This window comes from Bos javanicus, chromosome 29, assembly GCF_032452875.1.
Source record: "Bos javanicus breed banteng chromosome 29, ARS-OSU_banteng_1.0, whole genome shotgun sequence".
Classification (NCBI taxonomy): Eukaryota; Metazoa; Chordata; class Mammalia; order Artiodactyla; family Bovidae; genus Bos; species Bos javanicus.
Genome location: NC_083896.1, coordinates 41,932,522 through 41,996,765, shown reverse-complemented (window position 1 = coordinate 41,996,765; position 64,244 = coordinate 41,932,522). Strand labels below are relative to the sequence as shown.

Below are 64,244 nucleotides of genomic sequence, written 5' to 3'. Positions count from 1 at the left end.
TGGTAAAGAATCCGCCTGCAATGCAGGAGAGGGAGGCTTGATCCTTAGGTCAAGAAGATCCCATGGAGAAGGAAATGGCAACCCACTCCAGTATTCTTGCCTGGAAAATTCCAAGGACAGAGGATCCTGGCAAGATATAGCCCATGGCATCGCAGAAGTGTTGGACAAGACTCAGCAACTAAATAACAACCATAACCACATACTCACCAACACTTATTATCTCTTGTCTTCTTGATGCTAGCTGTGAATCAAAAATTAACCAATAGTCAATCCAAAGGAGAAATAGAGAATTTTATTTGAACCAGGCTGAGGATTGTAATCCAGGAGACAGCCTTTCAGAAAACTCTGAGGACTGTTCTATTTGTTAGAAGTTGAAGGCACAGTCATATATATATATTTTGAGACAAAGAAATTTATGTCACAAATGACACACTGACATTTTGCATCAAGTTCACCAAAGATACATAGTCCAGTTCTGCACACACCAAGCAAGCAGCAGGTCACCATTACCTGTTACAGTTGAGCAGTCTCATCCTTTAGGAGCTCTGATTAATGTATAACGCAGATACACATTGCATATGAAGGAGGGATCAGTATGGGCAGGGAGTATGTCATGCTTAAAGTTTCTTGTCCTGCTTTAAAGTATAAATTTTATTCCATCACAGCCATTCTAAGAGGTGTGAGGATTTTCTCCATTGTAGTTTTGATTTTCCTTTCCATGATGATCAGTAATGTTGAGCAACTGTCCAAAAACTGATGGCCATTTGTATATCTTCTTTAGGAAAATGTCTATTAGGGTTCTTTGTCTATTTTTAAATTGGGTTACTTGGTATTTTGTTATTGAATTGTAGGAGTTACTTATGAATTTTGGATATTAACCCTTTTTCAGATATCTAACTTGGCAGTATTTTCAAATCCATACTATGTAATACTTCATGGCAATAAAAAGGAATAAAATACTGATACAAACAACAACAGGCATGAATTTCAAGTACAATATACCAAGCAAATTTCAATACAAAAAAAGTATAAATCTGTAATAAACTTACGTGATGTTCTAGGAGAAACAAAGTTAACACCTAGTGAAATACACAGTGGAAGAGGATTGAAGGCTAAGGGACAATTCTGACTGAGGAATGAGCACAAAAGTAATTTCTGGAATGGAAATTAATCTCCCTGTTGATTGGGTTGCACTTGCCCCTGGTATATGAATTTATGCAAATACACTGAATTTTGACCTTGGGATTTGTACTTTTTACCATGTGTAAATTATACCAAAAATAAGGGAACCATAGACAACAACAAGATGAGACAGCACCAGGCAGAGCTCACATGGGGTGGCAGTCAGACATGACTTAGCGACCAAATAACAATAACAACAAGGCCCTCTCAGCCCCTTGCCCTCTGGGCTTTTGAATGGAGTGGCAGCTCTCTGAATTGCCTTCACGGTCATTCTTCCATGACCTTGAACAATAGCTTTGCTTCTGTTGAGATGGCTGATCCATAACAATTTCCTTATTAAGCAGTTACTTGGTCATCCCCTTATAATATTTTAATTTTGTATGCTTACTTTTTAAAAACATGAACATAAAAAATTGCAAAGAAACAGTAATCACTTAAAATTTGACCACTTAAAGTTCACCACTGTTACCATTTCAATGAATGTATTTCCAAAAAAAAACATAATTTTCTAATTGCCAGTGATTTATGACATCAAAAGTATCATGCACTAAGTTTACAGATATATTGATATTTGCTTCTGGATTTCTTTCGATGTCCAGTTGCATATACTATACAGTTCTGACTTTTGCAAATTTATTTGTTTATTTATTTTAGAATATAAATTTATTTATTTTAATTGGAGGCTAATTACTTTACAATATTGTATTGGTTTTGCCATACATCAACATGAATCCACCATGGGTGTACACATGTTCCCCATCCTGAACCCCCCTCCCACCTCCCTCCCTGTACCATCCCTCTGGGTCATCCCAGTGCACCAGCCCTGAGCATCCTGTATCATGCATCGACCCTGGTCTGGTGACTCGTTTCACATATGATATTATACATGTTTCAATGCCATTCTCCCAAATCATCTCACCCTCGCCCTCTCCCACAGAGTCCAAAAGACTGTTCTATACATCTGTGTCTCTTTTGCTGTCTCACATACAGGGTTATCGTTACCATCTTTCTAAATTCCGTATATATGAGTTAGTATACTGTATTGGTGTTTTTCTTTCTGGCTTACTTCACTCTGTATAATAGGCTCCAGTTTCATCCACCTCACTAGAACTGATTCAAATGTATTCTTTTTAATGGCTGAGTAATACTCCATTGTGTATATGTACCACTGCTTTCTTATCCATTCATCTGCTGATGGACATCTAGGTTGCTTCCATGTCCTGGCTATTATGAACAGTGCTGTGATGAACATTGGGGTACACGTGTCTCTTTCAATTCTGGTTTCCTCAGTGTGTATGCCCAGCAGTGGGATTGCTGGGTCATTTGGCAGTTCTATTCCAGTTTTTTAAGGAATCTTCACACTGTTCTCCATAGTGACTGTACTAGTTTGCATTCCCACGAACAATGTAAGAGAGTTCCCTTTTCTCCACACTGTTTCCAGCATTTATTGTTTGTAGACTTTGGATAGCAGCCATTCTGACTGGCATGTGATGGTACCTCATGGTGGTTTTGATTTGCATTTTCCTGATAATGAGTGATGTTGAGGATCTTTTCATGTGTTTGTTAGCCATCTATATGTCTTCTTTGGAGAAATGTCTGTTTAGTTCTTTGGCCAATTTTTTGATTGGGTCATTTATTTTTCTGGAATGAGGTGCAGGAGCTGCTTGTATATTTTTGAGATTCATTCTTTGTCAGTTACTTCATTTGCTATTATTTTCTCCCATTCTGAAGGCTCTCTCTTCACCATCCTTATACTTTCCTTCGTTGTGCAAAAGCCTTTAAGTTTAATTAGGTCCCATTTGTTTATTTTTGCTTTTATTTCCAATATTCTGGGAGGTGGGTCATAGACGATCCTGCTGTGATTTATGCTGGAGAGTGTTTTGCCTATGTTCTCCTCTAGGAGTTTTATAGTTTCTGGTCTTATGCTTAGATCTTTAATCCATTTTGAGTTTATTTTTGTGTACAGAGAAGGCAATGGCACCCCACTCCAGTACTCTTGCCTGGAAAATCCCATGGATGGAGGAGCCTGGAAGGCTGCAGTCCATAGGGTCGATGAGGGTCAGACATGACTGAGCGACTTCACTTTCACTTTTCACTTTCATGCATTGGAGAAGGAAATGGCAACCCACTCCAGTGTTATTGCCTGGAGAATCCCGGGGACGGGGGAGCCTGGTGGGCTGCCGTCTATGGGGTCACACAGAGTCAGACATGACTGAAGTGACTTAGCAGTAGCAGTACATGGTGTTAGAAAGTGTTCTAGTTTCATTCTTTTACAAGTGGTTGACCAGTTTTCCCAGCACCACTTGTTAAAGAGATTGTCTTTTCTCCATTGTATATTCTTGCTTCCTTTGTCAAAGATAAGGTGTCCATAGGTGTGTGGATTTATCTCTGGGCTTTCTATTTTGTTCCATTGATCTATATTTCTGTCTTTGTGCCAGTACCATACTGTCTTGATGACTGTGGCTTTGTAGTAGAGCCTAAAGTCAGGCAGGTTGATTCCTCCAGTTCCATTCTTCTTTCTCAAGATTGCTTTGGCTATTCGAGGTTTTTTGTATTTCCATACAAATTGTGAAATTATTTGTTCTAGCTCTGTGAAAAATACCGTTGGGAGCTTGATAGGGATTGCATTGAATCTATAGATTGCTTTGGGTAGCATACTCATTTTCACTATATTGATTCTTCTGATCCATGAACATGGTATATTTCTCCATCTATTAGTGTCCTCTTTGATTTCTTTCACCAATGTTTTATAGTTTTTTATATACAGGTCTTTAGTTTCTTTAGGTAGATATATTCCTAAGTATTTTATTCTTTTCATTGCAATGGTGAATGGAATTGTTTCCTTAATTTCTCTATTTTCTCACTATTAGTGTATAGGAATGCAAGGGATTTCTGTGTGTTGATTTTATATCCTGCAACTTTATTATATTCATTGATTAGCTCTAGTAATTTTCTAGTGGCGTCTTTAGAGTTTTCTATGTAAAGGATCATGTCATCTGCAAACAGAGTTTTACTTCTTCTTTTCCAATTTGGATTCCTTTTATTTCTTTTTCTGCTCTGATTGCTGTAGCCAAAACTTCCAAAACTATGTTGAATAGTAGTGGTGATAGTGGGCACCCTTGCCTTGTTCCTGACTTTAGGGGAAATGCTTTGAATTTTTCACCATTGAGGATAATATTTGCTGTGGGTTTGTCATATATAGCTTTTATTATGTTGAGGAATGTTCCTTCTATTCCTGCTTTCTGGAGAGTTTTTATCATAAATGGATGTTGAATTTTGTCAAAGGCTTTCTCTGCATCTATTGAGATAATCATATGGCTTTTTATTTTTCAGTTTGTTAATGTGGTGTATTACATTGATTGATTTGACTTTTGCAAATTTATTTAGAGTTCATCATATGGTCCTCCTTACATGAACCTGCCATGGTATTCCTCTGTTTCTGAATCACATTGTCTATTAATAATTTATTGACAAATTTGAAACTTTTTTGACTCCTTCCCCCCAAAATGGGACTGTTCATGGAATTACATATTCTCATTTATTACATGTTTAATTGCCAATTAATGCAATAATTATAGATGAGATGTATTTTTCAAGTGTATTTTCTTGCCATTTTGTAGATATAAAGGAGATATCTACTCCTGGAGATATTTTTTCTTCATAATTTTTTCTTCCTCACCAGCAAGACCATGAAGAGCCTTAAAATTTTGTCACTTTTATGTAAGAATCTTTTTCATTTATTTTTCTTGAGAATTTTTGGCTGAAAAACCAAAGGAGAAACAACAAATTAACCAACCAATCAGAAAATAAGAATAGACATTATGAAAGAGAAAAAATAAAAGTAAGTTTGGATGCCCTCCTTGTACAAGTACAAACTGATCCCTAACCATCAGCTTTTTTCATTGTTGCTATTGAGTCACTAAGTCACAGATTCCTTACCACTGAATCAGGATGACTCAATGGTAAAGAACTCTCCTGCCAATGTAAGAGACACAGATTTGATCCCTGGGTCAGAAAGATCCCCTGGAGAAGGGCATGGCAGTCCACTCCAATATTCTTGCCTGGTAAATTCCATGGACAAAGGAGCCTCATGGGCTACAGTCCATGGGGTCCCAAAAGAATCAGATGTGACTTAGCGACTAAATGACACCAACTGTGCAGGCACATGAATGCACTTAAAAGTGCTACTCGCACTTGGTCTTTTTGGATTCTCACTTTGTCATTTGGATCTCTGGCCAATGACACCTTTGATAAGTCAGGAGGTGGGTTAAAAATCTAAAGGAGTTCCCAACTTGTTATAGGTTCAGTTGTGTACTTCCAAAGTATATATATTGAAGTCTTAACCATCTACCTCAGAATATGCAATTATCATATTTGAAAATGGGATTGTTGCTGATTAATTAAGATGAGATCAAACTGGAGTAGAAAGAGCCCCTGATCCAATATGATGATGTTCTTATTAAAAGAGGGGAACTTGAGACATAAAGTGATGCCAGGGGGATGCGATGTGAAGACTGGAGCTATTTTCCACTAGCCAAGGAACTACCAGAATCCAGGAGAGACCTGGAACAGACCCTTCTCTAGAGCCTTCAGAAGATGTAGAGTCCTGCCAACAACTTGAGCTCAGACTTTCAGCCTCCTGAAACTTGACACAGTAAATTTATTTTGTTTAAGTCACTCAGTTTATCAGATTCTACTGTAGAAGCCCTATGAAACTAAGATACAATGTTATAGTTTTAAAATGCCTTTTTCAGTTTCTTATTATCCTCAATCTTTGCATAACTTGTGGCAGCAAAACTGAATCTTACAGCCACATGCAAATAAATAACTTTTTTACTGCCTTTCCACAGAAAGTCCTTAAATTGTGGGAAAGTCCTTAAAATGTGATTTTTCTAACAATGCTCCTTCACCAGTCATCCCATTTCTTTCCCCTCTATCCCAAGCTCTTATGGATCTGAGGATCATGATCCCAATATGAATGTGTGTTTCTCATGAGGACAGGTAGGATGTAAAATCATAACAGAGCTAATTACCATCACTTCAGCACTAAAACTACCAATGAGAACAGGGCAGAGGGGATCTCTGCAGTCTAGACTAGAATTCACAATGGATGGAAATGACCTTGCCTCTCATGAAGATAATGGCCCAAGATGGGAGTATCCGAGGCAAGGCTCAGCCTCCCCAGTGATCTGAGGGACTCATGAGGTGTGTTGCCTTTCTCACCCACAGATCCAAAGCACACAGTCCCTCCCAGGGGATGGTAGGTTTACTCACTTATTTTCCACATCCTGGATGGTGTCAGGAATGGGCAGATTTTTGGTTTCAGGTAGGAGAAGAATGAGAAGACCAGCAATGATTGGAAAGACTCCATAGATGATCCAGGGCAGGATGGGTAGATACACTACTAGGGTCATCAAGAGGGGAGCCAGGGTTGCCCCACATCTACTAGCTAGCATATCTAATCCTAAAAAGTTTGCCCTGAAGGAATAAATGACATGATATAGTAATTCAGTAAATATCTGCACACAAAATTCATGAGATATTATTCTGCAATGAAACACAATTACTATATTCATGAGCTTGATGATAAACCCTTGTTATTGAGATTTGCTCCCTGGTTTTCTAGCTGTCTTTGTCAAGTGTATTGATATATTTTCATTATTTTATATGGAATGTTACACATTGGACCTATAGTAATAAGAGATTCAAAAGATTAATGAGAAGATAATTGAATTACTGCTCAGAACAATACACAGAACAAAGTTGGGTTTTTCAATTAACTTTGGCTATAGTTGCTATTGATATAGTATTACCATTACAAATGATTAATTTATAACCTAAAGATCTTATTGTGTTCACTCCTGAAATAAGCATCAGTTAGATGGGAAAGTCATACTTTAGATCCTGGCAGAGCATCCATAAACTCTTACCTGAGGAGAGTGGGGATGAGTTCATTAGAGTGGACAGAAAGAGCAGACACAGAGGCAGCAACACAGCCAATTCCCACACTTGCCAAAGCCACACGCAGGGTCTGCATTTCTGGAGACAGGAAGACCAGCAACACTAAGAAATCTGGGCTGGAGGAAGTGGCATCCACCAAATTTACTCAGGAAAAAAAGAAAACTATGGTTTATTGATAGATTTGAAATATACCATAGAATATATATATATGTTGATAAACTGAGAAATGTAAAATCATCAATATATGTGGTAAAATTACATAAAACTATCTGGAATAATTGCAACAAATCCATCTGCATATCTGAGATTTGCAAGAAAAGAAAAAGGAAACAGTGTGGCAGAAATTTGCTTTCACTAATTTTGTCTGGTATTTGCAATATCCTTATTGCTGAAGTTAAGACATGGACAATTACTGAGTCTAATGTTCAGCTCCAATCTTGAGACGTTTGTAATTAAAGTGCAGGTTTTAAAGTGACCAGTCATCCTGGGAATTTGAAGGTTTTGATAATGTGAGATTTTCATTGATAAAATCAGAAAAGTCCCAGGTAAACCCAAATAAGTCAACCAACCTAGCGTAGATACAGCATTGCCATGGGGTAAGTATGACACCAGAGAGTAACAGGACAGTACTGCTCTATTAGTGAACAGGCTGTGGAGAAGCTAGATCTACATCAATGTTAGACATGAAGAACCTAAAATTGAAGCCTCTAGTTGGGAAAAATTGTCAAAATTAAGGAACAATTGAGAAAATTGAGGGGAATCAGTTTTCTACACAGTATAAAAAGAAATGTAATTATAACTGGATAATATTGGAAAGAACTCCATGGTAAAGAAGTATTATTAATGCATTATTGATGATATTCTGAGAAGCAATAAAAATACCTATCTGTAATGCTGTGTCACATTCCTGCACTGGAGATGCAAATTGCCCACCAAGTTTCTCCTAATTATTACATATCATCATTCTATTAACTTATAAAGTAATCTGATAGGGAATGGACAAGGATTTTTCTCAGCTTCAGTTCTTGTTTCTACTACACCCTCCTTCCCCACTTGAAAAAGAGGATTTTTTTTTTCATTTCCTGGGAGACTTTCTTAAGCAAGAACTATAGTCATAGTGACTTAAGCTCACAGTCATATGTAGATACATAGAAATGGGGAAGTAGACCAGTCATCAAAGCTGGTAATGAAGAGCCCAAATAGAAGGAGTGGCCATAGTATGCTCTCACATGGGATATAATTGCAAGGCCTCATCCCTCTTTACTGGCTATTTAATGTGTGAATGGGAAAACCACAAGTGAATGATTGCTGTCCTAGAGAGACTACCTGGAATAAATGGGACCATTTTCCAGACGTTTCCACTATGTGATGAAAGATAAATATATGTTTGCGCTGCCCCTTACTGAGCTTTAGTTCTTTCCTCAAAAACTTATTAGCAGAATTTCTCATCAGTTTGGTTTGGGGGAATACTTAACCTTTCATTAGGACCTCTTTTTACTCCTGGCTTCAGACAAGTATGACCAAACAAACCTTGAAGAATGAGAAAAAGACCCTTCGTTTCCCCAAAGTCCAGTCTTCTCTCACCTTGGGGCACAAATGTGTTGACCAAAATGGATATTCCCACCAGGAACATGAGAAACATCTGGGTTGGTCGACGGCCCATGTGATTCAGTGGTAAAACTGCAAGACTTCGGACTGAGACAGTGAGGGCTCCAAAGATTACCTGGAACAGGAAAATATTGCTCCCAAAGTGCTGTAGATTCATAAAGATGCCAAAATAGGGTATTGTGGTTGCAAATCTGTAGTGGGGGGAAAAAAAGAAGAAAAAAGACATAAGCCATAAGACTTAGAGCAAAGGTACTATAATTGATGATTATATTCACCCAGGCAGCCAGAGATCAATATTAAACAATAAAGGCCCTATCTGACTTGTGTAATTCTTCATTTTAAAGTGAAAAGTTGTCGTAAAAATTACATGGCTGTATATGAAAACAACACTTTTTCTGACATTCTTTTGTCTGATTTATTAAACACAAATATGACAGTAAGAGGAAACATAACGTGACTCAGTCTCCAAACAGGATAGTATATAATACTTGACAACAGAAGCATTAATAGTAAAACTTAGAAATTAGGGAAATAATTTCTTTTTGAGGGTTGTCTATATGCTGTGAGTCCTCCCCCTCCTCGCCCAATCCCAATACTGCAAAGAATTTCTATTTTCTCAACTAGTGGTTGAAGCTGGAAAATACTGTCTGTGTCCCCTTGACTTGACAGCATAGTGCCCTGGGGATTAACACAGTTCTAGGAAATTTAAAGTTCATTCCTGATTTTTTAAGGCTAAGAAACAGTGTAAGAATACAGGAAAGCAAACATATACCAACAGTAACATCAGAAATGGAATCAAAGGATCTCACTTCAGATTTTACCCAGAAAACATTTAAAGAAGCCCACTTTAATGATCTACTATACCTATAGAGAGCTAGACTTAGTACAACTAGACTTAGACATTAAAATAGAAGAAACATCACAGATCACAGTATTCCAAAAAAGGTGTCTGATGACTGTCATCTTTACTTTTTCCTTCCACTCTGATTGTCTAGGATTCAGAAACACAAGTCTATGTCCTAGTGAATATGGAAAAGTTGAAAATGCATGTGCTGTGAACTTAGTCACTTAGTCGTGTCAGATTCTGTGCAACCCAATGGACTGTAGCCCACCAGGCTCCTCTGTCCTGGGGATTCTCCAGGCAAGAACACTGGAGAGGGTTGCCATGCCCTCCTCCAGGGGATCTTCCCAACCCAGGTCTCCCACACTGCAGATGGATTCTTTACTGTCTGAGCCACCAGGGAAGCCCCTCAAAAGAAGGAGGCACTAATTTCCATGTAAGTATTATTAGGTGTCTTTTCCTCATCTTCTATCTCCCAATCAGTGCCTCCCCCTCATTCTTCATTATGAAAAAGCATAATAAAGTTAAATGCATAAATGGTCTACTAGGCTATGCCTGGGAAGAGATCAATTATGCAATGCAATAGTCACTTACTTAAGCTTGTCAGTGGGTCTATGTTGTCCTGTATGTTTCTCGTGCATGAGCATTCAGTATTCAAAAATTAAGAATTATATTTAAAATTTCTCCTCTTGACTCTACCAAAGTGAGTACTTATATCCCCTCAAGAGACAATGACCAAGATTTCCTTACAGAAGCCCTTGTGCTAACACACAAATAAAATGTATCCAAATTGGAAACCAATAAAAGTCCACCAACATTGAAGTACATAATGGGGAGGGAGGAGGGAGGGGGTTCAGGATGGGGAACACGTGTATACCTGTAGCAGATTCATGTTGATGTATGGCAAAACCAATACAATAGTGTAAAGTAATTAACCTCCAATCAAAATAAATAAATTTATATTAAAAAATAATAAAAAGGTATAATTTGAAAAAAAAAAAAAGAAATTGTAGTGTATTCATCTAATGAAAACTGAAGCACTAGGGAGGAAAACCACCTAATGTTACGCGCAGCAGAATGGGTGAATCTTCAGGAACGAGCATGAGAAAAGGGGGCCTGTCACAGAATCCTCTTATCATTTACATTAGGTGAAGGTCAGGATCAGGCAAGACTCTTCTGCAGTGAAAGAGATGAGAGCAGCTGGACAGGCGAGGGCAGTGAGGAGAGAACAAGAATGAGGCAGTGGTGGAGGTATTATTATTTATTATTGTACAGGATATGTGAGGGGAATCCTGGGGTATCAGGATTCTCCTGCTTTGATCTGGAGGTTGCTACATTTTTACATGTTGAAATATTCATTAATCTGTATATATTCATAATATCTTCATGTATCAATTGGCAAAAATTGCTTCCATTAAAATTTAAAGAAAAAATAAACCCCCAAATCCACACTGTGACAGAAATTCTCAACATAAACCTTCACTGAAGAGACTGACACAGTGATATAACCAACTCTACTTCATATACTAATTTCTGTGGCAGTATTATTTGGTGTGTTTCCCTCATCTTTTATCTTCAAATCAGTGCCTCCCTCTCACAACACTGTTGTAATTAATGAAATAGTTTCATGTCCACTCTTTTATTTTTATTTTATTTTATTTATTTTTTAATTATTATTTTTTTTACTTTACAATATTGTATTGGTTTTGCCATACATCAACATGCATCCGCCATGGGTGTACACGTGTTCCCCATCCTGAACCCCCCTCCCACCTCCCTCCCCATACCATCCCTCCGGGTCATCCCAGTGCACCAGCCCCAAGCTTCCTGTACCCTGCATCGAACCTGGACTGGCAATTCGTTTCTTATATGATATTATACATGTTTTAATGCCATTATTCCAAATCATCCCCCCCCCCCACAGAGTCCAAAAGACTGTTCTATACATCTTTGTCTCTTTTGCTGTCTCGCATACAGGGTTGTCGTTACCATTTTTCTAAATTCCATATATATGTGTTAGTATACTGTATTGGTGTTTTTCTTTCTGTCTTGCTTCACTCTGTATAATAGGTTCCAGTTTCATCCACCTCATTAGAACTATTCAAATGTATTCTTTTTAATGCCTGAGTAATACTCCATTGTGTATATGTACCACAGCTTTCTTATCCATTCATCTGCTGATGGACATCTAGGTTGCTTCCATGTCCTGGCTATTATAAACAGTGCTGCAATAAACATTGGGATACACGTGTCTCTTTCAATTCTGGTTTCCTCGGTGTGTATGCCCAGCAGTGGGATTGCTGGGTCGTATGGCAGTTCTATTTCCAGTTTTTTTTTAAGGAGTCTCCACACTGTTGTCCATAGTGGCTATACTAGTTTGCATTCCCACCAAGAGTGTAAGAGGGTTCCCTTTTCTCCACATCCTCTCCAGCATTTATTGCTTGTAGACTTCTGGATCGCAGCCATTCTGACTGGCGTGAAATGGTACCTCATTGTGGTTTTGATTTGCATTTCTCTGATAATGAGTGATGTTGAGCATCTTTTCATGTGTTTGTTAGCCATCTGTATGTCTTTTTTGGAGAAATGTCTATTTAGTTCTTTGGCCCATTTTTTGATTGGGTCGTTTATTTTTCTGGAATTGAGCTGCAGGAGTTGCTTGTATATTTTTGAGATTAGTTGTTTGTCAGTTGCTTCATTTGCTATTATTTTCTCCCATTCTGAAGGCTGTCTTTTAACCTTGCTTATAGTTTCTGTTTTCTCCAGTAGTCCTGTATGGATGTGAGAGATGGATCATAAAGAAGACTGAGTGCCAAAGAATTGACGCTTTCAAACTGTGGTGCTGGAGAAGACTTTTGAGAGTTCCTTGTACAGCAAGGAGATCAAATCAGTCTATAATAAAGGAAATCAGTCCCAAATATTCATTGGAAGGATTACTGCTGAAGCTGAAGCTCCAATATTTTGGCCAGCTGATGTGAAGAGCCAGCTTGTTTGAAAAGACTCCAATGTTGGAAAAGATTGAAAGCAAAAGGACAAGGGGCTTCAGAGGATGAGATGGTTAGATAACATCACCAACTCAGTGAACATGAGTTTAAGCAAACTCCAGGAGATAGTGGAGGACAGAAGAACCTGGCATGCTATAGTCCCTGGGGTCACAAAGAGTTGGACATGACTTAGCAACTGAACAATAGCAACAACTACATGCATTCTGTAAAGCCCACCTCAAAAAGGAGAGGAGACAGATGCTTTTACGCAGATTGGGTGTGCGGAACAAGTCAAACACAGTAGGTTTGGTCTGTGCTGCCTCCAGCTCCTCCTGCATGGTCGCTTTCAATCCCTTCAACAACAACAAACACATATCACTTGCTGACACAGTGCCAGGTATTGTGATGAACACTGGCACCCAATAGGATAGGAGAGATACCTTCCCTTTCTTTGTAGTACAACAGATTACACATGCAATCACATGTGTGAACATGATATGAAGGAGGATATAGGGAGTTAAGGGAGACTCCAGGAAATAACACAGCAACAATGATTTTTTTTTTTTTTTAATGAGGCCATGGTGGAGGGAAGTGGGCAGGGCATCCATGAGAGCACATAGGCTGCAGGTTCAAATCAGCAGATGAACTAAAGGAAGAAGTCCTTGTATAGTGTTCAAAGCTCCTTTTATAAGAAATGGGCATGAAAGACCAGGAAACTGAGCTTGCATTCTCAACTAGATGGCCTTGTTAGAAAAGCAGTTTGTCTCTTTCAATAAGGAGGAGGCAGGTACTAGTTCATGACTTCCCTCCAACCCAATAACCACCTTCCCTTTCCGGCTTACCTCCATACTCAAGATTTCTTCAGCATTCTTTATTCCATTTCTGTGTGCAACTTTTTTAAGTTCCTTTAAGCCCTCATCTGGTTTATTGGTGACAATCAGCCACCGTGAAGATTCCACCTGCCACCTGATGAAAGAAGAGCAGACGGGTATAGTCAACCCTTCTTTGCTTATTTGCTATTTGATTATTGACAACATGTTTTATGTCTTCCACCTACTATCCACTACATCAACTAGACATTCATGTTGTGCTAGACTAATTCTAGGAAAATATGAGAGTGATAACTCCATGCTGGGATGACAGACTTGGAGACAAATTGCCTTTATGCTTATTCAGCAGGAGTTTTTCCCAGAAGTTTATGAAGGTTAAACTGGAGAGTGCCTCACATACATAATTCCCTCTCGAAGCTTGATATGAAATCTAGCAATTTTGTGCACATAATATATATTCTTTTCAAAAAGTGCCCCAGGCTTCCCTGGTATCTCAGTGGTAAACAATCCACCTGCCAACGCAGGAGACCTAGGTTTAATCCCTGTTCTGGGAAGATCCTATATGCCGGGGAGCAACTAAGCCCATGCACCAAAACTGTTGAGCCTGTGCTCTAGACCCCAGAAACCACAGCTATTAAGCCCATGCGCCACAATACTGAAGTCTGTGTGCTTCAGGTCTCCTGCTCCACAACAAGAGAAACCACCCCAGTGAGAACCCATGCCCTACAATGAAGAGTAGCCACTGCTGGCTGAAACTAGAGAAAAGCCCATGTAGCAACAAAGACCCAGCATAGCAAAAATAAACAAATGAATAAAAACTTAAAAAAAAAAAAGAAGCCCCAGTTATGTATGGTTCAGTTCAGTTCAGTCGCTCAGTCGTGTCCGACTCTTTGAGACCCCGTGAATCACAACACGCCAGGCCTCCCTGTCCATCACCAACTCCCAGAGTTCACCCAGACTGACGTCCATCGAGTCAGTGATGCCATCCAGCCATCTCATCCTCTGTTGTCCCCTTCTTCTCCTGCCCCCAATCCCTCCCAGCATCAGAGTCTTTTCCAATGAGTCAACTCTTCGAATCAGGTGGCCAAAGTACTGGACTTTCAGCCTTAGCATCATTCCTTCCAAAGAAATCCCAGGGCTGATCTCCTTCAGAATGGGCTGATTGGATCTCCTTGCAGTCCAAGAATCTATTCTTCGGCACTCAGCCTTCTTCACAGTCCAACTCTCACATCTATACATGACCACTGGAAAAACCATAGCCTTGACTAGATGGACCTTTGTTGGCAAAGTAATGTCTCTGCTTTTCAATATGCTATCTAGGTTGGTCATAACTTTCCTTCCAAGGAGTAAGCGTCTTTTAATTTCATGGCTGCAGTCACCATCTGCAGTGATTTTGGAGCCCCAAAAATAAAGTCTGAAACTGTTTCCCCATCTATTTCCCATGAGGTGATGGGACCGGATGCCATGATCTTCATTTTCTGAATGTTGAGCTTTAAGCCAACTTTTTCACTCTCCACTTTCACTTTCATCAAGAGGCGTTTTAGTTCCTCTTCACTTTCTGCCATAAGGGTGGTGTCATCTGCATATCTGAGGTTATTGATATTTCTCCCGGCAATCTTGATTCCAGCTTGTGCTTCTTCCAGTCCAGCATTTCTCATGATGTACTCTGCATATAAGTTAAATAAGCAGGGTGACAATATACAGCCTTGATGTACTCCTTTTCCTATTTGGAACCAGTCTGTTGTCCCATGTCCAGTTCTAACTGTTGCTTCCTGACCTGCATACAAATTTCTCAAGAGGCAGATCAGGTGGTCTGGTAGAGGTCAACAAATATTTTAAACACATGTACACCCATGGCTGATTCATGTGAATGTATGGCAAAAACCATGACAATATTATAAAGTAATTAGCCTCCAATTAAAATAAATAAATAAAATAACTAACCCCCCCCCAAAAATAAATAAATACTCCTGCCACTACCAACATTGTTGATATCTAACTACACATGTGAGTCACATATTACATGTGACTCAATTTTCTCATCAGTAAAATGGGAACAAGAGGCCTAGCTTCCTTTTATGGTTTTTAAGAGGATAGAATGACTGAGCATGTGATTCGGACATGGATTACACTGTTCCCTCTCTCTGAACTCATCTCACTGTTAAATATATAGTCATCTTTCTGTGGTCTATTAAATCTGATTCTTCCTAGAATGGTTTTAATTGTAGGAATGAATTTATTTATTTAAAAACTGTTTGTTGGGGCTTTCCAAGATGGTAGGGGAGTGGGTGGACATGGAGTGCATCTCTGTCCAAGGATGCATCAGGAATACCTCTGCAGATGCAAAAGTTCTCACAGAACACTGGCTGAACACTACTAGCAGGAGAACTCAATCACCAGAAAGGACCATATGGAGCCACACTTAACTGGCTAAGATGAAAGAAAGAAGGGAGAAGAAGGACGAGAGCAAGTAGGACCAGACCTACACCACAGGGTGGGGTAGCTGAAGGAAAGGAGAGATTCCCACATCCAGGGAAATCAATTGAGACAGAAGGGAAGAATTTGGGGCTGTCAGTTATGAACCAGCTGGTCTGTGACAGTCTGGATAGAGTTAGAACCATATGGACAATCTGTGCCACAGTCCTACATACCCTAGACTGGAAGCCACATCCACAGGTATGCAGGGGGTCTGGGAGCTGGAGCCTGGGGATTGGAGAGCAAACCCAGGCGAGGACTGCCGTTGGCTGGGGGGAGACGTCTTAAGGGAATAGGAGGAGAAAATCCACAACAGGGAATGCCTTTGGAGGAAAATTGGACTGCCATGGAAGCAGGGCACTATTGCTGAGTCACATGCAGGGAGTAGAGTCACCACTGTAGCTTCTCTCTCCCCACACACCAGCCTGGGCTACCTAGCAATAGAGAAGAACCAGCCATGGCTGCCCCTTGCCTGCCTGCCTCTGGAGGTTAGGAAAAGCAATCAATAGAGCCTTATCTCTTGCATCCATGGCCACTGGCTTCCCTGTACGCTGGGCACCACCAGCCTTCCTCAACTCAAGCAGCTATGCTACCTCCATGCCTGGTCCCCACTGCAGCAGACCCAAGTCCTCCAGGGCAGCCTTAGGAGCAGACTCCTGTGAGTGGCCCACATGCAGAGTTGGTGATAAAACCACAAGTGAACAACAGGGGCCTGGCAATTAAGTAAGAGGATCAAAAACCTTTTCATCAGCTGTTCAAGCTGCAGATTAAATACTCAACATCAACTAAAGACTCTGCATCTATGGAATATATGAGAGTATAATGAGTGCTCCCACAAAAGAAAATGCTCTAGCTCTGGCAGCTGTGGATACTGATGGCAAGCACACATGGGAGAAAAGCCAAATTAGAGTCTCAGCTGTCCTCACAGGGTCCACAGCAGGTCTAGAGATTAGCCCTCCCCAGCATTTGTGGGTCTCTTGGGAAAGCAGTGGAGGGAAATGATTCAAGGTGGGGCAAAGGACACCAATGGCTGAGATCCTAGGAAAACTTTTATTATTGTTTTTGTGTTTTGATTTGTGCCATTATCACTGGGTTGGGAAGATCCCCTGGAGAAGGAAATGGCAACCCACTCCAGTATTCTTGCCTGGAAAATCCCATGGACAGAGGAGCCTGGTAGGCTACAGTCCATGGGGTCACAAAGAGTCGGACACGACTGAGTGATTTCACTTTCACTTTGGCTATTTTTGAAATTTCTTTATTCTCTGCTGTTGTGATTGCTGTTTTTTTTTTTAATTTAAATTTATTGATTTTAATTGGAGGCTAATTATTTTATAATATCATATTGGTTTTGTCATACATCAACATGAATCCTATTATTATTATTATTTCTATTTAGTTTTGCTGGATTCTTTTTTAACCATACTTTTAATTTTTTAAATCTATCTCTACTTTTACTTTGGTTTTCTGTTCTGTTTTTGGGGGGAGGGGTTGGTTCCTTTTTGTTTTGTGGGGATTTCTTTTATTAAAAAAAATATATATATATCTTTTATATACTTCTGTATTAACTTTGCTTTTCTGTTGTTCTTTTTTTAAATCATTTTTCCATTTGTTTTGTTTTCTTTGCTTTATTCCTCAGTTGGCACTCTGCTTTGGTTTTATTTTCTGTTTTGTATTTTTGTTAGTTTTGTTTTTAATTGGTTGATTTCATTTTGGGTTTCCTTTGCTTGTCTGGTTGCTGTCTTTTACTTTGCTCTCTTGGTTTTGTTTTGGTTTCTTGTGTGTGTGTGTGTGTGCGTGTGTGTGTGTGTATGTGTGTGTGTGTGTGCGCACACACATGCATACACATGCTTATATTTCCTTTGCTCTTCTGTTTTTTTAGATTTTGCTTTAACATTTGTCTGGGTTTCTTTTTTATCCCTTTTATTACCATGATGAATGGCTTGTGGGGTATTGATTCCCTGACTGGAAGTTTGGCCTGAGCCTCTAGGGTGGAAGCACTGAGTCCAGGATACTGAACAGAGGATTCCTGGCCCCAGGGACTATTAATAAGTGAGCGCTCCCATAAAGGCCTCCATCCAAATCCAAGACCTAGTTCCACCCAACTGCCTGTAGCACCTAGCACTGCATACCTCATGCCAAACAATAAGCAAGATAGGAACACAAACCAAATCATCAGCAGACAAGCTACCTAAAGTCATACTAAGCCCACAGACACCCCAAAACACATCACTTTACACAACCCTCCCATCAGAGTGAAAAGATTCAGCTCCACCCATCAGAATGCAGACACTTGCCCTGTCTACACAAGCCACTAGACCAGCCTCACCCACTTGGGGGAAAGACCAAAAGCAAAAATTATAACCCTGCAGCTTGGGGAAAGGAAAACTTAAACACATAAAGTTAGACAAAATAAAAAAGACAGAGAAATATTGTGCAGATGAAGGAGAAGGTAAAAACCCACAAGACCAAATAAATAAACAGAAAATAGAAAATTTACAAGAAAAAGAATTCAGAGTAAGCCTAAGGATACTGGAGTGGGTAGCCTGTCCCTTCTCCAGGGGAACTTCCCAACCCAGGAATTGAACCAGGGTCTCCTGCATTGCAGGCAGATTCTTTACCAGCTAAGCTACCAGGGAAGCCCAATGATAGTAAAGATGATACAAAATCTCAGAAATGGAATGGAGCAAATGCAAGAAACACTTAGTAAGAACCTAGAAGAAATAAAGAATAATAATATAAAAAATGATGAACAACACAAAAACTGAATTTAAAATACTCTAGAAGGAATCAACAGCAGAATAACTGAATCAGAAGAATGAATAAATGAGATGGAAGATAGATTGCTGGAAATAACTGAAGCACACTAGAATAAAAAAGAGAGCTAAAATAATTGAGGACAGTCTCAGACACCTCTGAGACAATATTAAATGCACACATTCAAATTATAGGGATCCCAGGGGAGAAAAGAGAGCGTGCGCGCGAGAGAGAAAGGGGTAAGAAAATATTTGAAGAGATTATAGTTGAAAACTACTCTAACAGGAGAAAGGAAATAACCAATCAAGTCCAAGAAGCACAGAGAGTTTGATACAGCATACACTCAGTGGAGAAACATGACAGACACATATTAATCAAATTTTTTTAAAAATTAAACACAAAGAAAAATATTAAAAGCAGCAAGGGTAAAGCAACAAATACTATACAAAGGAATCCCCATAAGTTTAAATCTGATCTTTCTGCAGAAACTCTGCAGGCCAGAAGATAGTGGCAGAATATAATTAAAGTAATGAAAGGAAGAAAACTACAACCAAAAATACTCTACCCAGCAAAGATCTCATTCAAATTCAATGGAGAAATAAAAAGTTTTACAGACAAGCGAAGGTTAAGAGAATTCAGCAACATCAAACCAGCTTTACAACATATGATAAAGGAAATCCTCTAGGCAGGAAATATAAGAGAAGGAAAAGACCTACAAAAACATACCCAAAACAATTAAGAAAATGGTAATAAAACATAAATATTAATAATTACCTTAAATGTACATAGATTAAAAGCTCCAACCAAAAAATACAGATTGACTGAATGAATAAAAAAATAAGACCCATATATAAGCTGTCTACAAGAGACCCACTTTAGGCCTAGGGACATGTATAGACTGAAAGTAAGGGGATCAAAATAGACTTTAGAATAAGAACTGTTATACAAGGCAAGGAAGGACAGTACATAATGACCAAGGGATAAATCCAAGAAGATACAAGAATTGTGAATATTTATGCATCCTACGAAGGAGCACCTCAATATATAAAGTAAATGCTAACAGCCATAAAAGGGGAAATCAACAGTAACACAATAACAGTGGGGATTTTGACACCCTACTTACACCAATGAACAAATTATACAGAAAGAAAATTTATAAGGAAATGCAAGCCTTAGGTGACACATGAGAACAGATGGACTTAATTGATATTTACACAACATTCCATCCCAAATCAGCAGAATACACTTTCTTCTCAACTGCACATGACTCTCCAGGATAGATCAGATCTTGGGTCACAAATCAAACCTCCATAAACTTAAGAATATTAAAATCATATTGAGCACCTTTTCTGACCGCAATGCTGAGATTAGATATCAATTACAGGGAAAAACTGTAAAAAACACAGACACACGGAGACTAAGCAATACACTTCTAACCAATGAAAAGATCACTAAAGGAACCAAAGAGAAAATAAAAAATACCTAGAAACAAATGACAACAAAAACACACTGACCCAAAACCTATTGGGTGGTTTTGTTCAGTTGCTCAGTCATGTCTGACTCTCTGCGACCCCATGGACTGTAGCTTGCCAGGCTTCCCTGTCCTTCACTGTCTCCCGGATCTTGCTCAAACTCATGTCCATTGAGTCAGTGATGCCATCCAACCATCTCATCCTCTGTCCTCTGCTTTCAATCTTTCCCAGCATCAGGGCCTTTTCTAATGAGTCAGCCCTTTGCATCAAGTTGCCAAAGTATTAGAGCTTCAGCTTCAGCATCAGTCCTTCAATGAATATTCAGGACTGATTTCCTTTAGGATTGACTGACTTGATCTCCTTGCAGTCCAAGGGACCCTCAAGAGTCTTCTCCAGCACCACAATGTAAAGGCATCAGTTCCTTGGTGCTCAGCCTTTTATGGTCCAATTCTCACACCCATAAGTTACTGCTGGAAAAACCATAGCTTTGACTAGATGGACCTTTGTTGGCAAAGTGCTGTCTCTGCTTTTTAATACACTCTCCATCACCTGTCCATCACCATCTCCCGGAGTTCACTCAAACTCACGTCCATTGAGTCGGTGATGCCGTCCAGCCACCTCATCCTCTGTCGTCCCCTTTTCCTCCTGCCCCCAATCCCTCCAAGCATCAGAGTCTTTTCCAGTGAGTCAACTCTTCGCATGAGGTGGCCAAAGTATTGGAGCTTCAGCTTTAGCATCATTCCTTCCAAAGAAATCCCAGGGCTGATCTCCTTCAGAATGGACTGGTGGGATCTCCTTGCAGTCCAAGGCACTCTCAAGAGTCTTCTCCAACACCACAGTTCAAAAGCATCAATCCTTCGGCACTCAGCTTCCTTGACAGTCCAACTCTCACATCCATACATGACCACTGGAAAAACCATAGCCTTGACTAGATGGACCTTTATTGGCAAAGTAATGTCTCTGCTTTTCAATATGCTGTCTAGGTTGGTCATAACTTTTCTTCCAAGGAGTAAGCATCTTTTAATTTCATGGCTGCAGTCACCATCTGCAGTGATTTTGGAGCCCCCAAAAAATGAAGTCTGACACTGTTTCCACTGTTTCCCCATCTATTTCCCATGAAGTGATGGGACCGCATGCCATGATCTTAGTTTTCTGAATGTTGAGCTTTAAGCCAACTTTTTCACTCGTCTCTGTCTAGTAATTCTCAAATTATAGTGAGCAGACATTTCATAAGGCAAGCTTGTTAAAAACGCAGATTTCTAGGCTCATCACTCTTAATCTAACTTGTCAGCTATAGTGTAGGCCCTAAGAATGTTGAGTTTTAAACCAGCTTTTATCTCTCCTCTTTCAAGAGGTTCTTTAGTACCTCTTCACTTTCTGCCATTAGAGTGGTGTCTTCTGAATATCTGAGGTACTTGATATTTCTCCTGGCAATCTTGATTCTAGCTTGAGCTTCATCCAACCCAGCACTTTGGATGATGTCCTCTGCATAGAAGTAAAATAAGCAGGGTGACAATACATAGTCTTGATGTACTTCACAATTTGGAACCAGTCTGGTCTGGTTCTAACTGTTGCTTCTTGACCTGCAAACAGGTTTCTCAGGTGGTAGATAAGGTGGTCTGGTATTCCCATTTCTTTAAGTATTTTCCACAGTATATTATGATCCACACAGTCAAAGGGTTTAGCCTTTGAAGTCAATGAAGCGGAAGTAGACGCTTTTCTGGAATTATATTGCTTTTTCTATGATCCAATGGATGTTGGCAATTTAATCTCTGGTTCCTCTGCCTTTTCTAAATCCAACTTGGACATCTGGAAGTTCTTGGTTCACGTACTGCTGCAGCCTAACTTGGAGAATTTTGAGCATTACTTTGCTACCATGTGAGATGAGTGCAATTGTGCAGTAGTTTGAACATTCTTTAGCATTGCCTTTCTTTGGGATTGGAATGAAAACTGACCTTTTCCAGTCCTGTGGCCACTGCAGAGTTTTCAAAATTTGCTGGCATGCTGAGTGCAGCACTTTCACAGCATCATCTTTTAGGATTTGAAACAGCTCAACTGGAATTCCATCACCTCCACTAACTTTGTTTATAGTCATGTGTTGTAAGGCCTGCTTGACTTTGGACTCCAGGATGTCTGGCTGGAGAGACACTCATTCCAGGATGTGAGCAATCACATCATGGTTATCTGGGTCAATAAGATCTTTTTTGTACAGTTCTTCTATGTATTCTTGTCATCTCTTTTTAATATCTTCTTCTTTTTTTAGGTCCATACTCTTTCTGTCCTTTTCTGTGCTCATCTTTGCATGAAATGGTCCCCTGATGTCTCTAATTTTCTTGAAGTGTCTCTAGTTTTTCCCATTCTATTATTTTCCTCTATTTCTTTGCACTGATCATTTAGAAAGGCTTTCTTACCTCTCCTTGCTATTCTTTGGTACTCTGCATTCAGATGGATATATCTTTCCTTTTCTCCTTTGCTTTTGCATCTCTTCTTTTCTCAGCTATTTGTAAGGCCTCCTCAGATAACCATTTTGCACTATTGCATTTCTTTTTCTTGGGGATGGTTTTGATCGGTGCCTCCCTACAATGTTACGAACCTCTGTCCATAGATCTTCTGGAACTCTGTCTATCAGATCTAATCCCTGTAATCTATTTGTCACTTCCACTGTATAATTGTAAGCGATTTGATTTAGGTCATACCTAAATGGCCTAGGAGTTTTCCCTACTTTCTTCTATTTAAATCTGAATTTTGCAATAAGGAGTTCATGATCTGAGCCACAGTCAGCTCCCAGTCTTGTTTTTGCTGACGTTATAGAGCTTCTCCATCTTTGCCTACAAAGAATATAATCAATCTGATTTTGGTATTAACCATTGTGATGTCCATGTGTAGAGTCATCTCTTGTGTTGTTGGAAGAGGGTGTTTGCTGTGACCAGTTCATTCTCTTGGCCAAACTCTGTTAGCCTTTGCTCTGCTTCATTATGTACTCCAAGGCCAAACTTGCATGTTATTCCAGGTATATCTTGACTTCCTATTTTTGCATTCTAGTCCCATATGATGAAAAGGGCATCTTTTTTGGTGTTAGTTCTAGAAGGTCTTGTAGATCTTCATAGAATTATTCGATCTCAACTTCTTCAGCCTTAGTGGTTGAGACATAGACTTGGATTACTGTGATATTAAACGGTTTGCCTTGGAAATGAACAGAGATCATTCTGTCATTTTTGAAATTGCACCCAAGTACTGCATTTTGGACTCTTGTTGACTATGAGGGTTACTCCATTTTTTCTAAGAGATTCTTGCCCTCATTCTGGTCCATTTTGGTTCACTGATTCCTATAATTTTGATGTTCACCCTTGCCATCTCTTGTTTGACCACTTCCAATTTACCTTGATTCATGGACCTAACATTCCAGGTTCCTATGCAATATTGTACTTTATAGCATTGGACTTTACTTTCACCACCAGACACATCCACAGCTAGGCGTTGTTTCCACTTTGGCTCAATCTCTTCATTCTTTCTGGAGCTATTTCTCCACTCTTCTCCAGCAGCATATTGTTCACCTACTGAGTTGTGGAGTTCAACTTTCAATGTCATATCTTTTTGCCTTTTCATACTGTTCATGGGGTTCTCAAGGCAAGAATGCTGAAGTACTTTGCCATTCCCTTCTCAGTGGACCACATTTTGTCAGAACTCTCCACCATGACTTGCCCATCTTACGTGACCCTACATGGCATGACTCATAGTTTCATTGAGTTAGACAAGGCTGTGATCCATGTGATCAGTTTTGGTTAGTTTTCTGACACTGTGGTTTTCATTCTGTCTGCGCTCTGATGGATGAGGATAAGAGGCTTGTGGAAGCTTCCTGATGGGAGGGACTGACTGTGGGGAAATCTGGGTCTTGCATTCAAAACCAATAGAATGCAGCAAAAGCAGTTGTGAGAGTAAAGTTTATAGCAGTACAATTCTACTTCAAGAAACAAGAAAAATCGCAAATAAAGAACCTAAACTTACACCTAAAGCAATTAGAAAAAGAAGAATAAAAAGGGGCCAAAGTTAGTAGAAGGAAAGAAATCATAAAAATCAGAGCATAAATAAATGAAGAAAATAATAGTGATGATCAATAAAACTAAAAGCTGCATTAGTATACTGTATTGGTGTTTTTCTTTCTGGTTCACTTCACTCTGTATAATAGGCTCATTTCATGTTGATGTATGGCAAAACCAATACAATATTGTACAGTAATTAACCTCCAATTAAAATAAATAAATTTATATTTTTTAAAAAAAGCTGCTTTTTGAGAAAAATGGATAAACCATTATCCAGACTCATCAAGAAAACAGGAAGAAGACTAAAATCAATAAAACTAGAAATGAAAAAGGAGAAGTTACAAGAGATACCACAAATATACAAAGGATCAAAAGAGACTACTATGAGCAACTATATGCCAATAAAACGGACAATGTGGAAGACATGGAAAAACTCTTAGAAAAGTACAACTTTCCAAGACTGAACCACGAAGAAATAGAAAATATGAACAGACAAATCACAAGCACTGAAATTGAAACTGTGATCAAAAACCTTCCAACAAACCAACGTCCAGAGCCAGATGGTTTCACTAGTGATTTCTATTATATCATATGTCTAGAGAAAAGCTAATGTCTGTCCTTCTCAAACACTTTCAAAAAAATTGCAGAGAGAGGAACACTCCCAAACTCATTCTACAAGGCCATCATCACCCAGATACCAAAACCAGACAAAGACATCACACAAAAAAAGAAAATTACAGGGCAATATCATTGGTGAACATAGATGCAAAAATCCTCAACAGAATACTGGCAAAATGAATCTAACAGCACATTAAAAGGATCATACACTATGATCAAGTGGGGTTTATCCCAGGGATATAAGAATGCTTACACAAAAATCAATCAATGTGATACACCATAGTCACAAATTAAAAGATAAAAGCCATAAGACAATTTCCATAGAAGCAGAAAAGTTTTTGACAAAATTCAACACCCGTTTATGATTAACTTCCCAGAAAGTGAGCATAGAAGGAACCTACCTCAACATAATAAAAGCCATATAGGAAAAATACACAGCACACTTTATTTTCAATGGTGAAAAACTGAAAGCCTTTCCTCTAAGACCAGGAACAAAATAAGGACGTTCACTCTAGACACTGTTCAACATAGTTTTGGAAGTCCTAGCCACAGCAAGGACATCATGTGAAAAGCCTGGCTAGATGAATCACAAGCTGGAATCAAGATTGCCAGGAGAAATATCAATACCTCAGATATGCAGATGACACCACCCTAATGGCAAAAAGTGAAGAGGAACTAAAGAGCCTCTTGATGAAGGTGAAAGAAGAGAGTGAAAAAGCTGGCTTAAAACTCAACATTTAAAAAGCGAGGATCATAGCAGCTGGTCCCATCACCAGTCCCATTCTAAGGGAATAGAAAAAAAAAATATTGTAAATAGGTCAGGTAGTTAATTAAATTAAAAAATGTTTTGCTTAGGCCTCACATGATGCCTGCCTTACTTTAAAGCTATTTACCACAGTTCGGTTAAATAGTGTGGAAGTCCTTTTGCAGTCTGATGTGCATGTCTTATGATCAGGATAGTTTTTCCATCCTATCTCGTTACCTATAAGCAGGTAGGAAATACAGTGAATTTACCCTAAAATGTCCAATCTGTATTGACATATCTTGTCAGTGTTTTGACGTTGGTTTTCTAAAACAATCCAATCAATAAATCTTATCTAGGTCTTTAAACAATACTAAAATCATGGCATCTTGTCCCATCACTTCATGACAAATAGAAAGGGAAAAAGTGGAAGCAGTGACAGATTTTATTTTCTTGGGGTCCAAAATCACTGTGGACCTTTGACTGCAACCATGAAATTAAAAGATACTAGCTACTTGAAAGGAAAGCTATGACAAGCCTAGACAGCTTATTAAAAAGCAGAAACATCACTTTGCTGATAGAGGTCCATATAGTCAAAGTTATAGGTTTTCCAGTAATCACGGGCACATGTGAGAATTGGACCATAAAGAAGGCTGAGCACCAAAGGAATTGATGCTTTTGAACTGTGGTGCTGGCGAAGACTCTTGAGAGTCCCTTGGACAGCAAGATCAAACCAGTCAATCCTAAAGGAAATCAACCCAAAATATTCACTGAAAGGACTGATGCTGAAGCTGAAGCTCCAATACTTTGGCTACCTGATGTGGAGAAATGATTCATTGGAAAAGACTTGGTACTCGGAAAGATTGAAGGCAAAAGGAGAAGGAGGAGGCAGAGGATAAGATGGTTAGATAGCACCACTGACTCAATAGACATGAATTGGAGGAAACCCCAGAAGACAGTGGAAGGCAAAGGAGCCTAGCATGCTACAGTCTTTGAGGTTGCAAAGAGTCAGAGATGACTTAGCAAATGAATGACAACAACAAATCTGCTCCTGGAATCTCAAATTGTATAGAATGAACAGATGAGAAATATGAGTTTTATATCCTAACAATAAGAAAGGGCCCAGGGAATAAGGCAGTCAATATATTCCAATTCAATATGTATTTTCACCCCAGTTCCCTTAAGTCAGAGTGAGAGAGAAGACTTTTACCTTGAGAAGAGAAAGAAGGCAAAGAAAGGTACAGACACCACCAGCTGTAGGGTGCGCCACTCTCGAAAGACAAAAGCCAGTCCTCCCAGCATCATCTGTCCAATACTAAGGGCACAGGATAACAGTGTTATTACCATGGCTTTTGACTGGGATCTGGTCCACTCTGTAACTGAAAGAAACAAAATTGAGGTAGTAATGTTAGATGGAGAAATTTCAAGGTTTGGAAAATGGAGGAGATCAAAATTGTCAACTTACCGAGCATACCGCTATTTGATAAGATGACCACAGCAGAACAACCTGACCAGAAGCGTAGGGAGCAGTAAATGAGGAAGGTGGGAGCAAAAGCTGCACAGGTCCCAGAGATGGCCAGCTGGAGCAAACAGCACCTGAGAATCAACTTCCGCCCAAACCTAAGAAACAGAAGGCAGTTAGAATATGAAAGCAATGATAATTTGGGGCAAAACATTAAGAAAGCGAAAGCATACACTGAAATGTAAAGAATGCTTTAACAAATGATTCTTTGTACCTGAATGCTTGAAAAATCAAGAGCTAAATCAGCAATGGAAATCTCCTCAAATAACATTCCTTGCTACAAATGTATACTAGCAATACCAAAATTTCATCCTCCAATCACCAATGGACTCTGTCATCTAGCATATAAAGAGAACTACAATGTTGGAAATTGTAACATACTGTAAGCACATATTGTACTAACTTACATATTTAACAAACTAGATAGACTATCCAGTGTGTAGACCACAAGAGAGCTAAAAGTGTACTTGGGTCTCTAGGATCAGGCAGATTAAGGCTAACTGATACAAAAGACTGGTGGGAAATGCAACAAAGTTGTAAGAGGTTTATGTAAGGACCACTCTTTGTTGAATTTGGATTTATTAGTCTCAAGCAATATTTTTTTTCTAGAACAGAATGTAAAAGCACTACAACACAGATAGAGGATATTATATAAATCTCTCAGAGAAAAGAACTATCTAAGATGGAGAATGAACAGGAAAAGATAAAGAACAAAGAAGGAAAAATAAATTTTCTGTTTCATTGAGGGTCATGAAAACAGAGTCTTAGTGGAGACATCTAGGACTACATAGGATATGCAAATCTATATATCCAGTAATAAAAACAGATAAACACATTTGGGATAAGGAATTCCTCTGCAATATTTAAATGGAATTCTTAAGTTATTCAAACAGTTCCTCCAAAAACAGAAAATGTACAACATAGGAACAAACACATCAAATAATCATATATGTAATCATTATCATAAAGAAAATAATTTAGAACACACAAAATGACTTGATAGACAAAAATTGTAGCAATCATATCAAACTAATTTCAACTGATAGAAATTACCAGAATGGATTCTTTGAAAACTTAATTTTTTGCTTTTCCTGCATCATAGGCATATTCTTTACCATCTGAGCCACCAGGGAAGTCCATGCTTCCCACAATAGTACTTAAATTATTATAGATTAAAACTAAATTGACAAAAAATATATACAACACAAATAGTAATAATAATAAGCTGGAATATTTATACTAACATCAAATAAATTTCAAAGCAAAATACATTTCCAGAAATAATAATGCTAAAGATGTCAAATGTATCTCTTTTTTTAATTTAAATTTATTTATTTTAATTAGAGGCTAATTACTTTACAATATTGTATTGGTTTTGCCATACATCAACATGAATCCGCCACGGGTGTACATGTGTTCCCAATTCTGAACCCCCCTCCCACCTTCTTCCCCATATTTTCTTTGATATGGACCATCTTTTAAAGTCTTTTATTAAATATTGCTTCTGTTTTATGTTTTGGTTTTTAGTCCTCAAAGCATATGGGATCTTAATTTCCTGACCAGGGATCAAACTGACAATCCTTGCACGGGAAGGTAAAGTCTTAACCACTGGGCTGCCAGGGAAGTCCTTATGCTACTTTTCCAATAGCGCTTGCTGAGGATCATTCCATACATGGATGTAGTTTTTTATGTGTTCAGGTGGGAGGGTGAATTACATATCCTCTTGAACTACCATCTCACTCTTATTTCTGATTTTTACTGTTTGTTATTCTAGTCATCCTAGTGTGTTTGAACTGGTTTCAATTTAGATTTTTTAAAATATAAATTTATTTATTTTAATTGGAGGCTAATTATTTTACAACATTGTATTGGTTTTGCCATACAATTTAGATTTTTTAAGTTGGAGTATAGTTGACTTACAATGTTGTGCTAGTTTCTGCTGTACAGCAATGTGAGTCAGTTATACATAAACATGTTGTTGTTCAGTTACTAAGTCGAATTCAACTCTTTGTGACCCCAAGGACTGCAGCAAAACAGGCTTTCCTGTCCTTTGTTATCCCCCAGAATTTGCTCAGACTCATGTCCATTGAGTCACTGATGCCATCCAACCATCTCATCCTCTGTTACTCCCTTCTCCTCCTGCCTTCAATCTTTTCCAGTATGAAGGTCTTTTCCAAAGAATCAGCTCTTTGCATCAGGTGGCCAGTGTTGGAGCTTCAGCCTCAGCATCAGTCCTTCCAATGAATATTCAGGGTTGATTTCCTTTAGGGTTGACTGTTTTGATCTCCTTGCTGTCCAAGGTACTCTACTCTTTTCTAGATTCTTTTCCCATATAGGTTATTACAGAGGGCGGAGTAGAGTTCCCTCTGCTGTGTGTGTACATGTGTGTTAGTCACTCAGTTGTGTCCAACTCTTTGCAACCCAATGGATTGTAGCCCACCAAGTTCCTCTGTCCATCGGATTCTCCAGGCAAAAATCCTGGAGTGGGTTGCCATTCCCTTCTCCAACTCCCTCTGCTATACAGTAGGTCTTTCAGCTCAGTTCAGTTCAGTTACTCAGTCATGTCCGACTCCCCTGGCCCAGAGCACACTAGGCTTCCCTGTCCATCACCAACTCCCAGAGTTTACTCAAACTCATGTCCATTGAGTCAGTGATGCCATCCAACCATCTCATCCTCTGTCGTCCCCTTCTCCTCCTACCTTCAATCTTTTCCAGCATCAGGGTCTTTTCAAATGAGTCAACTCTTCGCATCACATGGCCAAAGTATTGGAGTTTCAGCTTCAACATCAGTCCTTCCAATGAACCCTCAGGACTGATCTCCTTTAGGATGGACTGGTTGGATCTCTTTGCAGACCAAGGGATCCTCAAGAGTCTTCTCCAACACCACAGTTCCAAAGCATCAATTCTTTGGCGCTCAGCTTTCTTTATAGTTCAACTCTCACATCCATACATGACTACTGGAAAAGCGATAGCCTTGACGAGACATTTGTTGACAAGGTAATGTCTCTGCTTTTTAATATGCTGTCTAGGTTGGTCACAGCTTACCTTCCAAGGAGTAACCGTCTTTTAATTTCATGGCTGCAGTCACCATCTGCAGTGATTTTGGAGCCCAAAAAAATAAAGTCAGCCACTGTTTCCCCATCTATTTGCCATGAAGTGGTGGGACCGGTTGCCATGATGTCAGTTTTCTGAATGTTGAGCTTTAAGCCAACTTTTTCACTCTCCTTTTTCACTTTCATCAAGAGGCTTTTTAATTCTTCTTCACTTTCTGCCATAACAGTAGTGTCACCTGCATATCTGAGGTTACTGATATTTCTTCCGGAAATCTTGATTCCATCTTGTGCTTCACCCAGCCCAGCATTTCTCACAATGTACTCTGTATATAAGCTAAATAAGCAGGGTGACAATATACAGCCTTGACGAACTCCTTTTCTTATTTGGAGCCAATTTGTTGTTCCATGTCAAGTTCTAACTGTTGCTTCCTGACCTGCATACAGATTTCTTTTTTTTTTTTTTTATTTTATTTTATTTTTAAACTTTACATAATTGTATTAGTTTTGCCAAATATCAAAATGAATCCATCACAGGTATACATGTGCTCCCCATCCTGAACCCTCCTCCCTCCTCCCTCCCCATACCATCCCTCTGGGTCGTCCCAGTGCACTAGCCCCATGCATCAAGTATCGTGTATCAAACCTGGACTGGCATCTCATTTCATACATGATATTTTACATGTTTCAATGCCATTCTCCCAAATCTTCCCACCCTCTCCCTCTCCCTCTCCCACAGAGTCCATAAGACTGTTCCATACAGATTTCTCAAGAGGCAGGTCAAGTAGTCTAGTATTCCCATCTCTTTCAGAACTTTCCACAGTTTATTGTGATCCACACAGTCAAAGGCTTTGGCATAGTCAATAAAGAAGAAATAGATGTTTTTCTGAAACTCTCTTACTTTTTTTATGAGTAGGTCTTTATTAGTTACCTATATTATATGTTGGGGTTTCAATAGTTTTGATTGGTATGGCTTAATAAGTGATGCTGTTGTGCTTCTTTTCATGTGCTTCTTACAAGTTGTATATCTTCTTTGTAAAGAAATGTATCTATTCAAATCCATTGGTAATTTGTCCACTTAATTGAGGTATAATTGACAAAAGCAAATAAAATTGCCTATATGTACCTCATGCGAAGAGTTGACTCATTGGAAAAGACTCTGATGCTGGGAGGGATTGGGGGCAGGAGGAGAAGGGGACAACAGAGGATGAGATGGCTGGATGGCATCACCGACTCAATGGACGTGAGTTTGAGTGAACTCCAGGAGATGGTGATGGACAGGTGATGGAGAGTGTATTAAAAAGCAGAGACAGCCACCAGGGAAGTCCATGCTTCCCACAATAGTACTTAAATTAGATAAGGACATTACAAGAAAATGAAAGACCAACATCTCTGCTGAATATAGATGCAAAAATTTCTTAACAAGATATTAGAAACCGAATTCAACAGCACACTAAAAGGATTATACACTAGGATCAAGTGGGATTTAGCCCTAGGATGCCTGGAGTTCAACATACACAATTCAATGTATGTGATATACATTAATAGAACGAAAAATAAAAATAATATGATCATCTCAAAAGATGCAGGAAAAGCCATTCAACATAATACAATATCTTTTCGTGATAAAAATACTCAATCAATTGGGGATAGAAGCAATGCACATCAACATTATGATGAGTCTTCAGATAATAGCATACTTCGTATGGACAGGTTGAAAGATTTTCCTCTCAGTTTAGGAGGGGAAAGGAGGTGCCAGCTCACACCCCTCCTATCAACATAATCCTGGAAGCCCTAGTCAGACCTATAAGGCAAGAAAAAAGCAAAAAGCATCCACTGGAAAGGAGGAATTATATTGACTTTGCATATGATATGAAATTATATATATAAAATTCTGAAAACTTACTAAAAATTTTTCAACTCACTAAAAGTGGACTAAAGACTTAAACATTACCCCAAAACAGTAAAACTCCTGGAAGAAAGAAAAGGAAAATCTCCTTGGCAATAGTATCTTAGATATAATAGCCATCAGAACCAGCATGAGGATATATCTCACTGTTCTTTTGATTTCTCTTTCTCTGGTTATTAGTGATGTTAAGAGTCTTCTCATATACTGATTGACTATTTCTATATGTTCTTTGGAGAAATATCGACTGAGGTCCTATGCCATTTTAAATATCAGGATATTTGAGAGCTTTTCTTAGAGCTTTTCTTGTTGTAATAGTTTCTTTGGATATTAATTCTTTATCAGACATATGTCTTTCAAATATTTTCTCTTATTCTGTAGGTTTCCATTTCATTTTGCTGGTCATTTTCTTTGCAATGGAGAAGTTTCTGGTTTGACATAACCCCACTTGTCTATTTTTGCTTTTGATACCAATGTCCAGAGCTTTTTATCTATTTTTAGTTCAAAATCTTTGACTGAGCTATAAGTTTCCTGCTTCTTCACTGAATTTTCTTCTCTCATTTTCTGTCATAACATACTAACAAACACATATCTATAAGCATCACCACACATCAGTATTATCTAACACATGTACACCCGTGGTGGATGCATGTTGATGTATGGCAAAACCAATACAATATTGTAAAGTAAAAAAAAATAATAATAATAATAAAATAAATTGATCAATCAGCATTGGTTTTGAATCATCATAAAAGGCTCAGTCAGAAGACTGGCCAATATGAGCACTTCAGCTCTGAAATCTTTTTTTTTTTTTTAATTTTATTTTATTTTTAAACTTTACAATATTGTATTAGTTTTGCCAAATATCGAAATGAATCCGCCACAGGTATACCCGCATTCCCCATCCTGAACCCTCCACCCTCCTCCCTCCCCTACCCTCCCTCTGGGTCGTCCCAGTGCACCAGCCCCAAGCATCCAGTACCGTGCATCGAACCTGGACTGGTGACTCGTTTCATACATGATATTATACATGTTTCAATGCTATTCTCCCAAATGTCCCCACCCTCTCCCTCTCCCACAGAGTCCATAAGACTGATCTATACATCGGTGTCTCTTTTGCTGTCTCGTACACAGGGTTATTGTTACCATCTTTCTAAATTCCATATATATGCGTTAGTATACTGTATTGGTGTTTTTCTTTCTGGCTTACTTCACTCTCTATAATAGGTTCCAGTTTCATCCATCTCATTAGAACTGATTCAAATGTATTCTTTTATGAATTACACAGAGGTGATACATTCAGAGTTCACAATTTTCAGATGTAAGAAGAAATGATATTAGGCTTACAGACAAGGGATATTTTAAGCTTCCCACTTCTCCTACAGAGGACTTGATGTGTGGCTGCCACACTTGTTCTCTTACTTTTGGATGACCACTGCCAGGTACAAGATAACCCAAACGTCTCACAACACAAATTATATCACCTGAGGTTTACAGATTAGTTTTTTAAGCAAAACCAAACATCCAGGTTATAGTCACAATTATTTCTTAATTCAGCTTCAGAACCGTCTCACTAAACACTAGTTTTCTAGAAATGAATATGGGGGGTACTATGACAGCAGGACCAATATGAGAACCCACAGGCGTTTAGCTCACAGAGTCAAGGAGTGAATTAACATAGAGTCATAACATATAAACCCACAATATTGTTTCTCTAAAAAGATTGAACCTCCTGTCTTGAAGCACCTTACTCTCACTTCTCATTGGTAATTTCTGCTCATCTTTACAAATGAAGTTTACGTAACCCTCCTTTACTGTTCTGAAATGCCCCCCGACCTAAGAAAGATGTTATTTCTGTGTCCAGTACAATGAGCTCTGTGACCCCCAAAAATTGCATTTGTAACAATGAGTCTAATTCTCCATTTCTGTCTATAGTCCCTAGAAACCAACAGTATAAACTGCCTATTGGAACTCAATAAAGACTTCTTTATGAAAGAGTTAATAGAAAACTGTGAAACTACCCAGAGGAAGGGCAGCAGTGATGTGGAGACACTCACCTGTCTGAGAGAAGGCCGTATATGAGGCCTCCCACCAGCATTCCAGCCATGTATAGGGATTGACCCACTGATTTCTGTGACAGATGGTCACAAATGAGGTCCCACTGGAAGAGAAGGAAACCAGCACAGAGGAGCTTCACAGCTTCTTATATCCCTCAACGAACATTCACTCACTCTAACAACCCTCAGAGAACACAGCTTCTGATTTCCTTTGAACATTTACTCACATATATTACTCAAGTCTCAGCTTAAGCACGGAATTCTCTAAATCCTCAACTAAATCCTCTAAGTTCTATCATGGCAAATCATACTCACGTAGCACTGTGTGCCTCACTGGTTCTCAAACTTTGCCACACACTGAAAATATTGAGGGGATTTTTGTTTCATTACTGATGCCTAGATTTTACACATGGAATAAAATGTATTTGGTTTGTTTCTTTCATAAGAATCCAGGACATGGAATTTTTTAAATAAATATAAGTATTTCCGACTTGCACAGAGGCTAAGAACACGTGACCAAGAATAATTTTCCACAATTTATATCAAGTACTAACTTGGCTAAATATAAAAATTCACACAAAACTTAAGTTTTGTGATAGTAAAATCCATAATCAGTTTGTTAATTTCAGTGTCCTCAAATTGTAAGTAATTGACAATTTAAAAAAATCAGCAATCACTATTTGCTAAAAGAATGAATAAAAGCTGGCTACCTGAATAATGAACCTGTGTTTATTTTACATTATTCTAAACACAGAGAACAAGTACTCACAAGAGGTAAATGAGGCCTTTACCTCAGTCACGATGGTGGAGGAGAACAAGCTGTGGTCATATACCCAGCCATCCACACAGGGCTCTGTGTCCAGGTCAGTCATGTTGGGGAAGGTCCCATTCAGGTGAAGGAGTTGCCACTGAGCGTGGAGGAAACGATGACACTTCTCTGGCTTCAAGTTCGAATCCAGTGGGATGGAAATTCTTAGGAGGACATCAGGGCTGAGGATCCCTGTGTCATTACCAGAGACAGTGGCATTATCAAGAATGTGGACCCAGCAGCGATGACCAGGAATGGCTGCTGTGAAGTTCTCCAACAGTGAGTGACAGACTACTATCATGTAAGTGGGGAGAACAAAAACCACCTGGACAATCTGGAATTTCCCCAGGCCACCAACTTTATCCAGGAGCTCCTCAAAGGCCATTGTGAACAGGTGATCCTCAAGAAGAGTTACAATGACATCAAAGCTGCAACTTCAAAGGGAGAAAACAGCATCCTTTCATTAATTCACATTAAATCTATGTGACCTCATGTCAGGTTCTCCTCACTACCGAGTGGATCCAACTCACCTCACTACTACAATAGAGAAATGAAAACAGTTTCCCTAGTCCTTTTGGAAGCATAGGATGTTCGCTTTTTAATAGTCATAGGGAAAATTATTTACCAAAGATACTTGTGTCTGATGAACATTAAATCTGTTTAAAGATTTACTCTCTGATGTGCTTGTCCTCAGTGATTCTGTATCATCAACAGTGAACTTTGGCATGTACATGGTCTCCAAACAAGTTAAAATAAACCTGCTGTAAGTATTCAGTCATTTTCAGAAGATGGAAAGGACAGAATTGAACTGCTTCATGGTTTTTCTGTGGAAAGAACAAAAAAGGAAGGGTTTTACTTGTTTATATGGACTTTGCTGCTGCTGTTCACTTGCCAAGCCATGTCCAACTCTTTGTGACCACATGGACTGCAGCACACCAGGCTCTATCCTCCACTAATTCCCAGAGTTTGCTGAAACTCATGTCCACTCAGTCAGTGGTGCTATCTAACCTCTCATCCTCTGCCACCCCCTTCTCCTTTTGCCTTCAATCTTTCCCAGCATCAGGGTCTTTTCCAATGAGTCAGCTTTTGCCATCAGGTGTTCATAGTAGTGGAGCTTCAGCTTCAGCATTGGTCCTTCTAATGAATATTCAGGGTTGATTTCCATTAGGATTTACTGGTTTGATCTTATTACTGTCCAAGGGACTCTCATCACTCTTCTCCAGCACCATGATTCAAAAGCATAAATTCTTTGGTGCTCAGCCTCCTTTATAGTTCAACTATCACATCCATACATGACTACTGGAAAAACCATAGCTTTTACTAAATGGACTAAAGGTCCTTTTACTAAAGGTCCTTTTACTAAAGGTCCTTTTACTAAAGGTCCTAAATGGACCTTTGTCAGCAAAGTGATGTCTCTGCTTTTTAATACACTGTCTAAATTTGTCATGGCTTTCCTTCCAAGGAGCAAATGTCTTTTAATTTCATGCCTGCCTTTCTTGTCTGCAGTGATTTTGAAGCCTAAGAAAATAAAATCTCTCACTGCTTCCACTTTTTGCCTCCATTTGCTATGAAGTGATGGGACAAGATGCCATGATCTTAGTTTTTGAATGCTGAGTTTCAAGCCAGCTTTTTCACTCTTTCACTGCCATCAAGACACTCTTTAGTTCTCTTTACTTTCTGCCATTAGAATGTTATCATCTGCATATCTGATGTTGATATTTTTCCTGACAATCTTGATTTCAGCTTGTAATTCATCCAGCCCAGCAGTTCACATGATGTATTCTGCACAGAGGTTAAATAAGCAGGGTGACAATGTGCAGCCTTGTCGTACTCTTCTCTCAATTTTGAACTAGTCAGTTTTTCCATGTAAGGTTCTAACTGTTGCTTCTTGACCTGCAAACAAGTTTCTCAGGAGACATGTAAGGTGGTCTGATACTCCCATCTCTTTAGGAATTTTCCACAGTTTGTTGTGGTCCACACAGTTAAAGGCTTTAGCTTAGTCAGTGAAGCAGAAATAGATGTTTCTTTGGAACTCCCTTGCTTTCTCCAAGATAAAACAAATCTTGGCAATTTGATCTCTGGTTCCTCTGCCTTTTCTAAATCCAGCTTGTACATCTCTAAGTTCTCAATTCATACACCGTTGAAGTCTAACTTGAAGGATTTTGAGCCTGCTAGCATGTGAAATGAGTACAGTTGTGTGGTGTTTGAGCATTCTTACTTTGCCAACAAAGGTCCGTCTAGTCAAGACTATGGTTTTTCCAGTAGTCATGTATGGATGTGAGAGTTGGACTGTGAAGAAAGCTGAGAGCTGAAGAATTGATGCTTTTGAACTGTGGTGTTGGAGAAGACTCTTGAGAGTCCCTTGGACTTCAAGGAGATCCAACCAGTCCATTCTAAAGGAGATCAGTCCTGGGTGTTCTTTGGAAGGAATGATGCTAAAGCTGAAACTCCAGTACTTTGGCCACCTCATGCAAAGAGTTGACTCATTGGAAAAGACTCTGATGCTGGGAGGGATTGGGGGCAGGAGGAAAAGGGAACGACAGAGGATGAGATGGCTGGATGGCATCACTGACTCAATGGACTTGAGTTTGGGTCAACTCCAGGAGTTGGTGATGGACAGGGAGGCCTGACGTGCTGCAATTCATGGGGTCGCAAAGAGTCGGACACGACTGAGCAACTGAACTGAACTGAACTGAGCATTCTTTGACATTGCCTTTCTATGGGACCAGAATGAAAACTGACCTTTTCCCTGTGGCCATTGCTGAGTTTTCCAAATTTACTGACATATTGAGTGCAGCATTAACAGCATCATCTTTTAGGATTTGAAATAGCTCAGCTGGAATTCCATCACCTCCACTAGCTTTGTTTGTAGTAATGCTTCCTAAGACACACTTGACTTCAAACTCCAGGATGTCCAGCTCTAGTTAAGTGGTGGCACCATCATGGTTATCCAGGTCATTAAGACCTTTCTTGTATAGTTCTTCTGTGTATTCTTGCCACCTCTTTTCAATATCTTCTGCTTCTGTTAGGTCCTCACCATTTCTATCCTTTATCGTGCCCATCCTTGCATGAAATGTTCCCTTGATATCTACAATTTTCTTGGAGAGATCTCGTCTTTCCCATTCTATTGTTTTCCTCAATTTCTTTGCATTGTGAGATGTGGCTTCAATCCCTGGTTCAGGAAGATCGCTTAGAGGAGGAAAATAGCAAAGATCCCTTAGAGGAGGAAAATAGAAAACCACTCCAATATTCTTGCCTGAAAAATTCCATGGACAGAGGAACCTGGGAGGCTACAGTCCAAAGTGCCCCAAAGAGTCAGACACCACTCAGCAGCTAAGCACTTGTACTATTACTGCTTCTTGCTATTCTCTGGAATGCTACATTCAGTTGAGTATATCTTTTTGTTTCTCCTTTGCCTTTCACGTCTCTTCTGTCCTCAGATAACCACTGAGGCTATCTGAGACAACCACTTTGCCTACTTGTATTGCTTTTCCTTAGGGATAGCTGCCTCCTGCATAGTGTTACAAATCTCTGTCCATAATTCTACAGGCACTCTGTCTACCAGATCTAATCCCTTGAATCTATTCATCACTTCTACTGTATAATCATAAGCTATTTAAGTAATACCTGAGTAGTCCAGTGATTTTCCCTACTTTCTTCAATTTAAGCCTGAATTTTGTAATAAGAAGTTCATGATCTGAGCCACAGTCTTGTTTTTGCTGACTGTATAGAGCTTCTCCATATTTGGCTGCAAAGAACATAATCAGTCTGATTTTGGTATTGAGCATCTGGTGATGTCCATGTGTAGAGTCACCTCTTGGGTTGTTGGGAAAATGTGTTTGCTATGACTAGCATGTTCTCTTGACCAAACTCTGTTAGCCTTTGACCTGCTTCATTTTGTACTCCAAGGCCAAACTTTCCTGTTATTCCAGGTATCTCTTGATTTTCTACTTTCACATTCCAATCCTATATGATGAAAATGATATCTTTTTCTTTTCTTTCTTTTTTTTTTTTTTTTTGGTGTTAGTTTTAGAAGGTGTTGTAGAACCAGTCAACGTCAGCTTTTTTGGCATCAGTGGTTGGGACATAGACTTGGATTACTATGATGTTGAGGTGGTTTGCTTTGAAAATGAACTGAGATCATTCTGTGTTTTTTGAGATTGCACCCAGGTACTGCATTTCAGACTGTTTTGTTGACTATGAGGGCTACTCCATTTCTTCTAAGGCATTCTCGTTCACAGTAGTAGATACAGTGGTCATCTAAATTAAAATCACCCACTCCCATCCATTTTAGTTCACTGATTTCTAAAATTTTGATGTTCACTCTTGCCATTTCCTGCTTGCCTACATCCAACTTATCTTGATTCATGGACCTAATGTTCCAGGTTCCTACACAACATTGTTTTTTACAGCATTGGATTTACTTTCACCACCAGACACACCCACAACTGAGCATTGTTTCTGCTTTGGCCCAGCCACTTCATTCTTTCTGCAGCTATTTATAACTGCCCTCCACTCTTCCCCAGTAACACATGGGACACCTTCTAACATGCAGTGGAGGGTATGGAGGGGGAAGAGAAGAGGCAGCATTGTAAGTTGGAGAACAGAGTACAGGGTGCATAAACTGGGAGACTGATCCCCCTTTGAAGTCAGAGTTAAATGAACTTGGACGGCCAGGAAATTCCAAGGATTCGCTTGGTAGTTACAGTCTCACATTTCCTGGAAAAGTGACTAACCACATTCAGTGACTTGAGTCCAAAGTGCAAAACAGAGAGAAGTTACTCCCAACCACACATCTAAGTGCACAGAGTTGTGTAGGTGACACATGGCAGTTTCAAGGAGCACGGATGGGATGGGATTGGCTCTTGTTCAGCATCTTCGTCTCCTGCCTATCCAACTCCATGCACTTCCCAGTCTCACAGAGAAGGACGTTGTATAGGGAAAGGCCAGTCTATTCAGAATACTTTTTCATGGAGGAAGGCTATTTAAGAAGTCTTTGGGTGATCCTTGGCCTTAGAGTTGGTGTGCCCAGAGGGTCTCCATGGCAGGATAAGGTGTGGGAGCTTGATTCAAGGAGGGCTCTGATGAGCCCCTAAGGAAGAAGGTCTGGGGTTAGGAGGGGCTGCTGGGCCTCCACAAGCTGAAGTGAGGAGCCCTTGGGAGGAATGGACCTTGCCAACTTGGCTAGGTCTTACTGTAAACTGGGACCTAGAAGGTCCCAGCTTTAGCTTCATGGAGATAGGAAGGGGTAGTGAGATGAGGTTCCTGTAAGTCCCACTTCCCTAAAGCCATTGCCATGGAAAACTACTTCTACCTTCCTGGCAGGACAAGGAAATTTGCAAATGTATACAAATATTTTCTCCTATAGAGAAATAGTTCTCCTCACTATAGAATATTTTATGTTTTATGTATCCTAGCTAACTTCTTCTTCTTCTTCCTTTTTTTTTTTTTTGACTCTCTGATTTATTTTATTTTCCTAAGTATTTGTTTGAGCATTCTTTGGCATTGCCTTTCTTTGGGATTGGAATGAAAACTGACCTTTTCCAGTCCTGTGGCCACTGCTGACTTTTCCAAATTTGCTGGCATATTGAGTGCAGCACTTTCACAGCATCATCTTTGAGGATTCGAAATAGCTCAACTGGTATTCTGTCACCTCCACTAGCTTTGTTTGTAGTGATGCTTTCTAAGGCCTACTTGACTTCACATTCCACGATGTCTGGCTCTAGGTGAGTGATCACACCATTGTGATTATCTTGGTTGTGAAGCTCTTTTTTGTACAGTTCTCCTGTGTATTCTTGCCACTTCTTCTTAATATCTTCTGCTTCTGTTAGGTAAATACCATTTATGTCCTTTATCAAGCCCATCATTGCATGAAATATTCCCTTGGTATCTCTAATTTTCTTGAAGAGATCTCTAGTCTTTCCCATTCTGTTGTTTTCCTCTATTTCTTTGCACTGATCACTGAGGAAGGCTTTCTTATCACTTCTTGCTATTCTTTGGAATTCTGCATTCAGATGCTCATATCTTTCCTTTTCTCCTTTGCTTTTCACTTCCCTTCTTTTCACAGCTATTTGTAATACCTCCTCAAACAGCCGCACAATTGCATTCATCTCACATGCTAGTAAAGTAATGCTCAAAATTCTCCAAGCCAGGCTTCAGAAATACATGAACTGTGAACTTCCAGATGTTCAAGCTGCTTTTAGAAAAGGCAGAGGAACGAGAGATCACATTGCCAACATCCACTGGATCATGGAAAAAGCAAGAGAGTTCCAGAAAAACATCTATTTCTGCTCTATTGACTATGCCAAAGCCTTTGACTGTGTGGATCACAATAAACTGTGGGAAATTCTTCAAAAGATGGGAATACCAGACCATCTGGTATTGAAAAAATACCTTGAAAAACCTATATGCAGGTCAGGAAGCAACAGTTAGAACTGGACATGGAACAACAGACTGGTTCCAAATAGGAGAAGGAGTATGTCAAGGCTGTATATTGTCACCCTGCTTATTTAACTTGTATGCAGAGTACATCATGAGAAACACTGGGCTGGAAGAAGCACAAGCTGGAACCAAGATTGCTGGGAGAAATATCAATAACCTCAGATACGCATATGACACCACCCTTATGGCAGAAAGTGAAGAGGAACTAAAAAGCCTCTTGATGAAAGTGAAAGAGGAGAGTGGAAAAGTTGGCTTAAAAGTATACAAGCAATAAATTCTGGAGAGGGTGTGGAGAAAAGGGAACTCTCTTACACTGTTGGTGAGAATGCAAACTAGTACAGCCACTGTGGAGAATAGTGTGGAGATTCCTTTAAAAACTGGCAATAGAACTGCCTTATCACCCAGCAATCCTACTGCTGAGCATACACACCAAGGAAGCCAGAATTGAAAGAGACACATGTTCATACCCAAATGTTCATCACAGCACTGTTTATAATAGCCAGGACATGGAAGCAACCTAGGTGTCCATCAGCAGATGAAGGATAAGAAAGCTGTGGTACATATACACAATGGAGTATTACTCAGCCATTATAAGAATCCATTTGAATCAGTTCTAATGAGGTGGATGAAACTGGAGCCTATTATACAGAGTGAAGTAAGCCAGAAAGAAAAACACCAATACAGTATACTAATGCATATATATGGAATTTAGAAAGATGGTAACAATAACCCTGTATGGGAGACAGCAAAAGAGACACAGATGTATAGAACAGTCTTTTGGACTCTGTGGGAGAGGGCGAGGGTGGGATGATTTGGGAGAATGGCATTGAAACATGTATAATATCATATAAGAAAAGAATCACCAGTCCAGGTTCGATTCATGATACTGGATGCTTGGGGCTGGTGCACTGAGACGACCCAGAGGGATGGTATGGGGAGGGAGGAAGGAGAGGTGTTCAGGATGGGGAACATGGGTATACCTGTGGAGGATTCATGTTGATGTATGGCAAAAACAATACAATACTATAAAGTAATTAACCTCCAATTAAAATAAATAAATTTATATTTTTAAAAAGTTGGCTTAAAGCTCAACATTCAGAAAACTAAGATCATGGCATCTGGTCCCATCACTTCATGGGAAATAGATGGGGAAACAGTGGAAACAGTGTCAGACTTTATTTTTTGGGGCTCCAAAATCACTGAAGATGGTGACTGCAGCCATGAAATTAAAAGACGCTTACTCCTTGGAAGGAAAGTTATCACCAACCTAGATAGCATATTCAAAAGCAGAGACATTACTTTGCCAACAAAGGTCCATATAGTCAAGGCTATGGTTTTTCCAAGGGTCATGTATGGATGTGAGAGTTGGACTGTGAAGAAGGTTGAGCACCAAAGAATTGATGTTTTTGAACTGTGGTGTTGGAGAAGACTCTTGAGAGTCCCTTGGACTGCAAGGAGATCCAACCAGTCCATTCTAAAGGAGATCAGTCCTGGGTGTTCATTGGAAGGACTGATGCTGAAGCTGAAACTCCAGTACTTTGGCCACCTCATGTGGGAGGGATTGGGGGCAGGAGGAAAGGGGGATGACAGAGGATGAGATGGCTGGATGGCATCACTGACTCGATGGACATGAGTTTGAGTAAACTCCAGGAGTTGGTGATGGACAGGGAGGCCTGGCATGCTGCGATTCATGGGGTTGCAAAAATCGGACACGACTGAGTGACTGAACTGAACTGAACCAAAAGCAATTTCATTTTGGGAGGTCTGTTTTTAAAAACCCAGTGGCCCAATGGCCCTTAAAAAGTTGATCTGGTTTTATTCAGGATTTAAAACTACAGTACCAAAGAACAGGGGTGTGTGTGTGTGTGTGTGTGTGCGCTCCGTCATGTCCAACATTTTGCAACCCCATGTAGCCCACCAGGCTCCTCTGTCCATGGAATTTTCCAGGCAAGAATACTGCAGTGGATTGCCATTTCTTTCTTCAAGAGTTCTTCCCGACCCAGAGATCAATCCCGTCTCCTGCATTGACAGGCAGATTTTTTTGCCACTGAGCCACCTGGAAAAGAGATATCAACATTAAAAAGTATTGAGAGACAGACAGACAGACAAAAGAAGGACTTTCTCCAGGCTCCAGGAGAAAGACTGGGAGACTGAAGAGTTAATTCTTTCCTGTAACTAGAGCGAACACAAGTCATAGCAGCGTTCACTTAGTTTTATAAGATACTCAAAGGAGAAAAGGCTTCAATACTTTGGCCACCTGATGTAAAGAGTCAGCTCATTGGAAAAGACCTTGATCCTGGGAAATATTGAGGGCAGGAAGAAGAGGGGCAGACAGGGGATGAGATGGCTGGATGACATCACCGACTCAATGGACATAAGTCTGAGCAAACTGCGGGAGATAGTGAAGGACAGGGAAGCCTGGTGTACTGCATGTAGTCCATGGGGTAGAAAAGAGCTGAACACAACTTAGCAACTGAACAGCAACAACAAATGAGAAAACACAGAAGGGGAAAGATGTGCTCACTGAAACCTCTCTGATGACCTTCCATCAAAATGCAGCACGTGTAAATTCCAGAAGCTCCAGCATTCTTCCAGAGACTGTCACCTTCTGTGACAGGAGCATCTGCGGGTGACCCCAGAGGATGACTTTAAGTGGAACAGCCATGAGCGGGAAGGAGGGGCGGGTCGGCCATTCTCAGAAGTCTGTCCTGGAGGCCAGAGCGGAGGGCGGATGCTCTTTGCTTCCGTAAGGGATGGAGCCCCTTCCCCAGGTCCGCTGGACTGGCGTCCTTCAACGGAAGGGAGGCCTTTTCCTCGGTCTATCTCTATCGGTCTATCGGTCCTTTCCCGGGATCTCTGTGCAGCACCGGGGCCCCAGGCCGACTCCAGCCCCTACTGGGGAACGAAGACGCCACTTTCCTTGGGGAGTGGAGTCTCTGGGCCACCCTTCACCCTCAGCTGCCGCTGAGACACGGTCTGGCTGAGGCCGGGGGCTCTGCCCACAGTGGTGAGAGTTGGTCCTCTGGTGTTGCGAGCGAACCTGAGGACACGGCCGGCCCGAGAACGCCCCCCTCACCCTGCCCCCCGACTCCTCACCCCTCACCCCGCACTTCTGCCGCCTGACGTTGCCGGCAGGGGAAGGGGGCAGGGGGCGCGGAGTTTGGAGCCGAGCTTCCTGAAGGTGTCCTGGGTGGCGCGCGGGGCTCCCTCCCCGCCAGGCCGCTGTCCAGGGCCTCCTCGGAAGTTTGTCGGAGGCCCCCTCACCAGCTGCGGCTCAACAGGGGCGCGGGCGGGTCCCAGCCGCCAGCCCTTGCGAAGGGAGCCCTCTGCAGCGGGAAGAGCAGGGGGAGGAGGTTGTGGAGGGGAGCGCACCCGCTCTCGCTCTCCCAGCACATCAGCGCCAGCCCGGGCCCCGCGACCCTCTGGGCAACAGTGACCGCGGAAGCCGCAGCAGACGCCGACGCCTCTTTGAGGGAGTTCCTCTTCGGGGGGCCATCACCTCCTTCCCTCTGGCCGGCCTGTCCTTGGGCAGGTCCCCGTGGCAGCCAGCCGGGCTCTCGGCTGCAGTGGGAGCCTCCCCAGGTGGGATGCAGGTGTGGTTAGAGGAGACCTGGCTGCCTCCGGTCTCCCTGGCTCCGGAGGACACGGAGCCCTCCCCCATCGCCCTGATCCTGCGGATCCCCCGCTTCGGGTCTGGAGTCGGTTCCCTCCTCTCAGTCCAGGGGCAGCGAGCAGTCAGTGGTGTCTGAGACTTAGAACCGAGAGCCAGGATCTTGGTTCTCAGGGTCACTGCTGCCCTCAAATATCAGACCCTCGCTCCTGGGCTCCTCGGGGCCGGCCCGCCATTCCCCCGCCCCCGCCCTGGGCACCTCTGCCCGCACGGGCGTCAGGCTGTCTTTTCAGGCGCTCGGAGACTAAGTCTCTCATCCCCCTACAGACGCCAGCTCTACAGGGCTGAAGTCATTCACCGTCAGGGGCCCGGCTCTTCCGGGGCCGTGGGGGCCTGGCGGTAGAAGTGAGCCAGTCCGGTCACCAGCTCATGCCCCCTAATCCTTAGAGCAGACGGCGAGAGTAGGGGGTACCGCTCGGGACCCAGACCCCGGCTCGCTACTCGAGCCCACTGCGCTGAACCCCGGGTAACACGGAGGAGGGTCCTCTGGCCGGGGGTGGGGGGAGAGCTGGGACTGGCTCGGCCAAGCCAAGGCAGGTTCGGGGGCTTCCTCCTGGCTCTCCGAGGCCAGAGGTCTGAACGCTGGGCTGGGGTCCTGGTCCCTAGGCTCTCCAGGCTCCGCTGGGCGGGTCCCGCTGGGGGTAGCTCCCGGCCGAGCTGTTGAACTTGAGCTCCTCCTCGGGGCTGCCAGGGGAGCTCTCTCCGCGAAAATTAGAAGCTCAGGGTCCGAGGCGCCCAGGGAGAGGCTGGAGCGGCGGGCGTTGAGGGTCTGGTAGGAAGGGCTAATGGGCGCGGGGTGGTGGGGTGGAGGAAAGCGGGCGGGTCCTTCGCGCTCCTCTCGGTCAACAGCCCAGAGTCATTCTCTGCTGCTCCAGCCGGATCCCCAGCTCCCCAGCCGCTACTTCAGCTCCTGCGCCTCGTGGTCTCGGTTGTCCTTCACCGCTTCGTTGAATCTGACACAAAGTCACTGACTATCTGGAGGCATTTGTCCAGTTGCGCGGTGTCTTTGTCTTCACAAAAGAAGTCCGTGAAGGCATTGCGGCTTGTCTTCGAGCCCTTGCTTCCAGCGCCCCAGCTTTTCCAGGGCACATTGAAAGAAGAAAATCTTCGTCCACTGACACCCACCCACCACCCCGCTGGATGTTCTTTAGAGATCTCGTCTTGATCCCAAAAGCCAGGAAGCAGCTAAGCCCGTGGGTCACAACTACTGAGCCCACTTGCTGCAATTCCCGAAGCCCCAGCGCCCTAGACCCCAGAGATCCGCAGCAAGAGAAGCCACGGGATTGAAAAGCTAGAGAGTAGCCCTCTCTTCCTGCAAGTAGAGAAACCCTGCGTGCAGCAAGGAAGACCCAGCACAGCCATAAATAAATAAAATTGTATTTTTAAAAAAGAGAGAGTGCACCCTGCCTTCGTATTTTCCAGAGATAATCTAGCATCCTTGAGAACACGATGAAACTTTTCAGAAAAGTTCAGAAGCATGGCATCTTCCTTTTGGGCTTCCCGTGCAACAACGCAGGAGATTCACCATAGGTTTATTTGCATTGTCTGCCAAGTTGAGCAAAGAAGACAGTTTAAATCACACTGCATTGCTAGCATGCCCCCTCTGCAATCATGATATTCCCTTCTTGCAGCACCAAGTATATTAATAATATCGAATGTAGTTCCTCACACACATCAGCTCTTTTGTAGCAGTTTTGAGAAGCATCATGTCTGTGTATAGACAAGAAGAAGGCAAAAATTCTAATTTAGCACCATGAGTTCAATCCGCAGTGAGTAGTTTGGCATCTGAATTAAGGGATCTTCCCAGGACAGCTTGGCCATGTCTCCACTTAATGCTTTTAATTTCTTCATATCTTCTGACTCTGGCAAAAGCTTAAGAAATTCTCACAATGCCTCTGGTCCATCATGCTCACTCTTTCCTTGGTGAATGTCTTCTTCAATGGACCAAGGAGAATTCTTAAATAACTTAAGAAATATCCCAATGTTCATGCTCTGTTTTGCATCCAAGATAGTAATCTCTTCTCTGGCCTTCCTGAAGGACAATTTTAAAGCCTTCCTCTCCTAGAAGAGGAAGACTTGGTGGTATTTTCTTGCTGCCCAAACAGCTTCTGGGTGGTCCCTGTGTCGATTTGGTACTGATGCTGTTGCCTGGTGCCAAGGTCCAGATGTTGGTTTTGCTATGAACCTGGTCCTCTGGAATGGTTTTCCAATTTAAAAAAAGAAGCTTCTCATTCACTTTTTCTTACCAAGGTGGCTGTAGCTGTTCAGGTGAGAGGTTGAGGGTAGTTCTGGGGTGGGGAGAGGGACCAGAGGCCCTCCAGTCAGCGGAGGGGGAGGGGGAGGAGAAAGAGGAAACCCTTCTAAGGAGTTTGAACCTGGTCGGTGGGTGGAGAGGAGTTGGTGGTGGTGCTTGCCCAACCATGCATCCAGCTGCTGTGTTGCTATTCCTACTTCCTTTATCACTGACCAAGCAGATACAATTCATAGCATGCATAGTATGTTGCCTTTTTTTTTTTTTCTTCCAATTTTATTTTATTTTTAAACTTTACATAATTGTATTAGTTTTGCCAAATATCAAAATGAATCCGCCACAGGTATACATGTGTTCCCCATCCCGAACCCTCCTCCCTCCTCCCTCCCCATACCATCCCTCTGGGCCGTCCCAGTGCACCAGCCCCAAGCAACTAGCATCATGCATCGAACCTGGACTGGCAACTCGTTTCCTACATGATATTTTACATGTTTCATTGCCATTCTCCCATCTTCCCACCCTCTCCCTCTCCCACAGAGTCCATCAGACTGTTCTATACATCAGTGTCTCTTTTGCTGTCTCGTACATCGGGTTATTGTTGCCATCTTTCTAAATTCCATATATATGCGTTAGTATACTGTATTTATGTTTTCCTTCTGGCTTACTTCACTCTGTATAATAGGCTCCAGTTTCATCCATCTCATTAGAACTGATTCAAATGTATTCTTTTTAATGGCTGAGTAATACTCCATTGTGTATATGTACCACAGCTTTCTTATCCATTCATCTGCTGATGGACATCTAGGTTGCTTCCATGTCTTGGCTATTATAAACAGTGCTGCGATGAACATTTGGGTACACGTGTCTCTTTCCTTCTGGTTTCCTCAGTGTGTATACCCAGCAGTGGGATTGCTGGATCATATGGCAGTTCTATTTCCAGTTTTTTAAGGAATCTCCACACTGTTTTCCATAGTGGCTGTACTAGTTTGCATTCCCACCAACAGTGTAAGAGGGTTCCCTTTTCTCCACACCTCTCCAGCATTTATTATTTGTAGACTTTTGATAGCCATTCTGACTGGTGTGAAATGGTACCTCATAGTGGTTTTGATTTGCATTTCTCTGATAATAGTGATGTTGAGCATCTTTTCATGTGTTTGTTGGCCATCTGTATGTCTTTTGGAGAAATGTCTATTTAGTTCTTTGGCCCATTTTTTGATTGGGTCGTTTATTTTCTAGTTGAGCTGTAGGAGTTGCTTGTATATTTTGAGATTAGTTGTTTGTCAGTTGTTTCATTTGCTATTATTTTCTCCCATTCTGAAGGCTGTCTTTTCACCTTGCTAATAGTTTCCTTTGATGCAGAAGCTTTTAAGTTTAATTAGGTCCCATTTGTTTATTTTTGCTTTTATTTCAATATTCTGGGAGGTGGGTCATGAAGATCCTGCTGTGATGTATGTCGGAGAGTGTTTGCCTATGTCTCCTCTAGGGTTTTATAGTTTCTGGTCTTACGTTTAGATCTTTAATCCATTTTGAGTTTATTTTTGTGTATGGTGTTAGAAAGTGGTCCAGTTTCATTCTTTTACATGGTTACCAGTTTTCCCAGCACCACTTGTTAAAGAGATTGTCTTTAATCCATTGTATATTCTTGCCTCCTTTGTCGAAGATAAGGTGTCCATATGTGCGTGGATTTATCTGGGCTTTCTATTTTATTCCATTGATCAATATTTGTCTTTGTGCCAGTACCATACTGTCTTGATAACTGTGGCTTTGTAGTAGAGCCTGAAGTCAGGTAGGTTGATTCCTCCAGTTCCATTCTTCTTTCTCAAGATCGCTTTGGCTATTCGAGTTTTTTGTATTTCCATACAAATTTAAATTTTTGTTCTAGCTCTGTGAAGAATACTGTTGGTAGCTTGATAGGGATTGCGTTGAATCTATAAATTGCTTTGGGTAGTATACTCATTTTCACTATATTGATTCTTCCAATCCATGAACATGGTAATTTTCCATCTATTAGTGTCCTCTTTGATTTCTTTCACCAGTGTTTTATAGTTTTCTATATAGGTCTTTAGTTTCTTTAGGTGGATATATTCCTAAGTATTTTATTCTTTCCGTTGCAATGGTGAATGAATTGTTTCCTTAATTTCTCTTTCTGTTTTCTCATTATTAGTGTATAGGAATGCAAGGGATTTCTGTGTGTTGATTTATATCCTGCAACTTTACTGTAGTCATTGATTATTTCTAGTAATTTTCTGGTGACCTTTAGGGTTTTCTATATGAGGATCATGTCATCTGCAAATAGTGAGAGTTTTACTTCTTCTTTTCCAATTTGGATTCCTTTTATTTCTTTTTCTGCTCTGATTGCTGTGGCCAAAACTTCCAAAACTATGTTGAATAGTAATGGTGAAAGTGGGCACCCTTGTCTTGTTCTGACTTTAGAGGAAATGCTTTCATTTTCACCATTGAGGATAATGTTTGCAGTGGGTTTGTCATATATGGCTTTTATTATGTTGAGGTATGTTCCTTCTATTCCTGCTTCTGAGAGTTTTTATCATAAATGGATGTTGAATTTTGTCAAAGGCTTTCTCTGCATCTATTGAGATAATCATGTGGTTTTTATTTTCAATTTGTTAATTGGTGTATTACATTGATTGATTTGCGGATATTGAAGAATCCTTGCATCCCTGGGATAAAGCCCACTTGATCATGGTGTATGATCTTTTTAATGTGTTGTTGGATTCTGATTGCTAAATTTTGTTAAGGATTTTTGCATCTATGTTCATCAGTGATATTGGCCTGTAGTTTTCTTTTTGTGGGATCTTGTCAGGTTTTGGTATTAGGGTGATGGTGGCCTCATAGAATGAGTTTGAGTTTACCTTCCTCTGCAATTTCTGGAAGAGTTTGAGCAGGATAGGTGTTAGCTCTTCTCTAAATTTTGGTAGAATTCAGCTGTGAAGCCGTCTGGACCGGGGCTTTTGTTTGCTGGAAGATTTTTGATTGCAGTTTCAATTTCCATGCTTGTGATGGGTCTGTTAAGATTTTCTATTTCTTCCTGGTCAGTTTGGAAAGTTGTACTTTTCAAGAATTTGTCCATTTCTTCCACGTTGTCCATTTATTGGCATATAATTGTTGATAGTAGTCTCATGATCCTTTGTATTTCTGTGTTGTCTGTTGTGATCTTCCATTTCGTTTCTAATTTGTTGATTTGATTTTCTCCTTTGTTTCTTGATGAGTCTGGCTAATGGTTTGTCAATTTTATTTATCCTTTCAAAGAACCAGCTTTTGGTTTTGTTGATTTTGCTATGGTCTCTTTTGTTTCTTTTGCATTTATTTCTGCTCTAATTTTTAATTTCTTTCCTTCTACTAACCCTGGGGTTCTTCATTTCTTCCTTTTCTAGTTGCTTTAGTTGTAGAGTTAGGTTATTTGTTTGACTTTTTCTTGTTTCTTGAGGTGTGCCTGTATTGCTATGAACTTTCCCTTAGGACTGCTTTGCCGTGTCCCAGGTTTTGGGTTGTTGTGTTTTCATTTCATTCGTTTCTGCAAATGATTTCTTTTTTGATTTCTTCTGTGATTTGTTTGTTATTCAGCAGCGTGTTGTTCAGCCTCCATATGTTGGAATTTTTAATAGTTTTCCTGTAATTGAGATCTAATCTACTGCATTGTGGTCAGAAAAATGCTTGGAATGATTTCTATTTTTTGGATTTACCAAGGCTAGCTTTATGGCCCAGGATGTGATCTATCCTGGAGAAGGTTCCATGTCGCTTGAAAAAGTGAAATTCATTGTTTTGGGATGAAATGACCTATAGATATCAGTTAGGTCTAACTGGTCTGTTGTATCGTTTAAAGTTTGTGTTTCCATGTTAATTTTCTGTTTAGTTGATCTATCCATGGTGTGAGTGGGGTATTAAAGTTCCCACTATTATTGTGATATTGTTAATTTCTCCTTTCATACTTGTTAGCATTTGTCTTACGACTGTGGTGCTCCCGTGTTGGGTGCATATATGTTTATAATTGTTATATCTTCTTCTTGGATTGATCCTTTGATCATTATGTAGTGACCTTCTTTGTCTCTTTTCACCGCCTTTGTTTTAAAGTCTATTTTATCTGACATGAGTATTGCTACTCCTGCTTTCTTTTGGTCCCTATTTGCATGGAAAATCTTTTCCAGCCCTTCACTTCAGTCTGTATGTGTCCCTGTTTTGAGGTGGGTCTCTTGTAGACAACATATGTAGGGTCTTGTTTTTGTATCATTCAGTCAGTCTTTGTCTTTTGGTTGGGCATTCAACCCATTTACATTTAAGTAATTACTGATAAGTATGTTCCGTTGCCATTTACTTTATTGTTTTGGGTTGAGTTTATACGTTTTTGTTTTCCTGTCTGGAGAATATCCTTTAGTATTTGTTGGAGAGCTGGTTTGGTGGTGCAGAATTCTCTCAGCTTTTGCTTGTCTGAAAAGCTTTTGATTTCTCCTTCATACTTGAATGAGATCCTTGCTGGGTACAATAATCTGGGCTGTAGGTTATTTTCTTTCATCATTTTAAGTATGTCTTGCCATTCCCTCCTGGCTTGAAGAGTTTCTATTGAAAGATCAGCTGTTATCCTTATGGAATTCCCTTGTGTGTTATTTGTTGTTTTTCCCTTGTTGCTTTTAATATTTGTTCTTTGTGTTTGATCTTTGTTAATTTGATTAATATGTGTCTTGGGGTGTTTCTCCTTGGGTTTATCCTGTTTGGTACTCTCTGGGTTTCTTGGACTTGGGTGATTATTTCCTTCCCCATTTTAGGGAAGTTTCCACTATTATCTCCTCAAGTATTTTCTCATAGTCTTTCTTTTTGTCTTCTTCTTCTGGAACCCCTATGATTCGAATGTTGTAGCGTTTAATATTGTCCTGGAAGTCTCTGAGATTGTCCTCATTTCTTTTAATTCGTTTTTCTTTTATCCTCTCTGATTCATTTATTTCTACCATTCTATCTTCTAATTCACTAATCCTGTCTTCTGCCTCTGTTATTCTACTATTTGTTGCCTCCAGAGTGTTTTTAATTTCACTTATTGCATTATTCATTATATATTGACTCTTTTTTATTTCTTCTAGGTCCTTGTTAAACCTTTCTTGCATCTTCTCAATCCTTGTCTCCAGGCTATTTATCTGTGATTCCATTTTAGTTTCAAGATTTTGGATCAATTTCACTATCATTATTCGGAATTCTTTATCAGGTAGATTCCCTATCTCTTCCTCTTTTGTTTGGTTTGGTGGGCATTTATCCTGTTCCTTTATCTGCTGAGTATTCCTCTGTCTCTTCATCTTGTTTAAATTGCTGAGTTTGGGGTGTCCTTTCTGTATTCTGGCAGTTTGTGGAGTTCTCTTTATTATGGCGTTTCCTCACTATGTGTGGGTTTGTACAGGTGGCTTGTCAAGGTTTCCTGGTTAGGGAAGCTTGTGTCGGTGTTCTGGTGGGTGGAGCTGTATTTCTTCTCTCTCCTTTCGAAGAGTTGGGTTGCTTTTCTGGGTGCCTGATGTCCTCTGCCAGCATTCAGAAGTTGTTTTGTGGAATTTACTCAACGTTTAAATGCTCTTTTGATGAATTTGTGGGGAGAAAGTGTTCTCCCCGTCCTACTCCTCCGCCATCTTGGCTCCTCCCCCTCAGTATGTTGCCTTTTAAGGAGATAATTTCTTGACCTAGGGGAAGCAGACACAGACATCCGACTTATGCCATACTTTTCCAGCCACTAGCAGGAGGAGAAGTGGTTGACACAGGATGAGACGGTCAGATGGCATCATGAACACAATGGACATGAGTTTGAGCAAGCTCCGGGAAAACAGGGAAGCCTGGCATGCTGCAGTCAATAAGATGGCAGAGAGACGGACACGACTGAGCAAATGAACAATGAGAAGAAGTCTGTCTCCGTTGGGTGTCATCTTCCAAACCAACGCGCCACCAGCTGGACACACAAAAGGCTCTGAGGGCGCCGCATCCGCCGGAGTCCCTGGGGGGCCGCGTCTGCATGGCGGCAGCAGAGGGACGCGGGTACGGTTCCCCCCGGGTCGCCAGCCCCAGCGCGTCTTCTCGCGGCAAGGGCTGGAGGGGTGAGGGCGCGGGCTCAGGTGCGCGGCGGTGATGACAGCTCAGCGCGGGGACACGCGGGCCCACGGGATCACACCGGGCAGTCTCGGACCCATCCACTTTCCTGAGGGCTGATCGCCCCGGCCTGAACCTGCTGTTTTAAAAATGCAAGCAAATATTTCACACTGGATTTGACTTAAACTACTATTAAATTTGAACAACTTTCATATACTAATTAACCAGAGCATTTGAAATATAAATTTAATTTGTAGTGATTTTATTAAATGTATATACATTTTGAATTCTGTTTATCCTGTTATTTTCCCCACGATTTTGATAACTTCATAATATTTTACATATGTTTATTGTTTAAAAAATGAGAAAATTGCAAAGAAAAAGTAGTAAGCACTTAAAAATCTGCTCTTTAAAGGTCCCCATCATTATAATTTCAATGAGTGAATTTCCAAGGAGCACTTAATCTTTCTCTTTGCCAATGACTTTTGTTGTCGAAACTAGCATGTACTAAGTTTACAGATGTATTGGTATCTACTTCTGTATTTCTGTTGGTACTGGTTACCTATGCTACTCTGTTCTGATTTTGGTAAATTTAGAGTTCATTATGTGCTGATCCATATATAAACCAGCCACATCCTAATTACACAGTATTTCTGTTTCTGAATTATCTTGTCCATTAATATTAATAATTTATTGATAAGTTAGCTTTTCAGCTACCTCCCCCCAAATATTGAATTGTTAGTAGAATTGCCTGTTCCCATATATTATACATTGAGTTGTAAATGAAATTAGTATTTCCTTAGTGTATTAGTGTATTTTCTTGCTACTTTGTAGATAGAAAGGGTTTTTTCCTTATATTTTTCTCTTTCTCATCAGTGATATGAAGTCTTAAAAGTTTGTCAGGTAGGAATCTTTTTCATTTGTTTCTCGAGAATTTTCTGCTGAAAAAAAAAAAAACAAAAAAAACAGACACAGCCAATCAACCAATTAGCAAAAATAAACATTATAAAACAAAAATAAAAATAATTTGGGATGCACTCGCTGCATAAATACAAACTGGCCTTCTAACCATCACCTTTTTGTAATCCAGCAAAATCCATGGGATTAAAACTCATGCTGGAGAAAGGCTTTGCTAACCATACAGACCCAAGAAAGCAGTTTTGAAACTTGCTGCTCTCACTTGAGATTTTCAGACCTCTGACCAATGACACCTTTAGGAAGGCAAGAGGTAAATTAAAAATCTAAGGGATTCCATATGTATGCATTAACATGTAATATTTGCTTTTCTCTTTCTGACTTACTTCACTCTGTATAACAGGCACTAGGTTCATCCACCTCACTAAAACTGACTCAAATTCATTCCTTTTTATGGCTGACTAATAGTCCATTCGGAGAAGGCAATGGCACCCCACTCCAGTAGTCTTGCCTGGAAAATCCCATGGATGGTGGAGCCTGGTAGGCTGCAGTCCATGGGGTTGCTAAGAGTCGGATACAACTGAGCAACTTCACTTTCACTTTTCACTGTCATGCATTGGAGAAGGAAATGGCAACCCACTCCAGTGTTCTTGCCTGGACAATCCCAGGGATGGGGGAGCCTGGTGGGCTGCCGTCTATGGGGTTGCACAGAGTCGGACACGACTGAAGTGACTTAGTAGTAGTAGTAATAGTCCATTATATATATATATGTATAACATTTTCTTTATCCATTCATCTGTGGACACAGTGGGGGAAGAAGAGGGTAGGACAGATTGAGAAAGTAGCATTGACATATGTATGCTGCTGCTGCTGATATATATTATATATATATATATATATATAGTTGCTTCAGTCGTTTCTGATTCTTTGAGACCCTATGGACCAGCAGTCTCCCCTCTCCATGGGATTCTCCAGGCAACAACACTGGAGTGGGTTGCCATGCCCTTCTCCAGGGGATCTTCCCGACCTGGAGATTGAACCTGCATCTCTTATGTCTCCTGCATTACAGGCAGATTCTTTACCACTGAGCCACCAGGGAAGTCTATATATATATCAACACACGTGATTTGTGCTGTTGTATGGCAGAAATCAACAGAACAATGTAAAGCAATTATCCTGTAATTGAATAGTTTTTTATTTTTTTTAATTTTATTTTATTTTTAAACTTTACATAATTGTATTAGTGTTGCCAAATATCAAAATTAATCCACCACAGGTATACATGTGTTCCCCCTCCTGAACCCTCCTCCCTCCTCCCTCCCCATACCATCCCTCTGGGTCGTCCCAGTGCACTAGACCCAAGCATCCAGTATCGTGCATCGAACCTGGACTGGCATCTTGTTTCATACATGATATTTTACATGTTTCAATGCCATTCTCCCAAATCTTCCCACCCTCTCCCTCTCCCATAGAGTCCATAAGACTGTTCTATACATCAGTGTCTCTTGTGCTGTCTCGTACACAGGGTTATTGTTACCATCTTTCTAAATTCCATATATATGCGTTATTATACTGTATTGGTGTTTTTCCTTCTGGCTTACTTCACTCTGTATAATAGGCTCCAGTTTCATCCACCTCATTAGAACTGATTCAAATGTTTTCTTTTTAATGGCTGAGTAATACTCCATTGTGTATATGTACCACAGCTTTCTTATCCATTCATCTGCTGATGGACATCTAGGTTGCTTCCATGTCCTGGCTATTATAAACAGTGCTGCGATGAACATTGGGGTACACGTGTCTCTTTCCCTTCTGGTTTCCTCAGTGTATATGTCCAGCAGTGGGATTGCTGGATCATAAGGCAGTTCTATTTCCAGTTTTTTAAGGAATCTCCACACTGTTCTCCATAGTGGCTGTACTAGTTTGCATTCCCACCAACAGTGTAAGAGGGTTCCCTTTTCTCCACGCCCTCTCCAGCATTTATTGCTTGTAGACTTTTGGATCGCAGCCATTCTGACTGGTGTGAAATGGTACCTCATAGTGGTTTTGATTTGCATTTCTCTGATAATGAGTGATGTTGAGCATCTTTTCATGTGTTTGTTAGCCCTCTGTATGTCTTCTTTAGAGAAATGTCTATTTAGTTCTTTGGCCCATTTTTTGATTGGGTCATTTATTTTTCTGGAGTTGAGCTGTAGGAGTTGCTTGTATATTTTTGAGATTAGTTGTTTATCAGTTGCTTCATTTGCTATTATTTTCTCCCACTCTGAAGGCTGTCTTTTCACCTTGCTAATAGTTTCCTTTGATGTGCAGAAGCTTTTAAGGTTAATTAGGTCCCATTTGTTTATTTTTGCTTTTATTTCCAATATTCTGGGAGGTGGGTCATAGAGGATCCTGCTGTGATGTATGTCGGAGAGTGTTTTGCCTATGTTCTCCTCTAGGAGTTTTATAGTTTCTGGTCTTACGTTTAGATCTTTAATCCATTTTGAGTTTATTTTTGTGTATGGTGTTAGAAAGTATTCTAGTTTCATTCTTTGATGCCGGGAGCCGGCATATTGCATATTGAGTGCATATTGCTTATTGCATATTGAGTGCAGCACTTTCCACAGCATCACCTTTCAGGATCTGGAATAGCTCAACTGGAATTCTATCACTGCCAGGAGCCAGCGTGAGGAACTCCACCCATGACAAAGGTCATGAGGAAGGAGGCTTGGCATACGCAAAGGCGGGATCGAGCCTCAGGAGTCCCCCATCTACCCCCAAAACCAGAGTCTGCCTACTTTCTGCTTTGTGCTTTCACCTACACCTCTGACTTTACAGGGGGCTGTCCCCCACTACCTCTCTCTGAAAAAGAGTTAGCTTACAGCTCCAGTTAATAATTCCTGGGTGTGACAGTGTTTAACCTACAAACTCCTTTGGAAATCCTCTAGCCTGCCTGAATAGGTTTTTCCAACTGCATGTGATTGTTCAGAGCCTCCCAACTGTGAGAGGCAGGAGATGTTCTAAACTGTCTAAACACAGATTCCTTTGAGTAGTTAAGAGATTAATTAGAAATTGTATTGGTGAAGGGATTTTCACTTGTTGGGCCAATGTTTGCTGCTAAGTTTCCATATCCCTTACCTGCTGTGTCCCTGGCAGTGTATTAATTAATATAATTAGTGTAAATAGTAGCTTTAATGTTTGTAACCTGGGATCCTTGAGTTAATTCTTTTTCTTGTTATAGCCCACCACACCTTTGCTCTGTAGGAATGCAACTTTATCTAATGCTTTTGGAGGGTGGCTCCTGACCAATCACCTTTAGAGAAAAATAAGTTTTCTGAAGAAAGGGTCTTAAAATGTTAACAGGCCTCCGGGCCAGAAGATGATGCAAATCACCTAAGCTTTTGCATATGATAAGTTTGCAGGAAGAAAGCCTGGCTTGCTGCATGACTCTACCCCTTCCCCCATTATCCTCTATGCATAACTTAAGGTATAAAAACTACTCTGGAAAATAAAGTGCGGGCCTTGTTCACCGAAATTTGGTCTCACCATGTCGTTCTTTCTCTTACCTTCTGGCTGAATTATTCAGCCTCTTTTCTCCATGGAATTTCCTTAATGAGCTATCCTTATTTCAGCCTCTTTTCTGCACTGAATTTCCTCACTGAGCTATCCTTAGTCTATTACTCTTTATATCTTTGATAAATATTTAAATAAATAGGTCACCTATGCCGTCTCTCCTTCGAATACCCTGGATCAGCCGGGGCTGGACCCTGGCACTTTTACAAGTGGTTGACCAGATTTCCCAGCACAACTTGTTAAAGAGATTGTCTTTAATCCATTGTATATTCTTACCTCCTTTGTCAAAGATAAGGTGTCCATATGTGCGTGGATTTATCTCTGGGCTTTCTATTTTGTTCCATTGATCTATATTTCTGTCTTTGTGCCAGTACCATATTGTCTTGATAACTGTGGCTTTGTAGTAGAGCCTGAAGTCAGGTAGATTGATTCCTCCAGTTCCATTCTTCTTTCTCAAGATCACTTTGGCTATTCGAGGTTTTTTGTATTTCCATACAAATTGTGAAATTATTTGTTCTAGCTCTGTGAAGAATACTGTTGGTAGCTTGATAGGGATTGCATTGAATCTATAAATTTCTTTGGGTAGTATACTCATTTTCACTATATTGATTCTTCCAATCCATGAACATGGTATATTTCTCCATCTATTAGTGTCCTCTTTGATTTCTTTCGCCAGTGTTTTATAGTTTTATACATATAGGTCTTTAGTTTCTTTAGGTAGATATATTCCTAAGTATTTTATTCTTTTCGTTGCAATGGTGAATGGAATTGTTTCCTTAATTTCTCTATTTTCTCATTATTAGTGTATAGGAATGCAAGGGATTTTTGTGTGTTGATTTTGTATCCTGACCCTTTACTATATTCATTGATTAGCTCTAGTAATTTTCTGGTGGAGTCTTTAGGGTTTTCTATGTAGAGGATCATGTCATCTGCAAACAGTGAGAGTTTTACTTCTTCTTTTCCAATTTGGATTCCTTTTATTTCTTTTTCTTCTCTGATTGCTGTGGCCAATACTTCAAAAATTATGTTGAATAGTAGTGGTGAAAGTGGGCACCCTTGTCTTGTTCCTGACTTTAGGGAAAATGCTTTCCATTTTCCACCATTGAGGATAATGTTTGCTGTGGGTTTGTCATATATAGCTTTTATTATGTTGAGGTATGTTCCTTCTATTCCTGCTTTCTGGAGAGTTTTTATCATAAATGGATGTTGAATTTTGTCAAAGGCTTTCTCTGCATCTATTGAGATAATCATATGGCTTTTATTTTTCAATTTGTTAATGTGGTGTATTACATTGATAGATTTGCGGATATTGAAGAATCCTTGCATCCCTGGGATAAAGCCCACTTGGTCATGGTGTATGATCTTTTTAATGTGTTGTTGGATTCTGATTGCTAGAATTTTGCTAAGAATTTTTGCATCTATGTTCATCAGTGATATTGGCCTGTAGTTTTCTTTTTTTGTGGGATCTTTGTCAGGTTTTGGTATTAGGGTGATGGTGGCCTCATAGAATGAGTTTGGAAGTTTACCTTCCTCTGCAATTTTCTGGGAGAGTTTGAGCAGGATAGGTGTTAGCTCTTCTCTAAATTTTTGGTAGAATTCAGCTGTGAAGCCGTCTGGACCGGGGCTTTTGTTTGCTGGAAGATTTTTGATTACAGTTTCAATTTCCGTGCTTGTGATGAGTCTGTTAAGATTTTCTATTTCTTCCTGGTCGAGTTTTGGAAAGTTGTACTTTTCTAAGAATTTGTCCATTTCTTCCAATTTCTGCCCTAATTTTTATGGTTTCTTTCCTTCTACTAACCCTGGGGTTCTTCATTTCTTCTTTTCTAGTTGCTTTAGGTGTAGAGTTAGGTTATTTCTTTGATCTTTCTCTTGTCTCTTGAGGTAAGCTTGTATTGCTATGCATTGTCCCCTTAGCATGGCTTTTACTGAATCCCGTAGGTTTGGGGTTGTTGTGTTTTCATTTTCATTCGGTTCTATGCAGATTTTGATTTTTTCTATGATTTGTTGGTTATTCAGAAGCATGTTGTTTAGCCTCCATATGTTTGTATTTTTAATAGTTTTTCCCCCTATGCTGCTGCTGCTAACTCGCTTCAGTCGTTTCCGACTGTGTGCAACCCCACAGATGGCAGCTCACCAGGCTCCCCCATCCCTGGGATTCTCCAGGCAAGAACACTGGAGTGGGTTGTCATTTCCTTCTCCAGTGTATGAAAGTGAAAAGTGAAAGTGAAGTCCCTCAGCCATGTCCAACTCTTAGCGACCCCATGGACTGCAGCCTACCAGGCTCCTCCGTCCACGTGATTTTCCAGGCAAGAGTGCTGGAGTGGGGTGCCATTGCCTTTTCACTCTATAGTTGACATCTAATCTTACCACCTTGTGATCAGAAAAGATGCTTGGAATTATTTCAAGTTTTTTTGAATTTACCAAGGCTATATTTATGGCCCAGGATGTGATCTATACTGGAAAAGCTTCCATGTGCACTTGAGAAAAAGGTAAAATTCATTGTTTTGGGGTGAAATGTCCTATAGATATCAGTTAGGTCTAACTGGTCCATTGTATCATTTAAAATTTATGTTTCCTTGCTAATTTTCTGTTTAGTTGATCTATCCATAGGTGTGAGTGGGGTATTAAAAGTCTCCCACTATTATTGTCTTACTGTTAATTTCCCCTTTCATACTTGTTAGCATTTGCCTTACATATTGCAGTGCTCCTATGTTGGGTGAATATATATTTATAAATGTTATATCTTCTTCTTGGATTGTTCCTTTGATCATTATGTAGTGCCCTTCTTTGTCTCTTTTCACAGCCTTTATTTCAAAGTCTATTTTATGGGATATGCGTATTGCTACTCCTGCTTTCTTTTGGTTTCCATTTGCATGAATCTGTTTCCAGCCCTTCACTTTCAGTCTGTAGTGTCCCTTGTTTTGAGGTGGGTCTCTTGTAGACAGCATATATAGGGGTCTTCTTTTTGTATCCATTCAGCCAGTCTTTGTCTTTGGTTGGGGCATTCAACCCCTTTACATTTAAGGTAATTATTGATAAGTATGATCCCATTGCCATTCACTTTGTTGTTTTGGGTTCAAGTTTATACACCTTTTCCTGTTTCCTGTCTAGAGAAGATCCTTTAGCATTTGGTGAAGATCATTTAGCACCTTGTTTGGTGGTGCTGAATTCTCTGAGCTTTTGCTTGTCTGTAAAGCTTTTGATTTCTTCATATTTGAATGAGATCCTTGCTGGGTATAGTAGTCTGGGTTGTAAGTTTTTCTCTTTCATCACTTTAGGTATGTCCTGCCATTCCCTTCTGGCCTGAAGAGTTTCTATTGAAAGATTAGCTGTTATCCTTATAGGAATCCCCTTCTGTGTTATTTGTTGCTTTTCCCTTGATGCTTTTAATATTTGTTCTTTGTGTTTGATCTTCGTTAATTGATTAATATGTGTCTTGGGGTGTTTTGCCTTGGGTTTATCCTGTTTGGGACTCTCTGGGTTTCTTGGACTTGGGTGACTATTTCCTTCCCCATTTTAGGGAAGTTTTCAACTATTATCTCCTCAAGTATTTTCTCATGGCCTTTCTTTATGTCTTCTTCTGCTGGGACCCCTATGATTCGAATGTTGGGGCATTTAACAATGTCCCAGAGGTCTCTGAGGTTGTCCTCATTTCTTTTAATTCTTTTTTCCTCTCTGTTTCATTTATTTCCACCATTCTATCTTCCACCTCACTTATCCTATCTTCTGCCTCAGTTATTCTACTGTTGGTTCCCTCCAGAGTGCTTTTGACCTCAAATATTCCATTATTCATTTCGGATTGACTCTTTTTTATTTCTTTTATGTCCTTGTTAAACATTTCTTGCATCTTCTCAATCCTTGTCTCCAGTCTATTTATCTGTAACTCCATTTTGTTTTCAAGATTTTGGATCATTTTTACTATCATTATTTTGAATTCTTTTTCAGGTAGACTCCCTATCTCCTTCTGTTTTGTTTGATTTGGTGGGCATTTATCATGTTCCTTTACCTGCTGAATATTTCTCTGGTTTTTTCATTTTGTTTAGATTTCTGTGTTTGGGGTGGTCTTCTGTATGCTGGAAGTTTGTGGTTCCTCTTTATTGTGGAGGTTCCTCCCTGTGGGTGGGGTTGGACAAGTGGCTTGTCAAGGTTTCCTGGTTAGGGAAGCTTGCATCTGTGATCTGGTGGGTGGAGCTGGATCTCTTCTCTCTGAAGTGCAATGAAGTGTCCAGTAGCAAGTTTTGAGGTGTCTATGGGTTTGGTGTGACTTTTGGCCACCTGTATTTTAATGCTTAAGGTTATGTTCCTGCATTGTTGGAGAATTAGCTTGGTATGTCTTGCTCTGAAACTTGTTGGTTCTTGGGTGGAGCTTGGTTTCAGTGTAGATATGGAGGCTTTGGGATGAGCTCTTGTAGATTAATGTCCCCTGGAGTCAGGCATTTTCTGGTGTTCTCAACTTTTGGATTTAAGCCTCCTGCCTCTGGCTTTCAGTCTTATTCTTACAGTAGCCTCAAGACTTCTCCATCTATACAGCACTGATGATAAAACATCTAGGTTAATGGTGAAAAGATTCTCCACAGTGAGGGACACCCAAAGAGGTTCACAGAGTTACATGGAGAAGAAAAGAGGGAGGAGGGAGATAGAGGTGACCAGGAGGAGAAGAGGGGGAATCAAAAGGAGTGAAAGCAATCTAGCCATTAATCAATTCCCTATGTGCTCTCCACAGTCTGGAACACTCAGAGAAATTCATGGATTTACATAGAGACAAGAAGAGGGAAGAAGGAGATAAAGGTGACCAGGAGGAGAAGAGGGGGAATCAAAAGGAGAGAGACAAATCTAGCCAGTAATCAGTTCCCTAAGTGTTCTCCACAGCCTGGAACACCCAAAGAGATTCACAGAGTTAGGTAGAGAAGAGAAGAAGGAGGGAGGAGATAGAGGTGACCTGGGGGAGAAAAAGGAGAGTCAAAAGGGGGAGAGAGCGATCAAGCCAGTGATCACACCTCTAAGTAAAAATGGGTACTGAAGATTAGATTCTTAAAGGTACAAAATTGACAACAAATACCAAAAAGCAAAGATTAAAAATCTAGAGTAGAGGTTAGACTCTCAAAAATACAATATTAAAAAACAAAACAAAATCACAAAAATTATTAAAATATATATATGAAATTTGCTTTTAAATGGGGTTTTTTTTGCAAGGTAATAGTAGGTTATAAAAATGTAAATTAAAGGAGTGATAAAGAACTTAAAAATAAAAAAAATTTTTTAATTAAAAGATGATAATAGTAAAATATATCTAGGAATTTCTCTGGAGCTGTTGAGGGCAATGTGGGGTCAGTTCAGTTTTAGATAGTTCCTTGTTCCAGTTTATACTTCTTCTGAAGGTCTATAGGCTCCTTCCAATGTAGTCAATGCTAACTACAGGGTTTTAATCTGTTGTACCTGTCACTTCCAAAGCAGTTCCCTATTCTTGGTTTATTTTGGCTTCTTCTGTTTGCAAGTCTCTTCAGTGTCTAATTTCCACCCTGACACAAGGGGGCGAAGGTGGTTACTTATTTAGGCTCACTTGTTCAGTTGTGTTGTGGGAGGGAGGAACACTGTGAACAAATATCACTGGTGTGTGTAGGGAGTGCTCACAGTGTCTGGGCCACATTGGGTTTGCCCCCACTCATGGTGTGTGTTCTTTCCTGGTCTACACTGCTCAAGCTCCAGGTTGCTCTGCAGGGGAACTGTCCAAAGTGGGCCCTGGGTTGCGTGCACTTCCCAGGTCTAAGCTGCTCAGGTTCAGGTTCTCAGGCACTCCACAAAGGTACAGACTTGGTTGGATGTGCGTTTTGTGCCCATCCCAGGTCAGAGCAGCTCAGGTGACCAGGTGTTGGGCAGGTGCACTGTCCCAGGTGGTCTGTGCATCTTAATCACCTCCCTGGTCCCAGCCACTTGGTTTCCTGGGTGTGCAGCAAGAGCGCCATCTCAGGTGTGCTGTGTATCTCCTCTGGGTGGCTGATCTCTGGCTGCGACCCTCCTGGTAGATGTCAACCATCCAGGATCCCACTTGGTTAGCAACTGGGAGCCTGCTCACAGTTCAGTGGAGGATGCCATCTCTGGGGCCAAGATTGCCCCTCACCATTCGGTTCTGGCTGTCTCCCGCCTGCCTCTCTGCCTCCAGCGTGGGGAGGATCAGTCTGCAGTTGGCTAGCTCTCCTCTGGTATTCACTCAATCCTTTGTTCTGGCTAGCTGTCCTCTGGTACTCGCTCAATCCTTTGTTCTGTGAGCAGGCCAAGCTATGCCTTAGGTTAGAGCTTTTCATGGGAAAGTTCTCTCTCTCTCTTTTTCTCTCTCTGGCTATCTTACAGTATGGGTTGCTTTCTCACATTAGCTCCCTCAGATTGTATTCAGGGCATTCAGGCCCGGTCCTTACCCTAAGAATGCAACCCGTGCCTCCCTGTTCAGCCCCCACTGCTAGCGGGAGCAAGCATCCAGGCAACTTCTCCACTGGGAGTT

At 40.6% G+C, this 64,244-nt stretch overlaps 1 protein-coding gene and 1 pseudogene across 1 annotated transcript; both read right to left on the bottom strand.

Moving 5' to 3' along the window:
• Positions 1 to 4,483: 4,483 nt before the first annotated feature.
• On the bottom strand, positions 4,484 to 35,406 carry LOC133241352 (solute carrier family 22 member 10-like). The gene is made up of 10 exons (XM_061406723.1): positions 34,831 to 35,406; positions 34,040 to 34,143; positions 26,970 to 27,124; positions 26,715 to 26,883; positions 13,416 to 13,539; positions 12,811 to 12,926; positions 8,728 to 8,942; positions 7,113 to 7,221; positions 6,457 to 6,660; positions 4,484 to 4,942 (listed from the first exon to the last, which is right to left on the bottom strand). The coding sequence occupies exons 1-10, from the start codon at positions 35,230 to 35,232 to the stop codon at positions 4,882 to 4,884; spliced, it is 1,659 nt and encodes a 552-aa protein (XP_061262707.1). The 5' UTR covers positions 35,233 to 35,406; the 3' UTR covers positions 4,484 to 4,881.
• Positions 35,407 to 45,334: 9,928 nt separating this feature from the next.
• LOC133241726 (FH2 domain-containing protein 1-like) lies at positions 45,335 to 47,456 on the bottom strand (annotated as a pseudogene).
• Between the last annotated feature and the right edge of the window lie 16,788 nt (positions 47,457 to 64,244).

What these genes read in the sequence shown, in the direction of transcription:
- LOC133241352 (XM_061406723.1), bottom strand. Translation starts at nt 35,232, where the DNA reads ATGGCCTTTGAGGAGCTCCTGGATAAAGTTGGTGGCCTGGGGAAATTC. An exon ending in TGTCTCCTCTCCTTTTTGAG is followed by an intron (nt 8,943 to 12,810) that starts GTGGGCTTTACA and finishes CCCCCACTACAG; the next exon opens with ATTTGCAACCACAATACCCT. An exon ending in CTCATCCCCACTCTCCTCAG is followed by an intron (nt 6,661 to 7,112) that starts GTAAGAGTTTAT and finishes TTATTCCTTCAG; the next exon opens with GGCAAACTTTTTAGGATTAG.